The 50,500-nt window shown below is 34.8% G+C and overlaps 9 protein-coding genes and 1 non-coding gene across 22 annotated transcripts in view; 5 read left to right on the top strand and 5 right to left on the bottom strand.

Moving 5' to 3' along the window:
- Positions 3,929-8,112, top strand: LOC105156462 (transcription factor BIM2). Its single transcript, XM_020692167.1, is given in 10 exon segments — positions 3,929-4,083; positions 4,184-4,365; positions 4,547-4,631; positions 5,243-5,312; positions 5,444-5,492; positions 5,495-5,539; positions 6,516-6,570; positions 6,572-6,937; positions 7,536-7,665; positions 7,770-8,112. Coding segments are annotated over 9 exon segments (1,002 nt in total). The 5' UTR covers positions 3,929-4,083; positions 4,184-4,268; the 3' UTR covers positions 7,875-8,112.
- On the bottom strand, positions 9,380-10,501 carry LOC105156464. Its single transcript, XM_011072594.2, has 4 exons — positions 10,341-10,501; positions 10,192-10,268; positions 10,001-10,067; positions 9,380-9,682 (listed from the first exon to the last, which is right to left on the bottom strand). Exons 1-4 carry the CDS (start codon positions 10,453-10,455, stop codon positions 9,501-9,503), a joined length of 441 nt encoding a protein of 146 aa, XP_011070896.1. The 5' UTR covers positions 10,456-10,501; the 3' UTR covers positions 9,380-9,500.
- Positions 11,208-16,824, bottom strand: LOC105156465. 6 transcript variants are annotated; one of them, XM_011072598.2, is made up of 6 exons: positions 16,532-16,824; positions 16,206-16,252; positions 14,093-14,184; positions 12,656-13,709; positions 11,672-12,324; positions 11,208-11,566 (listed from the first exon to the last, which is right to left on the bottom strand). In XM_011072598.2, the coding sequence occupies exons 3-6, from the start codon at positions 14,155-14,157 to the stop codon at positions 11,458-11,460; spliced, it is 1,881 nt and encodes a 626-aa protein (XP_011070900.1). In that variant the 5' UTR covers positions 14,158-14,184; positions 16,206-16,252; positions 16,532-16,824; the 3' UTR covers positions 11,208-11,457. The 6 variants fall into 6 exon arrangements, with proteins under 6 accessions (XP_011070900.1, XP_011070898.1, XP_011070902.1 ...); XM_011072596.2 differs by having other exon boundaries at positions 16,196-16,252; XM_011072600.2 differs by lacking the exon at positions 16,206-16,252 and having other exon boundaries at positions 11,672-12,321.
- On the bottom strand, positions 24,942-25,014 carry TRNAV-UAC. The gene has a single exon. It is a non-coding gene; the product is annotated as a tRNA-Val (tRNA).
- On the top strand, positions 25,721-27,525 carry LOC105156466 (cytosolic sulfotransferase 12-like). Its single transcript, XM_011072601.2, has one exon. The coding sequence runs from the start codon at positions 26,282-26,284 to the stop codon at positions 27,350-27,352; it is 1,071 nt and encodes a 356-aa protein (XP_011070903.1). The 5' UTR covers positions 25,721-26,281; the 3' UTR covers positions 27,353-27,525.
- Positions 29,274-36,171, top strand: LOC105156468. 8 transcript variants are annotated; one of them, XR_002288245.1, is made up of 7 exons: positions 29,274-29,464; positions 30,873-32,364; positions 33,142-33,264; positions 33,397-33,546; positions 34,532-34,755; positions 35,340-35,416; positions 35,494-36,171. XR_002288245.1 is itself a non-coding variant. In XM_020698739.1 (6 exons), the coding sequence occupies exons 2-5, from the start codon at positions 30,880-30,882 to the stop codon at positions 34,670-34,672; spliced, it is 1,899 nt and encodes a 632-aa protein (XP_020554398.1). In that variant the 5' UTR covers positions 29,274-29,464; positions 30,873-30,879; the 3' UTR covers positions 34,673-34,678; positions 35,340-36,171. The 8 variants fall into 8 exon arrangements, 5 of the variants coding, with proteins under 5 accessions (XP_020554398.1, XP_011070906.1, XP_020554393.1 ...); XR_002288249.1 differs by having other exon boundaries at positions 34,532-34,678; XR_002288244.1 differs by having other exon boundaries at positions 35,340-36,171.
- Positions 35,914-38,136, bottom strand: LOC105156467 (cytochrome P450 CYP749A22-like). The gene is made up of 5 exons (XM_011072602.2): positions 37,796-38,136; positions 37,477-37,700; positions 37,156-37,388; positions 36,619-36,997; positions 35,914-36,539 (listed from the first exon to the last, which is right to left on the bottom strand). The coding sequence occupies exons 1-5, from the start codon at positions 38,064-38,066 to the stop codon at positions 36,111-36,113; spliced, it is 1,536 nt and encodes a 511-aa protein (XP_011070904.1). The 5' UTR covers positions 38,067-38,136; the 3' UTR covers positions 35,914-36,110.
- LOC105156470 (cytochrome P450 CYP749A22) lies at positions 40,367-42,679 on the top strand. Its single transcript, XM_011072606.2, has 5 exons — positions 40,367-40,791; positions 40,881-41,104; positions 41,184-41,416; positions 41,491-41,869; positions 42,122-42,679. The coding sequence occupies exons 1-5, from the start codon at positions 40,512-40,514 to the stop codon at positions 42,548-42,550; spliced, it is 1,545 nt and encodes a 514-aa protein (XP_011070908.1). The 5' UTR covers positions 40,367-40,511; the 3' UTR covers positions 42,551-42,679.
- On the top strand, positions 43,749-45,931 carry LOC105156471 (cytochrome P450 CYP749A22-like). The gene is made up of 5 exons (XM_011072607.2): positions 43,749-44,082; positions 44,211-44,434; positions 44,521-44,753; positions 44,832-45,192; positions 45,272-45,931. Exons 1-5 carry the CDS (start codon positions 43,797-43,799, stop codon positions 45,698-45,700), a joined length of 1,533 nt encoding a protein of 510 aa, XP_011070909.1. The 5' UTR covers positions 43,749-43,796; the 3' UTR covers positions 45,701-45,931.
- The window catches only part of LOC105156472 (nucleolar protein 14), an 8,806-nt gene continuing 5,772 nt past the window's right edge, over positions 47,467-50,500 (bottom strand). Inside the window, 6 exon segments of the mRNA XM_011072608.2 lie at positions 47,467-48,292; positions 48,473-48,804; positions 49,024-49,296; positions 49,643-49,782; positions 49,925-50,026; positions 50,351-50,500. The exon segment at positions 50,351-50,500 is cut by the window's right edge and continues 10 nt beyond it. Of these exon segments, the coding sequence (XP_011070910.1) occupies positions 48,540-48,804; positions 49,024-49,296; positions 49,643-49,782; positions 49,925-50,026; positions 50,351-50,500 (930 nt within the window). The 3' untranslated portion in view covers positions 47,467-48,292; positions 48,473-48,539.

Here is a 50,500-nt window from a genome sequence, read left to right on the forward strand (position 1 = left end):
GGATTTCAAATAAAAAGAAAAATAAAATATCAAATAAAAAAAATAGACATCAATAAAAACTCTCTTCGGTAAAAACAAAGTATAAATAATTTACTTGCTATATAATTGTACCGAACTCCAATTAAAGTTTCCATATATTAGATAAATATAAGATGAGCATCGCTGATAATCAAGATTAGAGAAGAGCAGTCGACGTCAATGTTAATTATATCTAATTAAAATAGTAATTAATGTATTGATGAATTAAATAATGGTTGCATAATAAACGGCCTACAATTAGGGTTTTGTCGTTGTCGTTCTGGTTCAGGGACGCACGTATATATAGTTGATGGAGTTTGAGTTCTCTCGAAGTAATGAATTTTGTTTGTTCTTAGTACTTACCAATACCATCATTCCTTCGTGTCTGTCCCCTCCCTTCCATTATCTTGAACAGGATTAATTATATTTTAGACTTCTTTAAAAATATAAAATTATGTAAATATATTTTTTAAAATATTTAAAAATTATATTTGTATTTCTTTTAAAATTTATTATATACATCTAACCCTCTTACGTTAGAATTTGAATGGAAAATTATTTAAATTAATAAAAAATATATATATATAATTTTGTATTTTAAACGGATCATTAATCTTTTATTTATTAATATAGTGATGACGGTCTGTGGTCTAGGGTAGAGGCCAAGTGCTGAATTCTGGTTAGCTACTGCATGGAGATATTTTGAGCTCCCAGTACCTTCATTTCATTTTAAATTTATTTTTATTTGGTGACAGCACAATGCTAATTAATTATGAATTTTGAATAGTAAAGTAAGCGTATAACTCATTACATGTTCTGCCTGAAAAAGTTGTAGCAGTTGAGGATGTAGGCATGGACAGGGTATGGGCGTAATCAAACTACACCTATGTCTGTGTGTGTGTTTATTTATTTCCTTTTCTTTTTTTTTTTAAATTTTAATTGTTATGATTAATTATGTCCCTAGCTAAACCATTTATTTTCTCTAATGGGGACATTTTGATTTGAACCCATTTATAATTGTTATAATTTATTATTATTATAATTTAATATAGAGTATTGATGATTATATATCATTTGTCAATTAATATTTAATAACTAACAGTAATTTGTAATTAATCAATAATAAGTATACATTATTGTATAATCTTGATGCCTCAAATTTTTCACTAGAATAAAGTGTTGCAATAGCTTCTACTTTTATGATGAGAATAAATTGTTATAAAAATTATTAGTTAAGTAGTAGTAAAAGTTGGGAGAGTATACAAAAATAAATATTAAAAGTGAAAAAAAAAATTTAGAGTTTGAATATTCGAATAAAACAACTTACTGTTTATAATTTACGAATAAGATGCAGAAGTTGGTAGATAGCTGTTTATATATATATGTATTTAATTTAAGTTAAACGGTTCAAAAACACAAACTACAAAAATAAAAACACCATTTCAATTTATTTTCAACACTTATAAACACTTTTTGAAACTCATCGACAATAAAATGACATAAAAGCAAAAAAACTCGATTTCATATTGAAGAGATTGCGGCACAATTGATCAATTCCTCTTATTTTGTTGGAATGTTTTTTTAAAAAATTATATGTGATGATATTAAATCAATTATATTATAAATATAATTGATTATTTTCTTAAAATTATACATCCGTCCTAACTCGGACATAAACCACTGACTGCCTAAGCTACAAGGGCTAATACAAAAACTTTGGTCGTAGCAGTAGATGGACCAATAGCAATTATTGTCTGAACTTGCAGTGCGGCCCAATAAGTGAGAAGCTGGCTCACAAGCTGAACTCTTATTAGTGTTTTAGGTTGAAGGGAGCTCAACTAACTCATGCTTACATTAGTTGCTAAATCAATTGCACCCTAAACTCAATTATTTATTTCCTAAATTATGATAACGTGAAATAGATTTATACCTTCAAAATATTCTAAGAAATGGAACTTTAGGTATGATAAATGCTGTTGATATTTTCATTTTTGTACTTTTCGTAGTAAAAACGTTATTGTTGTTTTACTCTTTTTGAAACTAAGTGTTCATAGGCAGACGGATGAGCACTCTAGAACTGATACCATGTTTAGACAATAGAAGGAATAAAACAGTAAAGCATAAAAATATTTATTATTACATGATTATGTAAGTAAAAGAAATTAATTAGTTCGAAGCAATTTTGATTAAACTCAAATGAGTTCTACAGTAATTAGTGCATTATATAATTTAATAACAAGAATAATTAATTACGTGACAGAAATAATAATGATTATAACATAATATTTGGTGCGATCGAACACTTTTTGTGTTAAAGTGTTTCTAAATTGGATTTGCTGTAAAGCTTGTTAGGACAGTGGTGTCATTTCCGGAAGCAAATCATACTTAAGGATCAGTTGTCTGCTAGCTCACTTTGGGGCCAAAGAGAGTCTTTTTCGTTTCCTTGTCATTTCTGAACTGGCCATAGCGCTCTTCAATGGCCATATTTTCACTTGTTACTTGGCCTTTGCTTCATACATTCAGATCAACACAAATTGTATCTTGATTGGTGTTCGGTATATTGATAAATTTCTCCGTTTTAATTTCATATAAACTTCACGGTATTGGTGGAGAGGCATCTGATTAGAGATCTTTAGACTTATAAGTTATCTAAACTCCTCTATTACAATTAATATGGGACGGATACCTATATTAATATATGGTAAAACGTAATTTTATATATACAGAAAAATTTATATATTAGGCATATGCGGAAAATAAATGAAATCGTGTGAACGACCATGTAATAAAACAACCTAAGCAAAAACTTTTAAGGAAATATAATCATTATTAAAAAGCCCATTTTAGACAAGCTCAATGTGGCATGTTACAATGCTCTTCTTCAGGACATAGATTTGGGTATGAGCCCAATAATCCCCAACCCAAAAGGGCTTCTAACATTTACTCTTAAGTGGGCCTCGACAATGTTAGATACGTATATATAGTTAGCGAAATTGATATTTCATAATTATAAAATTATTTATTCAAATTTCACCCTTATATTGGTATCGTTTTATTTTAATAATGATTAAGCTGTTATTGATTTTCTAATAATTATTAATTATTTATAAATATTTAATATCGATTAGACTGTGAACTTACAATTATAGTACCCAACCCTTGGTAGATGGTACATTAGTTGGTTTGGACTCTGTCTCTGTCAGCAACTTTATGAATTTCCATTTTACTTCCCTTATGAATTCCTTTACCGCATCGAATAAAAGTTTGTTTGTTTGTTTTTTATTTGTTTATAATTATAATTATTAAATATTGACCATTTACAATTATAAAAAGTATATACTAATCATTTTATATAAATTATATTTAATTATTAGAATAAAATAATATTTAGTACTAAAATAAAGTAATATCTCACATATACTGTACAAACAAAATATAGACATAATAAAACTAAATCAGACAGAGGTGTAGGAGACTAGGAAAGTACATCCCGTGACACCCTCTTTTCGTTCATTCACTTTTACATGAATTACATCACATGATTCACAACAACATTTTGTACCATAAAATCAATCAAGCTTAATTTAATTAACGAGGTTGATGTTTCATAATTGAGAATTGAATTCTATTAATATTTAAGTATTAATTTATTTTAATGATAATAAATTATTTATCTATTATAATATTAATTATTAACTAATTATATATATATATATTTAATTTTGATAATTAATATATATTGATTATTGATTAAAAATTTATAATGTAATTATAATTAATTTATTTAAAAAAAGTAATTTACCAATTTAATATTTGCAAGTGAAAAAAAAAACAGTAAAATGAAAAAGTAAAAAGAAAATATATTAACTGAGTGTGTACTAATAAATTAAATAATTAATGAAGAGGGAAAAATAATAAACACCAGCTCATCATCATCATCAGGTCAGGGCCATCACCAAACCATAAAGCTGGTGTAGCAGCAGGTACTGCGATTTGCTGTTGGCTGCCACCCCAATAATCTGAAGTTCCCAAAAAGAATTCCAGTCTCATCCAGAAAAGAAAGCTGTAATCTTTTGAAGATATTTTTCCCTTCTTTCTTGCAATCCTTCTTTTTTTTTTTTTTTTAATTATTAAGGTAGATCGCTTCTTGGTGAAACGATTTCAGGCTTGTTCTTGGGGTTAAATTTTGTGGGTCGGTTCAGTTATTTGTTTTGCGGTGAAAAATATTGAATCTTGAAAATAGAAGAAAAATGAAATCTGGAAAGAGCCATCAAGAAGAGGAAGAAGAGGAGGATGAAGAATTTGGTACCAAGAATCATGCCACACCGTCCAATAATAATACCAAAGGTACGCTCCTGCACAGTCCTAATCTTGATTTCATACCCTGCTCCGATTTTTGTTGTTGTTGTTTGGGTGGTGCTGGTGGGAGGGGATGAATGGTTCTTGGTTTTTCTCATTTCAGTGGGGTGCTATGTATTGGAATTATTAAAATCCTTATAACTGTTTGGTGTGAATTTTTGTGGAGAAGATGGGAAGAACAGTGACAAAGCTAATGCTATGAGGTCAAAGCATTCGGTCACGGAGCAGCGCCGAAGGAGCAAGATAAATGAAAGGTGAAGATTTCAATTAAGTAAGAGTTGATATGAGCATTTGGTGGTGCTAATATTATGGAGTATTTGATTATGTAAAAGTGTGAGTATGTGAAATGTAGTCACTTTTTTACTACAGTATTTGTTTACACACGATCATCTACTTATTGATATGTATGGATGTAGTCATCCCTATTTTTAGGGGAAATGTATCTGTTTTTTAGTTAATACTATCTATGAAGTACTACCTAAATTGGTTACGGAAGTATGCCATGATTGGCAGTAAGAAATTCAACAAGTACTTCCTGGTTAAGGAAATTGCTGAGTTATTCAACAGTTAGGATTAGATGAAGCAAAGCCAATTTGAAAGACGAAGTCTCGTTATGTTTTCAGTTTTACTGTGAACTGGGGTTGCATAGAGCAAGCTTGATAATCTTGTGGAGTTTGAGGGCTGTTTTAACTATGCACAGGGAAACCAACAAGCATTTTACGTGAAATGGAATCCTGGATGCTTGTTGCATAATATGGCTGTGAAATATACAAGATTGGTTATGATTACGAGTTCTATTTGTTGGTATTGTTTATCATCCATGGCAGCACCTCTCTGTAACTTATGGAGTTTCTTTTGTATTCAGATTTCAAATATTAAGAGAACTGATCCCCCGCAGTGATCAGAAGCGAGATACTGCATCATTTTTATTAGAGGTATCGTTTTCTGTTTTTATTTTGATGATCTTTATTGGAGGTATTCCATTGTATGAAGAATACAGAATATGTGTTGTTACTTGATGTTTGTGCTTTAAACCTTCTTTGCTAATTATTTTTTCTCAGTGCAGGTTATTCAGTATGTACAATTTCTACAGGAAAAGGTACAAAAGTATGAAGGGTCATATCAACCGTGGAGTTCAGAGCCCACAAAACTGATGCCATGGGTAAAATCTTGATTCATAACTAAAAGGCATATGTAATTTGCGTTCTTGATTCTTGATTGCTTATAGTTGTTTTACCTATAGTGCTATAGAACTGTGGATGAAACGATAGCCAAAGTGATAAATTTTAGCCATTTGCTTTGAGACCCCTTGGCATTTCTGGAGGGTAATTCATCTCAGTTTTGGAGTGCGTTAATTGGTTGGTTTATGTTGATAAAAATTTGGTGGATTTTGCTTTTGGTAATACTCAAGTTAGATTTCATTGTATTAACTTTTTCAGTTTTTTTAGTTAAGGGAAGACCACCCCTCAAATTCATATGGAGGATATTAAAGTTATCACTTGTCCTATATCAAATGCTAAATACTTCATTCTGACTTTAACTTAACAATGTCATTTGACTGTGTTACTCTGGTGCATGTATACATGTAGAACAAGTATTTCTGTGAGAAGATTCAAGTACCGTGCTAAACTTGTCCTGCTTAAAGCTTTTACCCAAAAACCATAAACAGAAACAGCTTCTCATTATCCGAGTTCTTGTATTTTGCTGCTCTTTTCGATTGGTTGAGGTTGCTAAGTTACTTTTTGATTACTCATTTGAACAAAACTCTGTTGGTAATCTGATCTTATTATGTATATTTCTCTGGGGAGCTATTCTCAGTTCGAACTTTCATTTTCTCTAATTTTCTTGTGTAGAGTTGGTTCTCACTGTTGGTAAATGACTCCTGTTTTAATTTCAACCCCTGAAATAACTGAGATTGGTCTTTGCCTCCATGCTGTCCCCTACAATGTGTATATAAACTCTTGAAATATCTGTCAAGTCATGGAAGCAAATTAAAGAAATTATGTTTACTACCTAACAATGGGATTCATCTTACAGGAAAATATGGATAATAGTACTGCACTATAGAGTTCTCTTAGTTTGTGGCTTAAGTTCTTTTAATCTCCTCTCTTTTCGTTTCTTCTTTTTTGGAATAGCAGAGAAACAGTCATTGGCGTGTTCAGAGCTTTGCTGGTCAGCCGCAAACCACGAAGGATGGTTCTGATCCTGGTTCAACATTTCCTGGCAGGTTCAATGAAAATAATGTTGCAACCCCTGCAGCCATGCAACAACTGAGCCAACAGAATCCTATCGAGTCTGATCCTGTTAGGGATACTTCTTGTCAATCAATTGATCCACAAACTGAGCTTCCAAACAAAGCAATGGGCTTGTCCATGCCTCTACCAGCAAGCTTGCCAGTTTCCAATGCCAATGAGGGTGCATTTTCACACTCGTTACCCAGGCCATCCACTTCAGATGCACAGTCGACTGAATATCCTACTACTGCTCATGCCCTGAACTGCCAGGACGAGCTAAGTATCGAGGGAGGAACAATCAGCATCTCTAGTGTTTACTCCGAAGGGTGAGTTATTACTGATAATCACATTATATCTCATTGACCATCTGTTTCTTGTATATATCTTGCTTTCAGGATTTCTTTTTGACGTTTTGGGATGTGCTCGTATAATTTTAACCTACAACTCTCCTTTTCTTCAAGCTGTGGTTTAGTTTCTTCTTTGTTCTTCTTAAATTGATAAACTAGTATGGGATAAGCAACGATTATTTACTCCCTGGATATGACTAGAAGTTCGTTTCATCTTTAGTTGTTCTGGTCCTTCAAGAGCATAAATACCTGCAGAAAACACATATGAACTTTCCGTTGATTGAAGTTTTAAGATTCCTGTAAGTTCGATGTATAAACTGAGTGAAACCATATGATATGAGGTTTAACTTTCTGGTTACGTCAGAGAGTGGTAGAGAAAGTAGAGCAGAAATCTTTGATCATTTTATGTCTTCTTAGTTTCCCTAACAATTCATTCCCTGTTTTAACTTGGATTGCCTGCTGACTTTTATTACACCAGCTCTTTTGGTAGCTGAAGTAATGCTTGCTTCCGTAATATCTTCAAAGAACTCATGATTATTATATATTTCGCTAATGACACATATTCAATTACGATCAGGTTAATGAATTCATTGACACAAGCTCTTCAAAGCACTGGCGTCGATCTGTCTCAAGCCACCATTTCCGTCCAGATCAATCTTGGAAAACGAGCAAATAGAGGAGCAACTCCCGGCATAGCAATTGCCAAGGTATGTAGTATTGTTGCTACAATAATTTGATATTTCCTTATCTTAAGATACAATGAACTACTATATTCCTGTTTCTCTTACAAGCATTTTGTATTAACTCCTAGGACCATGATATTCCCATGCCGTCTAGAAACCAACATGTCGGGCCCTTTCAAGATCCAAGCAACAGTGATGACTTAGATCCAGCTCGGAAGAGGCTGAAGACTTGAAAAATAAGGTTCATTTGCACCTAGTTAATAATTGCTTGTATATTGCTATACTTCTTGAGAAATTCGGTTCTTGGTACGCCAGTGTCAATTCATGTTCTTACATATATAACATCCTCCTTTGACAGTCCGCTCGGTGGACATACGCAGTCCGTCAGATGGCTGCTCGTTAAATCTAGCACCAGAGTTTCTGTTAGCTGATATTTTTATGATATTCTCTCATTTTCTGATTGCTTTTTCAGACATTATTAATTAATTAAATATAAATAAATATAATTTTTTCCAATAAACCAAGTCTTGTGTTTGATTGAATGTCCAGATAGACACTGTTTTGCAATAATAATAGGTAGGACTGGTGGGGTGGTGATTAATACAATATAATATTTATAATTAGCGTGAATTAAGGCAATCTTTTTGGTCGGGCTGCTCTGCCTATGCATGCATCAATATCTCAAAATTTCATCGTTCAAAATGTTCACTCAAACCTCGAAGAGGCAGCAGCAGCAGCAGCTGTACCAATGTGGTACTGGTTCATTCATGCGCCAAATGTAGGGCATGTAAGAATTACTATGTTGCCGAGATCATGAGTTCGAGATTTCATTAAATATATGGATATTTATCTCACTTAATATAAGTTTATTATTACTGTAACGAATATTTGTTATTTGCCTTGTTTGACATGAGATTATTATAATCTCAATTATTGTAAAATGAGTTTACATTTCAATTGATATGTTTATAGATTTAATAATACTAATGCAATTATTGTTTTTATGAAAAAAAAATAATGGAATAATTAATGAAAATTTAATTAATTCCATCGCTTACTAATAATTAATTAACCCACTAAACATAACTACGTGCTTAATTAACATAGGAAAAAACTGATTTTCATTAGCAGTTCGAAATTTAATTTATAGGAGTTTTTAAATTAATAGTAATATATTTATGTTAGAAAATAAAAAAAAATACATTAATACCTCCTGAGGTCAGGCCAAGATATAACCACTTCATGCATTTTACAAAATTACAATTACACCAATTGAGATTATAGTTATAACTCCAACTACACCCTCATATTTAGAGGCAAAAGCTTCCAACAAACCTTCTAAAAAATATTACACCTAACACTCCTAAGAGAATATGGCTATAATTTTGCGAAAAACAAAAAAAAATTGTGTATTTTTTGATCCAATCTAAAAATATATGAATGTGATTTACCATAAAAAATAAAGAGAGTAAATAATGCACATAAATTTGTGATGGTGATATCAACATATCCCATTTGAATTAGTTTGATATTTGGGTTTGACTGCATTGGAAACCAAAGTAAAACAACAAAATTAGTCCATGGGACAAAGTGAAAATTTCCCAAATCAAAAAACATAGTTTGCTACAAAAAGTTAGGGTTCTTCATTTGATGGCCAAGTGTCGGCCACATAAAGCTATCAAACCAGACACATTCCTCATTTTACTACTTCACTACTTAATCATACATCAGTTAATTATACATATATTTAGACCCACCCCTTTTTTTTTTTTTCCTGGTTTTCTTTCCCCAAAATTTGTGTTAGAAAACTAGTATACTTGATGTAATAACAAGGCAGCTAGGTAGCAGAAAGCCATGATTCATGGGACAAATGGGATTTTCTTGTTATGTATGGGGCGTCGCCGTCGAACCCAAGCGTAATCCATAGTGAAGTATTCTGATCTTCTGGGGCTCTCAACCCATTCTCTCCAAGTCCCTCTTCCTGCTGCCTGCTCATCATGCACCATCATGTTTTCTTCCTTTTCGTTGTGTCGTTTCTTACCTGGATACCATGTCACATAAAATATATATTGTATCAGAAGAATTAATGTATATATATATGCACACGGAAGAATCAGTCAGAGCTGTTCAAAAGAACGATTGATAGATTATTATTAAACGCGAGCAAAAGATTTTTAAAAAAAATTAAATGCAAGACACAAAAAGTTTGTGGTTTAGGAAATTCTTCAACGTATATGGTTGCTATTTATTTTTACTAGATGAATTACGATAACAGTCTTCAACTATTTATATTATGGCTCATGTAAATTATTATGAGATTACAAATTTATTCCGTATGACCATCAGTTTCTTGAAGTACCTGATGAGGCTTCCATCAGCTTCTTGCGCAGCAGATGATCATCGTCATCAGCAAAACTCTTCTTCACCTGTGGTCAGAACGAAGATGTATACTATGATGTTAGCACAAAGACAATGTCGGAGAAAGACGAAATCAATAATTCGTCGTTGAGGTAATGGTTGTGTGATAAATAAAAGAAAACAAAAACCTACAGCTGCCTCTTCTTGGAGATTGAGTTTCCTCGGCAGTGACGGGAGGGTGAAATGTTCTTGGTGAACTGCAGAATTACCTGAAAACACGAAGATTATTACATATACTTGTGATCACACATTTGCACAGAGAAAAGCAGTAATATTATTACCATATTGTTGGAGAGGTTTCTGCCGAATTACTTGACCAGAAGCAGTGCGGCTGCAGGGTGCTAACAGAAACGAGACAACTACAGCCAATGCAGCTAACAGATTTAACAACTCCATTAATTCTTAACAAAGACAGACTAGTAATGTTCAATTAATGTCTGATTTTGCTTACTGGAAAGTTGAAATTTATAGCACTCAGAAGTGAGAAGAAAAAGAAGGGTTTTTGAGACATACACAAAGCACAAAATTCAGAGTTCCAAAACAAGTAGACAGATAACCCTTATTTATATACTTACCTTTTTAGGAACCTTCACACCATTTGGGCTGATTTCTTTGTCGGCTACAATAGTAGGGACCACAACCACTCTCCTTCATATTTGATTAATGATATTTTGGCCTGAAATCCCATGCTTTGGTCAATATGATCAATTACCCTTATTATAATACTTCGTTTATTAGTAATTTAATTAAGTGGGTCAGTCGCCTTTTAAAGCCTATGTATGTTGTAGGGTGAGCTATGAGAATATATAGTATTTCTTGAAGCTGACATTGGGGAGATCCTGGAACATATTCTTGTACATGATCTGAATCAGACATGATTGTCAGAGAATCTGAATGTGACATTTTTGCAGGAAAAATGGATATATATGATAGAATGTAATAGGCCGACGTATTTAAACGTACGAAAGTTGAGGATATGTAGAGACTGATTTTTGTGACATAAATTGCAAAGATAATAAGTAAATCTTCATGGATAGTTAGCAAGATGTTTCGAGAGTAGGTACAACCACCGCACTGTTTGAATCCCATTTGGGGGAACTTCAAAAAGTTTGTTTTTTTTTTCCTTGCACATGAACAACATTAGTAAGTTATTAAAGTCCTTAGTGTTCTCCAATAAGGGAAATGTTAATGTATCTAAATCCGCAGTTCGGTTAGCGAATAATTATATGTTGTAACCTAGAGGTGCATGAGTTGAGATCAGAGCTGAGTATCACTCTAAGAAGTGATAGCAGAACAAGCCTGTGAAACATCAACTTGTATAATTACAATACTCAATCTTTAAACTTATACTTCGACCTTGTATATGCGCACTAACAACCTAGTATGAAGTGAAAGCCTTCAGAATCTACAGCAAAGAATGCTTGATCTCCAACCCTTGTGTTTCCGAAAATGTGTCCCATCTGCTTTTCCCATTCTCACCGGACTGCTATTCCATTCAGATTGTAATCTGCGGGAGAAATGCGTTTTAAATTAATAAAGGAAGGTTTTGAAATCTCCTCGTCCTAACAAAGGGAGAAAACAAAAGAATGAGCAATTGAGAGACAGAACTTACATTGGAAAGGCAAAAGATCTGCCGCTAGCTGCACTACCATCAGAGCGGACAGAGAGGCTTCCAGAATACACTATTGGCCCTGAGAAAGTTATAAGACCAGCTGCAGAGAAACTCGACTCTTCTTGTTCATATTTCCCATGGCCGACAACTGAACTATTACCAAAGTCCTTATGCTCGTGTTCCAAAACATGCGACTCAACTGCTTGACCATCACTTTTGCTGGAATTTATGGCAAACGGAAGTTGACTATCAGTAGACAGTCCGTCCAAATCTTTTTCCCTGTGGTCAGGGGAATGATCGTGAACATCTTTGTTGCTGATGTCCTTGCTGCTAGCAGAGTGAGCGTGGCTAGTGGCAGAAATATCATTGGGAAACCCGTGCTTGATGGCAGGGGATAGTTCATGGACCTTCCCCATGCTTGTGTCCAAATTCGCGTCCTTGAGACAGTCTCCAGAATCAAAAGATTGTTCCTTGAAGACGTCAGTTCTCCCATTTGTAACACCAGCTACCACCGGTGCCAGGGAGTTGAAATTGAAAGTAATGCTTCCATTTTCCACTTCACTATTGTAGTACAATATGCTTGCTTGCAAATCTTCCTTTGGCCCTGCTGCTGGTGGTGCAGCCTCGCCAACTGCTTTTGAGGAAGAAATCTTCTGAGAACAGAATTGCAATCAAAATCAATTCCAAGAATAAGACAGGAACCAGTTACTATTGTTTATCTATATTACTGTGGAGATAAGGAAAAATTGGCATGGAAACTAAATTGTGGGGCGGTGTCAAAATACTAGGATCAGTAGCAAAGGTAAGCATTTGCTCTTTTTCCCTAAACGATAAGATTACACAAAGATCATCACAAGTCTCAACAATGACTTTGTGGAACTGTCTTACATAATCACTCAAGCAGTAGACCAAGTAAAGAAAACTCAGAGAATAACACCAACTGCTGCTATGTAAATGAACCAATTGGAAGCAAGCTACACAAACCTCATCTGGCAGTTGTGCAACTTTATTGCTTTCACCATCTAAAGAGTTGAGAAAAGATCTGAGAAAACTCCGTGTGCCAAATTCTTGAATTGGAAGTTTACTATCTATGAAAGAGTCCTCTTCTGAAGCATCAGTCACAGTCTCGCCAGTTGCATCAGTGTTTGTTTCACCTTTCCACTGTGAATCCTCCAGACCACAATGCTCAGCAGTATCCTTGTCAGAAGAGCTTTCGAATCGTGAGTTTGGCCTTTCTTGAGCAAGTAATTGTCCATTGCTCTCTTCTTTGTTGCCATGCTCATTAGTGGTAACATCCTCAGCACTTTCCAATGATGAAGCTGCCAATTCATCTGATACAAAACTTTCCATATCAACATCCCCTTCCATGGTATCGCAATGGGCATCATCATTAAGAGGTTGGCGAAAAGAATGTCCAGGCTTATCATCCATATTACTTTCAATCAAAAGATTTCCTTTCACGGGCATCCGCTCATCTATGCATATTTCCTTCACAACATGATAACTAATCTCTTTGTAGCAAACGGTTACCTCTGTCCGTTCACATTTTGATGCATTCTTATCAGCATTCCAGTTAGTATCTGTCGTGAACAAATCTGAAGCACCAATATATGGAGACCTATAATCTGTAGATTCATATTCACTGGTATGCGCAATCTCTTCAACTGTCATTGAATAGTCATGCTCTGGACTACTATGTACTTTGTCTTTATCATTTCCATCAGAAGATGATGAATCAGCATCCTCGTCCAGAGTCAAATGATCCAATAGTGCATTTTGATCGTCTCTCTCTGGAGAAGCCTTAGTTCCATGTTCATTATCCATGGAAAAGTCATCCAAAAATTTAGGGTCCCAACACTCATCCTTACCTTTTACCTCAAACTCTAAAGGATGGGTGTCTGTGGAACCATTTAAATGGTATGTTTCTTTACTTCCAACAACCAGGGGATCAGCGTCTCTTCCAAACCTTTTAGAATTGTAACATGTTGCATCCAGATTTTCCTTCATGGTCATGTCTTGTTCAGCTGGGTCATAGACACTGTCATTACATTCAGATGGTTCAAAATCATACTTGGAAACAAGTATCAGAAAAGATTAAACAGTTGCAATCTGCTGTCAAATTAACTTCTCAATGCATGGTTGGAAAACTTACAAATTCCAATCGGGGGAAGATAGAGTTCAGAGATAGATGAACGGATTTAAGAGTAAGAAATCAAAGGATTAATGACATGGAAGTGTTTATAGCTGAAGTTATTCCTCAAGATGTTTGTCAGATAATTATTATCAGCATATTGTAGGTTTTTGAAAAAATTCCAGATAGGATGTTTTGCCAGGGTATTCTTAATTTGCAAGATTGAGACAACTGCAGTGGCTGACATGCTAATGGTGTTTTTAAATCAACTTAAAAGAGAGGAATATTACCTGGTCTCATGCTTCACATCACTCGGGATGGTCTGGAGAATTCTTAGTAATTGTGAAGCGAACATTAACTAGGCGGGCACAAACTGAAGAATCTGTCATCAGGATAAAGGAAAGGTTAAATTGGGTCATGTCCCCCCAAATCCATGCAAAATAGCTTCAGATAAAGTAAACAAAGCGAAGCACTCCTAGCACACCAAAGTAACAAAATACCCTAACCAGAGGTCATAAAATAGTTCCAGTTACTTAACACAAATGATTAATCATTAGCCCTAGAACCAATAGAAATCTCAAACTCTGTAGAGAGGGAAAAGAACAATAAATTGTATAATAAATTCAGCAAAGGAAACTTTTTCTCAAATCAAAAGCAGTTAGTGCCCCTCTTTACGTGTCATGATCATCATTATACTAAGGGCTAGATGATTCTTTGAATTATCCATCTCATATAGCTAAGTCCAGTTGCATCAAAGCACACCCTCATATTGCTGAAATGCCAACTACAAATGCTCCCACGCTCCCAGGATATAAAACTGTAAATTAAACTATAAGCATTTTTCAACCATAAATATGAACATTCAATAAAAGCTGCACTGTATAAGAAGATAGTCAAATCAAGAAAAGATTACATGCATGTGTAAGTAAATAATAATCCTCTGTCATCTGCTCTGCCAGCCTAACATGGTCCTGTAGTCAATGGTGCGCAAAGGCGTGGGCCATGGCGCGAGGCGCAAGAGGCGCAGCCCTCGGGCCATTCGCGGCCTATGGCGCTCGCCTTCACAATGGCGAGGCCATGGCGCGCGCCATTCCCTTCACAATGGCGAGGCCATGGCGGGCGCCATTCGGGCTGTTGCCCAGGCGTGTGCGCCTTTGTGAAAAAGAGCCTGGGCGGTTGGGCGGGCCCATCAAATAAAAAAAAACCCCTAATAATTAAGGGAAGTCCAGCAGAATAAATAATCTGCATGCATGATATTACACAAGTAACACATCTACTGTTCATCTTCCTGCCTCTTCTTCTTCTCTTCCTGCCTGCTGCCGCTGCTGTTCAACTTCCACTGTTGAGCAGCTGCTGCGTGATTCTTTGTGGGACTCTGGTGTTTTTTTTCTCTCTGTTATAGAACTTTAGACTGTTACTGTTTTGATTTATTTAAATTTTAATTTCTGAAATTTTGTAATTGTTTGTAGACTTGTAGTCTATGACTCTGTTATTTACTTCTTTAATTAAGTATAAATATAAATTAAAATTATCAGTTTTTCATATGTTTTAATTATATAAGTATGCTATGAAATTTCAATTTCAGACTTTCAGTAATTCAACTATAAGGCCATATGTATTGTTTAGTTTAGTATAAATAAAATATATATAATTACTAATACTGCGCCATCCTTCGAACGTGCACCATGCGGCGTGGCTCCAGGAGCCCTTGGCGCCATTGTGCGCCGTGCCCCACTGGCTACATGTTGGTCCTGACTACAATGGTATCAAACACAGACGAACAAAGAAAAAGGATTATCAAGCTTGCTCGCGAATCTAAAAAGCAATCAGGGGAATGTACTCTGTAAATTGATTACTTTTCCAGGGACGAGAAAATATGTTTAATTACTACTATAAGCATAAAGAGCAGACTTTGGGATTCAGAATCTTCCCTTTGTCTAAAGGCAAAGAAGAAGACAATTATCAAAGAAAAAGAAAAGGCAAAGAAGCAGACAAGAACGGTCACCACTTTTCAAACATCCCAACAAAACTTTAACAGCTAAAATGTACTCACTTTTTCAACCTATATATCTCACTTCAAAGTCAAAAACCCAAAAATCATTTGTCCTCTATCTTTCTATCACACAGACACGCACGCGAAAACTCTCTCTCTCTCACACAGATCTGAAGCAACCCCCTTCATCTTTACTAATATAATACTTGTAATCTCTTCATAATCTCACTTACACAGAGAATTGGGTAAATTATGTGTAAAAAATTCCAGAAATCCTGACTGACAAATTTGATTTTCATCTGATTCCTAAAAAAATCAAACCCCCTGAAAATAAGAACAAGAAAAACACAATATATCATCCCTAATACCAGATATCAGCAACGTAAATCACCCTGATTACCTATTCGTACCTCTTCCGTTTATTAATCCACAAAAGACTGCAAAATTTTCCTCCCCACTGCAACATTCCAGAGGGATGAAACAACTTTAACAAACAAAGCCCAATAAAGAAATCCAAAAGTTGGCAAAACGAAATTGAATCATAACAGCGCAATCCATGGCGAATAGAGAAAGCATATCACGTGATACGCCCATCAAAAAAAGATCAACCAACGATCCAAACAAAAAACGAATACGCACGTAAATGCTTCATTCGTAAACAACCAAATACAGTATACTTAAGCATACACCATGTATGTGTGTGTGTGTGAGAGAGAGAGAGAGAGCGAACAGAGACCTTAGTTCTGCTCCAGTTGTGTTGAGAAACGATACAGTATCGGAAAGATTTCAAATGTTCTTAAAAAAGAGAGAACTTGGGGTCTCAGCCGGCAAAATGACAGAGGAAACACCGCCGTTTGACTTAACATATAGGCAGAGAACTATACATACAGATAGATACAGCCTCCCTCTCTCCCTTCAGAAGAGAGATTTCTAGAGAGAGAAACAGAGTTTAGCGTACGTCTTGTGTGTGTGCGTTGCCAGAATATAAGTATGAGAAGGCAAAGTGCCACCCCTATCACCACTTACATTTATATATATATATATATGTATTAGTCAACTCTCCCTTTCTCTCTCCTAATATATCATACTCTCTCTCTCTCTCTCAGCATATACACAGAATATTTGTATCTCTATATATAAATAACATATGATTTCGAAACAATTTTATTTAATTCAATAATTAAAAGAATTTCGAACATTACTGCCACAAACGGCCGTCATAAATGAAAGAGGTAGAGATAGTTGAGAGGCATTAATAAGTGGTGGTGTGTCAGAGGGAAACTGTTTTCCGTTTGGGAGAGGTAAACGTATTCCGTTCGCCGGAAAGCAATGGCCAACCATTCAGCACGGTGCCGTTTTGGGCCTTAAAATAATGAGTTGTTGCACCTACATCTCCCACAATAATAATAATATAGTAAGATGGTCTATGGGATGTGGGAAAACTCTGACAATGGATTCGGTTAACGGAATATTAAAATATGAAGAGAATGCAATGACTTTCATTTTCTTCCTCTTTTTTTTCTTTTTCATTTGTCGTTTAACGATCATAAAAATATATCTTTTTACATGCATTAATATGTTAAAATGATTCAAATTTTTAAAGTGAAATAATTCAAACTGTTCGACTCAAATTATTTTTATAAGTTGTCAAATGAATTACAATTTTAAATTTAAAATAAAATAGCACGACATTTATTCGTTTGATTTTGATTTAGAAAAAAATTACAAAAAACGGAGTTGTTAACTATATATTATTTAATTTTTTAAATTATGTATATTAAATAATTTAATATTAACTAGTTGTTTAGAAATTTTTAGTGATTAAATATTCTTTTTATTATTTTGATTTTACTAACGTTAAACTTTTTTTTGTTACTTGCATATTGATTTGGTGTATCCTATATTTGTTAGTTGGAAGTTGGATCTAAAATATTTTTAAAGATTTTTAGTCATAGTATGTCTTGAATTATTGTGTATTTGATTTTAATTTTTTTTTAAAATTATTACTCTTTTCACTTAAAGATTTTTACTTATGTATGTTCTTAGCTATTATGTATTTAATTTTATCTATTTTGATAGATTATTATTTTTTGTCAATTAAAGAGTTTTTTAATAATAAATATTCTTATTATTTGTTAGTTTCGATGTCTTATTTTTTGTTATAAGTGTTGAAACTACAAAATCTTCTAAAAAATTGTGTAAAATCGCCCTTTCAATTTCATTTTGGAAGTTGCAATTTGATGAATTATTATGTAAAACATCCTATTGCAATTCGATTTGAAAATAAATCATTTTACTCGAATGAAGTTGGTGGGGTTGGTTTCATTAGAGGAAATATAACATTAGCCATTAAATGTAAATAGTCGTATCAAAGTATCAATAATATTTATCAAAGTTTAATCATAAAATATCAATAATATTTTAATCTAATGATTAAAATTGAAATTTTATGAATAAGTGTAAAATAATATGTTGGAACTTCACTAAATTTATAGATACTTGTCTGAATTAAAATAAACTTATTATAATAATACAATGTGGTAAGATTTAATTGAGAATTGGGGAATTTGGGACCACTAATATATTAATATTAAACATGCTTTGCATGTTCTTGGTTGTTGATGTTGTTATTCTATGAATTCAATTGTTGTCGGTTCAAATGTGTGGTTGTCTTAAATGGTAAGTTAGTACCCACAAACTTCATCAATTGGTCACATTCTTTAATTAGTAAATTGCAAATTTTTATGCAATTATTTGTTACTCAACTTGGCAAACACTTTTGAATGGATCCACCACCCAATAAACCCCATTTAAGAAACCATTCAAATATACGATTTATTAATTTGTCAATGAAAATTACTTCATGCTATTATTTATTCTCTCGCTCTTCATTATGACTTCATTCATTTTGTTGCATGTGCAAATGTCTATATATACATTAAAATAATAATAATAATTATTATTATTCTAAATTTTTTGCCTTATAAAAAAATGAACTATGCAATATATATCAAATACAATATGAGATATAATATCATTTTTCATTTAATAAAAATACGTGTTAATCATAGATTTTCTTTTCGTCCTATTAAATTAGGAGTCTTCATTTAGCTTAATCGAACAGAAACTTCAGTTAAAAACTTTGATATGTCAAAATGACGTATTAAACATCGAAGCGAAATGTTCGATTTGGTTCGTAAAAATCGATCTTATTTCGGTTCGATCCGATTTTGTATGGACTAATCAAAAATTAAAAAAATAAATTATAATGTGATGTTAATTTATTAGTTATAAACTATTTGTTTCACTCCAAAACAATATGATTTAGTGACAAATTAGCAAATAAAAATTTTAAAGTTGTCACTAAATATATATATATATTTTAAAGTTTGATTTGATTAATTGGCAGAAAAAATCAAAATCGAATCTAATGCCGAAATATTTTAAAAAAAATAAAGAATTAAATACCAAACTGAATTTTCAGTTCGGTATTTGATGAAAGAAAGAATTTCAATTCAATTGATTTTTAATTGATTAACCAAAAATAGACATACCCATATGTTTTTCAAATTTATCAAATATTATAAAAATTAAACACCACTTTTTTTCACATAAAAACAACCTACTCAACGTTAAAGTTGTCGTTATGAAGGAGTCTAGTACCTCAAAATCTAATGAGACCAACAAAAATTTCCATAAAAATGTAATATATTAGAGCATGAATCTTTGTCCTAAAAATCATCATACTAAATATATATATATATTCCCGACATCAAATAAATTGCCACACCAACTACAAATTTAATAATAAATCCAGTTAATGTGTCCTCAGTGCACCGGTTCAACACCATAATTGAGGTGAACATAACATTTCCATCTATAGAAAGTAGGTTGATTTGTACACATATTTGCTACCAACCCCCCATCTCAAAATTTATGGGTTTCAAATTGAATATATATTTATATATACAGTTCTTGGATTCTTTCATTTCGAGTTATCTAAAGATGAGCAATCATAAATTTATGTATAATTATAAGTGGTCTATGGTTTCTTTGGTAGGTAATAAAAGGACCACGGATGTGAGAACATCACGACCCATCAACCACCATAGATCCATGTGGTACTACTCCATTTAGTGGACAATGTGTCGAAGTGGAGAATTTTAATTACATTTGTAATAATAATTGCTGTTTTGTAATTGTTTGGATAGTTTTATGTTACCAATAGTTTTAGATGTTTTTATTCTCTTTTTAATGATGTTTTGAAGTTCTAAATTTTGAAATTGATTGCTAATGAGAATATTTTTGTTGTTTGTTGGTATAAGTTTATGTTGAAACGGTTTTTGTATAGTGATATATGATAAAATATAAATTTTATAATTTTACCGATAAATTAATAAAAAATAAATAAATAATAAAATATAATTCAAATTACAAAATATAATTTACCCTAAATTATTTATGGAAGGTTGTGAACTGCTAGGATCCCTAACTGAACTCCCAGGGGTATTATTATCATTTAATCATGATGATCAGAACTCCAAAAACACCCTAATCGAGTGCAGGTCCCCACCATATGGGTTTAAATCATTGTGCAGAGAATCATAGCCAGCCAGAGTCCGAGGACCCCACCCGACCGTGTTTGTACACATGATCCTTGCTTTGACTGGTCCCGCACGTGTTAATTAAACGTGTGCGGTGCTAGGGTGGAGGCGACACTTTGTGCTACGCTGCACCAGCACCACCAACTAGATGCCACCGTTGAGACATATCAAAACCTTCAATAAACGTAATAATATATCAATTCAAATATAGACATCAATATAATTTAAAATAATAAATAAATTATAATAATTTATACAACGTATGATAATTACTCATGCATTTGATGGACTCAACACCATGACGTGAAATTTGTTCATAAAAATTCAACCTTAATCATTTAACTAAAACATCATAGGTTATCGATGAGAGTTTGGATTCTTATAATTTCATTTAAATTTGAGTTTAAAATTGAAATTTTCTCTCAATTTTTTTACTACTCTATGAAATCCAACACACATATATATGTACATAGATACATATTTCCGTTCGAGTTTGTTCTAAACTACTTTTGGATTAATTGGCTTCAAATTTGTAATATAAATGCTTTATATTTATTTGGATAATTCTAAATTTGAAGGGAGTTCAAAATTTTCAACTTTAATTTTGAACTATATTTTGTTAAATATATTAATAATTATATTCTTTTATAATTTAAAATCTATTCCCCAAATTCTTCATTCAAATTCAAATCTATCGATCCAAACTGTCCAAATAAAAATCATCATGCTTGTGTTGGGGTCCGATCTCTTGGTCTAAATGCAACTTATAGTATGTATTATATACTTTATTATTAAAAACATATATATTGAGGATGATAAAACTCCAAAACTACTTAAAAAAAAAGGTTATTGACAATATTTATAGTCATATGATCTCAACTTCAACAGTACAACACAGATGTTGAGCAGAGAATTCAGTAAGTAATCATATTTGAGGTATTAATTGATAGATTGGGCAATGCTGATGAGCTATACTCATCCATCAAGGTATAGATGTGTGGCACATGGTCATTCCTCATACCTATGCCAGAGCTTTCACTAGATTAGAACCACAGAATAGGCTGTGTGGAAACCATTTGTTACAAGGAAAGCAGAATGGACCATATCAACCATTTAGTCACTAAAATTTCTCCTTCTTCTTTAATTAATTTAATTATACATAATTAGGACATGATGTCTTTTACAATATGTTTTGTTGTTTTAAAAATATTGGATGAAATATTTATCATTTTATATATAGGCGTCCTCTATTTTTTTCTCAAACTTCAAATTTACTACTTTCATGTGTTGGTGGGAAACGGGGGTCGGGGGACGGGGATGGTTGATCGGAGAGGGGGGAGGGGGCGATGAGGAAGAAAGGGTGGGGGAGGGAGTTTGTTTGTTTTTTTAAATAAAAATATATATCATTATAAATATTATAAATAATATTAAATATAATAAAATATTTTATTCTTAAAATCAATTAATATCACACTTAACGTGCATGTAGATTACTTTCAAGACTAGAGGATAAATTACTTTATTTTTAAAAATACAAGGGTTAATTTGATTTTTTTTTTTAACATAGGGGATATTTTGCACATTCGTATATCGCAGGAGGGTAAAATGTATTTTTTCTTTTAAAAATATAATATATTGATTTATATAAATATATATATATATATATTTTAAAATATAAAATATTATTTTTGATATGCACGTCCAGACGGCTTGACGTAACAACTAGTATGGAAATATATAAACCTTTGTTTGTAACGGATTGACTGGAGTTTGGGGCCAACTGGTTTTGCGCTACTTAATAGACAACAATGGCGACAGTTTTCCAACACATAATTCTTTTGTCCCTCAGTTTCGTCGTCTCTCTGTGCCACACAATTGAACAAATCTTGGACAAATGGAATTCCTAAATGAATACAACGAAAGTGACATTGTCGGCCAATGGTTCCCATTTTGCCTGAAATTCTTGCGAGCAACCAAATTAACCCTTCATGACATTAACTAATTTTAAGGATCAAGCAAAATTACAAAATTGGTCCTATATATAAGAATGACAAAATTAGTTGTTTAAGTATTACACTCATAATTTTAGTTCTTTATATATTAAACTTATAGTGATTTTGATTCTTTTGGTCAAAACTCAAAAGTGATCGAAATTATAAAATCAAATTGGGACTTAGGTATCTAATTGCCAATTGGACTCAACCTAAATACATGGCACTCAACATGGATGTTTAGTTGGCCTAGTAGGCAAAAATTGAGTCACATATAGTTCACATATAAAGAAGAAATGGGGGAAATCGATCAATGAGGAGGCCATGATGTAGATGGTGTCGCTGAAGGAAAATGGAGTGAAGTGTGCACCATGCGGAGGCGAACACATGAGTGGTGGTCCGACGGAGAGATGATCGCTGGCAGCGGAGATATGCAGAAAAATAGTGGGCGGTGGAGAAAAAGAGAAGAAAATAAAAACAAAGAAAACTGGCCAGATAATGGACGAAAATGGATAGGCTACGATTTGTGTTGGTCTCAAATGGTGGATAGATTGGATGGCAACAAATCGAGAAGAGAAAGAAAACAATTCTAGATTGAGGGTTGGTGGCAGTGGAAGGGGGGGGAGCGTAGGCGAGGGAGGGGGCTGGGCTAGTGGAGGCGAGGATGAGGTTGAGAGCTAGCGGCAATGGGAGGCGAGAGAGAGACGGAACTAGGCGGCAGTGGCGAGGGTGGTTTTTTTTATTTTTTCTTTCTTAGAATTTTTATGGTTTTCTATTTTTAATTAATAATAAAATTTAGTTAATTTAAAATAATAAATTAGAATTTATTACTAAGTTATAATTTCTTAAATATTTATTAGATAAAAATTATTTTAATTTGATTTTGCCACATCAACATTCACGTAGAACGTCGAAATCCTAAGTCCCAATTTGATTTTGTAATTTTCGGCCACTTTCGACCGAAACGACCAAATTACTATAAATTTAATATATAAGGACTAAAAATTGCAAGTTTCATAGTTATGTACTGATTTTGCCACTCCCATATATACTGGACCCAATTTTATAATTTTGCCTGACAATAATTATATATATATATATCCGCCTCCGAGGAAGGTTCTTAATCATTGTTGTGCGATTGTTTTTGGACATTGTTTGTGATGGTTGCATCGCATGCGAATGCGAAGAGGTGGTGCCCAACATGATTTCTTGTATTTATGTGTGAGTTTGCAAGAATTCAATATTATGGAATGTGAATGAGATAATATAAAGTTAGGGTAGACGTGTTAGGTTGGGTTGAATATTATTAGGTTGTTTGAATTTCAGTTTGGCTTCTTGCTCCATTATCCCAAATTTTCTTCATCCACAGAATCATAAATTTTAATGGATTCCTCTAAAATTTGTTATTATTACTAATACTCAAATTAATGACCGTTTAACAAATACTTATTTGTAACTTACCTTTTGTAGTATCAATCTTTGTGCACATCATTTAGCTACAAAAGGAGGTGAATGCAGCAGGATTTGAGATTAAACACTGACAAGGTTTTGATTCAATGGCAGTGGTTGAACTAACTTTAATAAATAGATTAAAAAATGATCAAAATTGATTTTGGTACTTGACTTTGTCATTAATATTATTATGGGATATGGGTAATTATCAATGACTCAATTAGTATTCGAGTTTTGGTTATTAATGTCACTTTCGTATATTAGTAATTATAAAGAATTTAATTAGTACCCGAGTTTAACTATTAATATCACATTAGTAGCCAATTCATATTTTTTTATTTATTTTGAGAAAATAAATTAATGAAATCTATGAAGTAAAAAATAATAGAATGTAAAAGATGTATTCTTTAAACTCTGCATATCAACATATGGGCAACATAGGGTGAGTTGAGGGTAATGTTGACTAAATAAACTTAAAAAATTCATACCAATTCTTAAAATCGGATGAAGTTATAAATTGCAAGGTTTGTTAATTTCTAGTTCAATTACATTATATTTATTTATGGATAAATGAAGGAGAACTCAAATTTTAACATTGAGATACGAAAATGTCCGTTAATTCTCAAGGATTATTTTTTTGTGTGTTTATTTATTTCTCATGGCCTGCATGTCCAATTGATGCATGCATGATATATATATAATCAGAACAATAATTTTCAGTATTCTTTTTAATAATATCACGATTATAATTTTTTTTTTCTCACGTCCACTACTTCGTATTTTTCTCTCACTTTAGTTCTTTACGTTTCTTGTTCAAATAAACTTCTATATACAAACACACAATTATAATTTATTTTTTCTGACACGAGGAATAAAAGAAAAGTAGATGAAAATTTGTCAACTTTTAACGGCCCAGATTGGGAAGGGTGTGCATGGGTTGGGCTCTTATAATAGACTTCAACACAGTATTTTATTCAACTTATAGTCTCCTGAAATAGTACATAGGCTGGGCCCATTACTCTAACATCTTATCTTAATAAATAAAATAAATAGATCAATTATGGGGGAAAATATATATATAAAAACATTACCGAAAATATGTTGCTGCCCAGGATCGAACTGGGGACCTTCAGTGTGTAAGACTGACGTGATAACCACTACACCACAGCAACTACTTAACGCTAAAATCGTTTATAAGTTTATTCAAATAATTCCAGTGACCCAGCATTATGTGCCAATATTGGGGTAATTCTATTACGATGAAACTTATCAGACAAATATTGCCAATTTCGCGATATTCCGAAGGAGAAAAGAAGTTGAATGAATATGACGCCATTTTTGGCATATCAGCGGACAAGAGTGAAGTGTTTGTGAATTACAACAATGGGATTGGATAGGTAGCATTGAACAAGCGCCTCTCTGGGCTATTTATAGAAAGCAGATTCTCCTTGCAAGGTGGTAAAAATGGCATGATGACAACAAATGGTAGGAATGACCAAGAATTCGTCCTAAAGTATGTGTCATAGGCTGACCGCACGAGTAGATCTGACAAGGTATGGTCCCTCGCCTCTATGCCCGTTTCCTTCATGGGATCGCCCGGAGTTCCCCACCCAAAAGACTAAAGTCCCGGTTTCTGGTTTATGCCAGTTGACCCGTCACATTTGTCAAGATCCTCCGGCGATTTCCGGATTGCGACCCAACCCCATAGCATATGACTGCTTCTAAGAGTTTCGCGTGAAATACGTGCAGTCAATGACCTGACCGATATATATGCCTGTTGGTGGTCAATATTGCACTGTGAATTTGGTGGCTGAATGATACACAAATACTATATAATTAGGCTTTTGGATTGTACCATCTACCATGAGATGAGCAGATCTAGAGATACAAATTTATGTAGATTATGACAGTGCCAACTCATGAATATTATATGCAAATCACATCATTGCTGCACTCATTAGTTATCTCATGGTACTCTGTATAATTCATGCATGGTCAGTTTTCAAATCATATATCTATGGTCGTAGAACTTGAACCCAACAATATTTTAATTGCGAGGACCTAACTTTGTTGCTTGAGAAAGGTCTCGTTGGTCATGAAAATCATGTGGGACTAAGGTTTTCAGCAATGGAAAATTGATGAGATTTTACACTGCCCTTTTCGGCCCCGTTCACCTGTCAGTATGCGGTTCTTGGCAATTAGATGAATAATTGTAACCTGAAAGATACAAAAGGGATTGATTCTAGTGCTAGCAAGCACATGCCAATTAACAGCTTTTGTCAGGACATGTGCACGTCCGAAATTTCAAAATCCTTTACAGTTTTATGTCTTTTAAAGGTTAGAGGTGTTTTTGTAAGTTTTAAGACTCTTCGGTAGTAGTAGTTTAAACTACCCCTAACCCCATCTCTGTTTTCTATAAATACACACACACATACACACATGAATGGATACTCCATGCAAGAGTGCATGCAAGTACAAATACAAACTCAGGACTGCCATTCTCGCCAAAACATGCCATCTGATCGCACCACTGTGTTTCCTCCAAAATATTTGCAACAGGAAGAAACACTAGCCGAAGAATGCAAGAACCTGATCTCCACTCTACCCAAAGAAAAGGGATGGCTAGCATCTCACCTGTACCAGTATCAAGGTTTCTGGTATGCAGCCAGACATCTCCAAGGTGTAATTTCATGTCAAAAACACTTCCAGGCTCAAGATTCTGACATATTCCTCGTTACCATTCCCAAATCAGGCACCACTTGGTTGAAAGCAATCATATTCACCTTAGTGAACCGGAAACGATATCCTGTTGTCAAGAATCACCCTCTGATCAGCCACAATCCTCATGATCTTGTCCCGTTCTTGGAGATCAAGCTCTATGCTGATAACCAAATCCCCGATATAGTTTCCTCTCCGTCTCCGAGGCTTTTCTCCACTCATCTGCCTTACGTTTCTCTACCAGAATCTGCTAAAAATAGCTCTAAGAGCAAGCTTGTTTACCTCTGCAGAAACCCAAAGGACACTTTTGTGTCCCTTTGGCACTTCACAAACAAGTTAAGGCTCCAAGAAATGGGATCAAACTCCATGGGAGAGGTCTTTGAGCTCTACTCTAAGGGAGTCAGCCTGTTCGGGCCCTTTTGGGATCATGTCCAGGAGTACTGGAAACAAAGCCTGGAAAATCCTGACAGGATTCTGTTCCTGAAGTTTGAGGATATGAAAGAGCGACCTGCCGTTCATTTGCGGCGCCTCGCGGAGTTTTTGGGCTGCCCTTTTGAGGGATACGAAGAGGAATCTGGGCTGGTGGAGGAAATCTTGAAGTTGTGCAGCTTTGATAATCTGAGCGGCCTGGAAGTTAACAAGACAGGGAAATTGTCGTCCGGAGAGGAGAATAATGCGTTCTTTCGTCGGGGTGAAATCGGGGACTGGAAGAATTACCTGGACGCTGTTATGATTGAAAAACTTGATCGAATTACTGAAGAGAAGTTCAGGGGATCAGGATTAGTGATGTAATATTCATCCACGTGGATAATAACGAATTCAAAGCCATGATTATCTGTGGTTCTTTGCTTTTTAGTTATGATTTTTAATTTTTATGGCTTGTTGTGTGTACAAGGGGAAGGACATGTCTTGTTTATTACATGCATTCTCATCTTTTTAATGTTTGAATTCAAGATTTAACTTTTACTCCATTTTCCTTACCAAATTAATTTCTCGAAATTTCAAGAAAAATTGTTAGCAGACAGGTTTCATTTGACAAAAACATTTACAATCAACTTTATCTCATTAGGGTGTGGGTACAAGATTCGAGGCCTAATTATCCATATTAATCCATGGTTTACTGTAAAAAATAGACACGGTAATAATTCATTAAATTTTGAATAAGACTTGATAATTTGACCGAAATTGAGAGTGTGAGAGTATAATTCAATTTTATTCCGTATTTTATCCAACTAGGTAAGCACCAACAAAAATTATTAATTTATTTTATCACATATTTTATTTCATTGAACTTTATCAACCATTTATCTTACCTACAAAAGTAAACACCCGTAAAAATTATAATGTATCATTTGTTCTAGAAATTCTAGATTACTTATTACTACATTAACAAAGTAAGATTGTCGGTCTCTAATATTAGATAAAAATAAAATATATATCAATGCGACTTACTGAATAAAGGTAAATAAATAGAACGTCAAGTTTCAAAATATCAAATCATATTATTTATTTTTATAATGTAAATTGGGTAAAGAGATTTTTTTTTATTCTAATACGTTCTTAGAAAATAGAGAAATTTTTCACATAATATAAATTAAAATTAATAAATATGATTTATTAAAATAATGATAACAATTGATACCAAAATAAGTTCACATAATTTTAATGGGTTCAAAGTTTTATAGAAACATCAAAAGACAACAATATACCTCATTTGCAATTCAAGTTGACATTTATAATATCTTTTACTCTTTTAAAGCTTGAAATAAAGAAGTCCCATGTTGTTCACGTCACCAACAATGGAGGATCGTTTTTCATATTTATAGCATCTTCCTCGTCATCATATGTATTTTTTACTTTACCTGTCTTTTCTCGTACAAGAATCTGATCAAACACCCAACACCACAAGTTTCTATATATGATATCATCAAAAATTTAAAGTTGTATATTTTCTTTTTTGCTTTTTCTCTCTTTCTTTCTTACATTTCTTCTACACTCAACACGACCTCAAAGTCATGGATAATTACCCAATTCCTTTACATAATTAGAGAATACATTCAAAACAAATAATGTACTTGTGTTTGGCATTTAGATTTATGGATGAGAAATATATTTAATTGAATTGAATTAATTTAATTTGTATAATCAAATGATTAATTTGAAATTATTATTACTGGTAGTAGTGATCACATTCGATGTTTGAGCGAAATACAAAACAAGATTAATATTTTTGTAATTGATTAAAATAAAATATATAAACCAAAACATCACGTTTTTTTCTTAAAAATTTAAAATATTATTGATGAAATAAAAAAAATAGTGTAATAATGTCATGAGTAGTGAGTACAAAAATAAAATGTATATACCAGTACATCACGCTTTTTTATCAAAAAATTAAAATAAAATCAACTTAAAGTATTATTGATGTAATAAAAAAAACAGTATAATAGTGTCATGAATAGCTATTTATGAGTAGTGAGTACAAATAATTTTTTTATATTAATATAAATAAATATTAAAACTAATATTTTAGTAAAAGTTATTATAACACACCAAAAGACTTTTGGTGCTTTATTAAGAGATAGATTTATCCAAAGAAAGAAAGAAAAGAAAAAGGGCCGTGAGTTGCGCGGAAGGAAAATAGCTATCGCCAGACGCTGTCTTTTACTATCTCCACTCCCGGACCCAGGCAAAATGTCCACGCACCCACTATACCGTCACATTCTCACGCACACAACTCTTGCAATTCTCTCCCAAATTCAAAATCCCTATATACGAGTTCCCATTTTTAGTACTGCGAACAATTTCCGTTGAGCAGCTCTTTTCTCTTCTCTCTCATACATCTGTGTGTAGTTTTGCCATGTCCCTTTTCCTTTAGCCTCCAAGGGCCGCCTTCTTTCTCAGGTAAAAGTTTCAAATTGAATTCTTGAATGAAATAGTGTTTTTTTATTCTCTTTTCTTGTTGATGTCCTATTTTTTGATTAGGGTTCATGATCCTTTTGATATTTGCATGAATATAGTCGGGCTATGCGGGTTTCTTTGTGGGTCTGACTAGGGTTTGAAATTTTGTTTGTTTTATCTTGGTCGAAAGCTTTATAGTGTGATATTTAGTGATCTGGTTGTATGGTTTTGTTTATTTTACGATAAATTTAGTGCGAAGCTAGAGTAGAAACCCAATTCTTCTTAGTTTATATCTCACTCTTGTGTATTCTGTGAACATGCTTAATGTTTGATGTTTCTTTGCCCTTAAACTGTGTCTGATTAGGGTTAATCCCATTTGGACTATTAGTTGCTGAATGGGGTTTTGTTCTTTTAATAATTTAGTATCAGTTTATAGCTAATCAACTTAATTTAAACCAATTTAATGCAAATATAAATCTGGCGGTGCTTAAAGAGAAAGTCAAGTCCTCATGAATGCCATGATGCATTTACACGTGAGAATCTTACTGAGTCTTGGCCCTTTTGTAGTCATTCCGGGAGCTAATTGCTTCGTGAACCCACCTACCAACCAATTTGTGTTACTAATGTAGCAATTGCCGTTCATTTACTTCTTCTGATGGACTGTTCTTCTTGAATTTTCCTTCCATTTCCTGTCTTCTCTGTGTTTCTGTAGATTCCTGATGTCCCAGAGTCTTTAGTCTCCAGATGGATTGCTACTTTTGGCAGGTTAATGTTTAAAATATTTATGAAGTTATGAATTTCTTATATAGTTTTTTTTATGTGCTAATTGGGCTTTATTAATTGATTTGTCTATGAGCTATGAAATGGATTTGCGAATTGCTTAAGTAAAATTCATTCCCCTTTATAATTTTATTTATGTTTCAGAGCTTTATCTATTTATTCTTCTCAGAGCTTTATGTTGTTGTATTCTGATTTATTTGCGTCATTCCCTTTTCTTTTAATAATTTTAATTGAAGATAGATTGGTAAATTGTCGATTGCACTTATGCATGTCATTTTCTCCATCTTGAGAATATGTTTAGCCTTCCTATGTAATTGTGTGGAAATGGAAGTTTTGATTTGGCTTTTCATTTGATGTTAAGCAAAATCTGACTAGGTTTCATCCCATGTAATTGTGGTATTGAGTTTCCGTGATAAGTTTATCTTATGTGCTCTTGCCGTATTTTGATCTATTCTTGACAGTAATATTTTGTAGAGGGAGTAAATATGCTAGTAGTTTCATCTATTACAAATTATTTACTAATTTTGGCATCAGTGCTGCCTGGAATTTATTTCGACTGATGTCCTAACTCTTTAATGTTGTGTTTCTTGGCGATCTTATCAAGAGCGAGCTGACTTTGTTCTTCATGCAGTAGCAAAATGAGTGGAATATCCGTAGGTCACTCCCATCCCAGACCGTGTTCTGGGGAAAAAACATTGAGAAGGTGCAGGAATAATGAGGAAGCTGATAATGTTATTCTGATAGATGCTGATTCAGAAAAATTCGACAATGTAATTATCATTGATATTCCTGAATCTTTACCAAAGAAAAGGCAAGGTTTGCACATGCTCAGGAAAGACAAGAAGTGGTCATTCAGGAATGTAATATACATTGATGATGATGAAACCCCTGATAGTAACCATTCTATTGGTGTCAACAATGTCAGTTCCTCTGCTGGTACCTCTTCTAATAGAGCATCCTGCCGTGGTTCTAAGAACTTTGCGGATTCTTCAGATGCTACTGCTGAAGAATGTCAATTTGTTCAAGATAATGCAACTCCAGTGAGATTGTCGAAATGCAAGCGTACCTATTCTGGGAAAGCTTTGGCAAGAAACCGCTATGGTTTGAGTTCCGACTCCGAAAGTGATTCATCTGATAGTGATTGTCCTGATTGTGAGGTATTGGAAGATTCTTCTGGAGAGGTTCAAGAGCTGTGGGAGAGAGCTTTCTCCAGGAGAAGGAAAGATATTCGTAGTGGTCCTAAAGGTACGAGGGTTTATGATAGGGCCTCGCAAGTTGTTAATGGGGATCGCCAACACCACCAATATGCTGAAACAAAAGATGCAACTTGGCAGCATAAGGATGCCTCATTTTGTTTTACTACAGTAAATTCCAATAATAAAAATGATGCCTCATCTCCTTGTACACCGAAAGAGGATACTAATTTTGGTTGCACCTCTGTTTTTGATTGTCCTACTGTTCATGATATCTCGCAGTCAGCGCCGAGAACACATCATTATCATCAGTCTGGTACATGTGGCAGAACCAATTCTGAAGCCAAAGGTTCTCCTGCTGAGCAGGTTGATCACCCGGATTGTGAGCCATCAGGTTTGAACGATCACATTGGGGGAAGAGGGGAGCATCCAGCTTCATCTAATTCTGGATTCAGGAAACAGTCAACCAAGGAATCCAATGATCCAACACCTGCTTTCGAGGGTGAGGAAGCTCCTAAAGTAGAACCTTGTCCATCAAAGTTTAGATCATGTGTTGATAAGGATTACTGTCATGGAAGAAATTCTAAAAGTCCATTGGAAAATGGGGTCATCCCAGGCAGATCTTCTCCAAAGGACTCAGGAGATGACACCGAACAAGTTTACCGTCAGGACAACATGCATCCGGTCACTGAGATACCATCATTTAGGAATCTCTCTCCTAATGAAGCCAGACTTCAAGAGGACAATTCTTTGTCAAATTGTCGATTGGAGGAGGATAAAGATGGTCAACTGCTTATCGAAGTTGGAGACATTTTGCCTTCAGCAGTGACCAGTATAATTGGTGAACGAGAAAAGCTTAAGGAAACAGATGAGTATAAAAGAGCAATAGAGGAAGAATGGGCTTCACGGCAAGAAGCGCTGCGAATCCAGGTTTACAATATTCACTATTTCTTACTCCATTTAGTGTGCATTCATTGGTTAGGTTGGATAAGGTTTTTCCTGAAAAAGAGGAAAATAGTGCTGTAAGTTTAGGGGATTTAGATTTGTGATGTTTCAACTTAAACAACTCTTTGGACGAGTTTGTTGTTCTTTTCAGCGATTACATCTTTGCTAGGTATGAGCAGGCACCTCTTGATGAGACTTATTCTCATCTTACTTGGCTCTTTCAGCTAATAGTGTGTAGAAGGTTCCTGTTGTTGACTGAAAATCTCATTTCTGGTTCACATGAGAACTAAGTTAGAAGCTATAATGTATGTTCTTGGTGTTCCTAGCACTAGTAAGAGGTGGAAGTGCAGGAGACTCTGGTACTGGAATTTGAGTCAGTGGTTTAGTTTGAAATTACTCGGCCTTTATTTCGAATATCAAATAAAAGCACAGTTCTGTCTTTGCTGGTTGCGTCATGCACTTTACTTCACCCTTGAACTCTTTATACTTCCCTTCTTTGTAACTTTTATCACTCATCAGAAAATTACTTGCTTCCCTGGGTAAACCAAAAGAGGGAGTTTCCTTTGCTAGGCACATTATCATGTTTGGTATCTTTTCTAGTAACTCCCATTTAATGCGTTGCTATTCTCTAAAATCCCATCTCCTACTATTTAATTTGGTTTTGTTTATGTTATCTTTTCAACTAATTGATCGGAGTTGTTGAAGAGAATGGTTTCTTTTCTAATGATCGTTTGCTTATAAGTTGCTGGCTTTCTCTTGTAGGCTGAAGAAGCACAACGACTCCGGCGGTTGCGGAAGAGAAGAAAAGCTGAGAGCATGCGTTTGTTGGATATGGAAAGAAGACAGAAACAGCGTGTAGAGGAAATAAGGATTACTCAAAAGAAGGTCTGTTGGATTTGATTCTTTTCGACATTACTATTATTCTCTTTTTAACTGCTGAAGATAGTTCAGGAGTTCAATTCACATTACGTACAGATTTACTTTTGGTAAAGAGGATGATCGATTAATTTATTTCAGGATGAGGAAAATATGAACTTGAAGGAGGTAATTCGTGCTGAAGTTAGGAAGGAGCTCAAGCAACTGGAAATTGCGTGCCACAGTATGGCTTCTCTCTTGCATTTATTGGGAATTCGTGTGGGCGGTTGGCCTCATCCCTTGCCACAAGAGGTTGGTTGCGCTGACCACTCCAAGCTCTTGAATTTCTTGATTTACTGCTTCTTTGTTTGCATTATAGAGCAATATGTCATGTTTTCAAATCCTAAGTTGTGCTTTTAGCTTCCAAACTAAATTGAAGCACTTTGTGGGATGTTCTGAATCTTCTGATAGGCTGCTAGCTGCTCATGATCTGGCATACCAAACATCTCATTGGTGCTTTCTGTCATCTACTCACTAAATCTAGCTCATCAAGCAGGAACTCGGGGTGTTCTGCATAGGATAACTGAATGCATTTACTACAGTTGGTGATAGGGGCAAGTAAAATTGGACTTGGAAGTTGCAGTTTGACAAATCATGTAGGTAACAATCTTAGTGAAGTTATTAGGGTTTCCCTTGAGGGGCTTGAAAAGTTTAATCACTTGCTCACTGCAGAGCTTTTAGGCTTATAGCTAGAACAAAGCACTAAGCATTGACCTGAAAAAGAGCTGCAGGGTATGTCACAGAATTGGGAAGGTAGAGGCATGTGTTGTAAAGATAAGTGCACTAACTCAGGAGACAAGGGAATATCTTTCAGAAAAGTCCCTTGGAGATTTTTTTTCTTTTCTGTTTTATTTCTTTCCCTTTTTAATTTCTCTTTTGGACAAAGTGGTGGCAGAAGTCCACTGATGGCTTTTCCCAGAGGTTAAGGTATCCATTTCTACCTGTATGCATTCTTTGGAGTCGAGCGAACTCTTCAAGATATTCGTGTATGCTGGTTTCATTGTGCTTCTTAGGAAAAGGGTGCCACCTTTTTGCACTTGATAGTATTAATTGTATTTCCCAAATCCATGGTTGAGGCAGTTTGTTTTCATGGAAGTTTACTTTGTCTTAAGATAGCATTCTGCTGGTTATTGTTGTTTTTCTCTCATGTCCATAGAATAATAGAGATGGTTTTCTATGTCAAGGAGGCTCATGGTTTTCATTTAGATTAATTACTTGAAATTGGTGATGTTTGTAGGTACAGGCAGCTTACAAACGAGCCTTGCTGACTTTTCACCCAGATCGAGCCTCACGATCTGATATCCGTCAGCAAGTTGAAGCTGAGGAGAAATTTAAGCTTATTAATCGCCTGAAGGAGAAATTTTCACCTTCTTTATGACAGTTGGTGAGTTTTGCGATGTACTCTTCACCATAACTCTTATGCTCCAAGCTGTAAACATCTACCTGCCTTCAATGGATAAGGTATATTTCAACGGGTAGGGGTTTTCCAATTTTAGAAGCCTATTCTTCTCTATTCTGGTTGCACTCGTTATTGTTTGTAAAATAAGTTGATCTACTTCTGACTGGCTGAAGTGATTTTCTGCTCATATTTTGCCTTATGTTTTAAGTGCCCCCAAATTTATTATTTTGTTTATATCACATAATACATTTATTTGGGGCACACAGATGGTTGCTCCTTTCTTGGACACTTTTAGAACAATTTGGGGAAATAGAAAGAAATATTGCTTGAAGGGAAAGATTCTGGATGTGCAAATTTCGCTTGCCATTTGATAGTTTCTTGGCTAATTGGGAATGTAATTAATATAACTTCTCCGTAGCCACTTCATAACTGAATTGATGGTTGTGTTGTTCTAACAGCCAAAGTTGTGGGATTCATCATCTTGGTTATTCATCAATAATAATCTGAGTTTACCAGGATCGGGTTATCTTTCTCTATGCCTGGATATATCCATGTTCTACCTTGATATAGTCTCAGGGCGATGGTCATATTGCATCCGAATGTATATACTGGGAAAACTGACTGTTGAAATCAATTGTTGAAACAGCTGCATTAAATGGAACTCATTTTTGCTTTGGTGATTCTCTGTTCTACTCTCTTGGTATATCAACTGGCTCCTTGAAGGTGTGAAATCTTCATCTATTTTCTTTTGTGTTCGCTTTCGGGGTTAACTTTCTTAAGAGGAGGTTGGCTGTAAACAGTGTCTGTAAAAAGATAGAAGAAAGGAGATTCTCAGTCCCGCTGCGGTATTCTATGTTTAGACTGCGTCGGAGGGGTCGGCTGCTACTCAGAAAATGCAGCTTATGTTGTATAAATCATGTTTTATGTATAAGCCGGTAGTGTTATCAATTTTGGATGAGAAAGGACAATGCGCTGCATGTGGCTTTTGGCCATTAGCTCAATTTTGATGGAGAAAATAATAAGTGCATCAGAAAGCTGCGTTTTCCATATCATATTTAGGATAATTTAATTTTAATTTTCTATATCAAATTCGAGTTTGCAAGTTTGGACTTCAATTAGTTAGTGTATGAGAAGGTCCAGGATTATGGCACGTGATTTAACTTTGTCAATATTGGGGAGCATGACCTGCAAATTTATCCTTTTTGGTCTGTCTGCCTACATGTAATAAGGATTATTCAATCTCTCAAACGAATTACACAAAAGCAGTTTATAAAAATAATTATAACTATATTGGATTGTTTACATCATCTATCATAGCGGCTGCTGATCATGAGATGTTAAGATGGCTGAAATGAGATCTCAAAGCTGCTAATTATTACTCAACTCAACCGTGTCTTTCCTCCAAGATAGTCCTTGTCTACAATGGCTGGAGCAAGATTTGAACTCCATGCTGAGGCTGAACCGTGAGGGCTATAAAAGGTGAGTGAACATAGTTTGGCGAGAGCGTGAACTTATATCGTTGGAGGATCATTGAAAGCGCTATCTTTGCTTCATGACTTGCAAAGTTCAAGCCTGGACATATACGAGGTCCAAATCCAAATGCAAGAAAAGCCATAGGATTGCCTTTCGTTGCCTTTGCCAATCCTTCAGCAAACCTCTCTGGTTTGAAGAGATGAGCATCTTGTCCCCATATATCAGGATCCCTGTGCAGGGCTAGAGGTGGAATAGCCAGCTCAACGTTTGCTGGAAACTTGAATTTTCCCAACTTCACTTGGCCTTGTGTTCTTCTTGTAATTAGAGTCACAGGGCTGTACAGCCTGAGGGTTTCATGTATAATCAGGTTCACCTACACACGACGAGACAATTACATTTATTTAAACATCTGACAGAGAAAAGATTTGCAAGGTTTCTTGATTTTTGCATACGGTTTTCAGTCTTGCAATGCCTTCTGAGTTTGGATTCTCTCGACCAAAGAGTTGAAAAACCTCGTTTCGTGCTTTCTCTTGCCAGTCCGGGTGAATTGCAAGGAGAAGCACACTCCATGACAACAAGCTGTGAGTTGTCAACTGTCCAGCAAAATAGAAGGTCTTGCACTCATCAATGATTTCAGCTGCTGATATTTGTTTTTTCTCACTTCCCTCATGGCGTGCTTTCAGGAGCGATCCTAGAAAGTCACTCCCAAAACTGTCTGCTCGGACCGTAATCACCTCATCTTGTCTCTTCCTTACTATTTCCATGATAGATTCATGGAGTAATTGCTCAATCTTGTCTGCTTCACTGTCAGCCTTTGTTCTTACAAATTTTCTGCAATGTTGTTGGGAGCTATTAATTAACTACTTCAGATTTTACGTTAACAGTTAATAATAACTTTTTCAGACAAGCTCTGAAATGACAATTCTAGAGAAACTGAGAAATATTCAGATAGGCAAACCATAAATGTAGAAAATATAGAAACAACATACACTAGGCCAAGAAAGTTCATCTTATTTGCGTTTTCGGAAATCAAAGCGGACAGCTTCCCCAGCATATTGAATATCTTTATCCCTTCTACATAGCTGCTTCCGAAAGCTGTCCTGGAAATCACTTCTGAGCTAAGAATCCTAAAATCACCACAGACCTCGATTTCTTTGCCTTCATAGTGTCTCCATTTCTCCAGCATTGTTTGGACACTAGCAACCATTGCTGGAACCATATCCTGACAAAAGGAATATCAAATTAAGAATCATATACATGATTCTTGAATATATATATAAATGATGAAACAAATTGCCAACAGTGTCTACCTTCAGGCACTCGCCATGGAAAGCATGGTTAGCCAATTTTCTAAGCTTCAACCATTTCTCACCTTCTGCTACCGTAATCCCATCTCCCAACAATTTCTTCAAGTAACCTTCCCTCTTAGTTTTTGGATATGCACCATTTCTGTTGACAAGTATTTCTTTAATCAACTCGGGTTCAGTAACTACAACTTGAGGCTGAGTACCATTCCAGACAAGGAAATTATTGCCTGAATCAATGAATTATTAAACTGGGATTATATGTCAAAGCAAAAGATATGTAGATTCATGCAGTGATAATCAATCAGAAGTAAGTTGAAGTTACCGTATAACTTCATACAGGAATACCAGTAAGGCTGAAACCTTGGAAATATATCATGATCAGGTAAATCTATGGGAGAATTATAGCTGGTTTGGTTCTTGATTTTGATGATTTCCTTTGTGTTGTTATGGAAGAAGTTGTAACAGGGGCCTTTGATTCCTTGAGACTCCATTATGCTTTGAAAATGGAGCGGAGCCCACCATAACTTGTAGAGAACGATGGTTAAAGGCAGCAATAGTAGAAGGGAAACGCACACTGCACAGATAGCAATCATGGCTTCAAGCAGAATTAGAACTTGAGGAGACTCTCACATTATAGTTGGTTTTATATAGAAGATTGGAATTGATCCAAACCACAGAAAATGGCAGCTCTGGATGAGGAAATAGTTATCATCTACTGTCTTTTGTGTTCCCACGTCTTTTATAACTACTGACGTTGTCGGTGAAAGGTACCTCACACTCGCATCCAGAATATGATCTAGAACGTACTGGTCGTGTTGCATACGTATATAATTACAAATAAACGTAGGATTTACGTCTATGTAATTTATATCGATACTTCAATTTAATTATTAAAGATTTCACATCTTTTATGAAATTGCAAGACACTCTTTAATTTCTTTGAATTTTTTTTAAGTATTGGCTGTTTACATAAATTTTTACATTAATAATTTTCAAATAATAAAAAAATATTCGTAATTATACCAAATATCTTATAGAAGGTGTTGTAATTTATCTGTCATAAATCTGTAATGCAATTAGGTTTTGGCAATAATGAAAATTCTGTGGGTTTTTTTTTTCTTTTCTTTTTTGTAGGAAAAATAGAAAAAAAATTATCATTGCGGCAAATTTTTTTGGTGTTGATAAATCATTTTTGATTGATGAAAAATTGTTAAAAATACATATAAATAATAATAATATAAATATTTGATTATGTATTTATAAATTATATTATTTTATTTATATGTATATAATAAATTTTAATTATACGTCTAAAAGAAAGAGGAAGATGAATTTGATGTGATATTTGATATAATTTTTTGTCTTATCTGTACAAAAGGAATTTCAAATTTTAATTCCATTTGTATGAATTGATAGTACAACCCAAATTGCATACTTGGTCCCACAAAAATTGGTTGGTGTCCTTTTCGATTCCATAATTTACCGAAATTTATTTTTACTCCCAAAAAAAATTAAAAATAGTTGTAAAGTTGGTCCCATTTTCAAATTTTTTGTCAATATTTAACGGAACGGGTCAAATGCCCTTAGTTGACTCAATGTAAAAAAAAATAAAATTTAAGTTATATGTATATATAAGGAAATCTAAAAAAATGTAAAACAAAAAAATGAAGATAACTCGCTGATGGAAGGGAGATTGGTGGTGAGTGATGAGTCAAAATGCTTGCTATTGGATGGGTTTTTCAATGATGGTAGACTCGCATAAAGAGGTGGTCAGACGGTGGAGAAAAAAGGGATAGAAGATTGGGGGGAATAAGATTTTTTGAGGAAAAAATGAGATAACTAATAAGATTTTTTGAGCAAAAAAATGAGATAACTTACCAATAAATTGGATATCTAAGGCAAGTGGGGCATCAAAATGCTTGTTGTTGAACGGGATTTCCAACGATGGTAAGCTCGCGTTGAGAGATGGTTGGGCTGTGGAGATATGGGAGGAGAAGAAAACTAGAATTAGGATATATGGATAAAATATATATACATATCTATATATATATATATATTAAAAAGTATATAATTATCTATATATTAAAATAATATATTTTATTTTTTTGTAAGTATGATTAAATTTGAGCCACAAATTTAGATCAGATTAAATATAGTCCGTTGATTTAAAAAGAGTATTTTTGTCATTGCAACATCAAATTCATGTTTAAATATACCATGGGACAGTGTCTTTCTAAAATATAGGGGGTTATGTGGTACTTTTTTCATTGTAAGGATCTATTTGAACATTTTGAGTATCACAAAAGGGTAATATGGAAAAACCCTAACGTAGAAAAATCCACAATTTCACTCTAAATCTCCAAAAATTTACATACAAACAATGAAATGTAAATTTCATGGCTGAAATTTGGTGCTGAGACTAAAAATCAAATACACCAAAACATCTTCATTTAGTGCTCTCGATCTATCTTGTCCTACAAATAAGATTGGAGTAAAGAGATGGAGAAAAACTTTGGTGGACAAATCAGGTGTGGCCCCTATATCCACATCACGATTCAATCCCACACCGATTATTATGAATAACACAAAATTGAGTTTTACATTTGCAATTAGCCAATGAACTTGCCAATCAACATACGTACCTGGTGTGTGAGTTTCTATACAATCGACATCATTCTCCTCACTCTTTTGGATTTACTTAATTTAATATAAAACAGAACATTTATCATCAACTAATCTTCCTCTATTTTCAACTCCAACCATTTTAAAAAACACATCCAATCAAGTTATTTATTGCCAAGTTGAGCGAACTGAGTGTTACCAAATGGTGTATGGCATGTTTACTAATATCGGTAAATAAATTATACTAATTTATATCGAAGCAATACTTTTATTCAATCAATAACTTATCATGCGTTTCAACAAAGCGGCACCGTACCTAAAGACAAAGCTGGTATCGGACATTCTTGTCTTGGGTTCCGAATAAAAAGGCTGTCTGTTCCGGCCATTGACATACACAAAACTCACAAAGGAAGTTCATGGCTGTGGACAGACTGATCTTGCTTTTCTTTTCTACTATGCTTCTCTACTTGCTCCAAACACTCATCAAATTCTTGCATAAGGTATGGTGGGGACCTGTTCAACTACAAGCTAAAATGAGTTCACAGGGAATCAGAGGTCCACCATACAGGTTCCCCCATGGGAACACCAAAGAAATCTCTTACATGAGAACCCAATCCATGGAAAAACCTATGGCTATTTCACATGACATATTTCCAAGAATACAGCCCCATGTCTATGCATGGACCAAGGCTTACGGTAAGTACAAGTTTAAGGTTATTTCAATCTACGTTTTTATAAGTCATGATCAGATATAGAGTGTGTTTCTTGTGTTTTACCGATTTCAGGGAAGAATTTTCTTAATTGGCACGGTTCAGAGTGCCAGTTATTTGTCACGGAACCGGAGCTCATCAAAGAGATACTGATGAACAGAGATGGCGCGTTTCCGAAAATGGACATGGATGGCTATGCAAAGAAGCTGCTTGGTGAAGCTCTCATCACAAACGAGGGCGAAAAATGGGCGAAAATACGGAAACTGGCTAATCACACTTTCCATGCAGAGAGTCTCAAAGTGAGTGTTACAGATTAGGCTGTTTAATTGTCGTCCACGGTGGAGCATCCTTAAAGAAAATTTCATTTTCATGTTGCAGAGGATGGTTCCAAAAATGAGTTCAAGCATCGAGGAAATGCTGGGAAGGTGGAAAAACTATGAAGGGAAGGAGATTGATGTGTTTAAGGAATTCGGGCTGCTGACAACTGAAGTGATTTCCAGGACAGCCTTTGGAAATAGATACGTGGATGGGAAACATACCTTTGAGATGGTCGCCAAACTGACAGCATTAACTGTTAGAAATATCTATAAAGTCAGATTTCCTGGCATCAGGTTTATTTTAAGTACCCCTACTGCGGTTCATTTTTCAATAGTTTATCTTCTGATTCTCTCTGTGTGTTTGTCAGCATGGTACTAAAATCAGACGACGAGGTTGAAGCAAAGAAACTCCAACAAAGAATCAAAAGTTCCATTCTCGAGATTGTAAAGAAGAGGGAGATTAATGTGAAGGATGGAGAATTTCAGAGTTTTGGAAGTGATTATCTTGGACAACTTGTGGAAATGACTCATGAATCTGATGTGAAAAAACGGATTACAACAGACCAAATGATTGACGAGATCAAGGCAATGTATGGCGCGGGACACCTCACAACGACAAACTTGCTCGGGTGGTGTGTACTACTTCTAGCTACAAACACAGAGTGGCAAGACAGGGCAAGGGAGGAGGTGAACAGAACTTTCGGCAGGAAAAGCCCTGATTCTGATGGAATTGCAAGATTAAAAATAGTAAGCTGACTATCTTTCCTGAAATCGTGTTAAGATAATTACAGCGACACCCTCTAAATTTTAAGTACATTTAACGAAACATCTGAATTTTGAAATAAGTACACTGCATCTGCTGCAATCACGTTTTCCGTTGCATATTCCCCATCCGAACACAAACTCATTTGCAAGAATTTGTAATGTAAAACATGACTGTAGTGTGCGCTTAAAAAGGGTTGTTGTTATAACATGTATATCTTTGTAATTTTCATGTAGATCAACATGGTAATCAATGAGTGTCTGAGGCTATATCCTCCTGTCCTTACGGTGACAAGGAAAGTTGCCAAGGAAGCAAAAATAGGGGAGCTTCGTATACCTCCCAAGATCAACATTTACATCTCTATTTTAGCACTGCACCATAACCCTGAAATCTGGGGCAAAGATGTTCATCTTTTCAGACCGGAAAGATTTGCGGAAGGAGTTGCTAAAGCTACCAACAACAACACTGCAGCATTTCTGCCCTTTGGTTTGGGACCTCGAACTTGTGTAGGCTTAAATTTCACCACCAATGAAGCCAAGGTTGCACTTTCAATGATTCTGCAGAAGTACAAGTTTGTTCTGTCACCTAATTATGCGCACCATCCAGCTGATGTTTTTATCCTCACTCCCAAACATGGAGTTCAAGTGATCCTTGAAACAATCTAAGACCAAAACGTTGATGTTCACTTCATGAATATGTTTTCCTAGATGGCTGCAAAATAAGTTGTTTCTGTTGTTTTTCTTAAATGTAAGCTGAATCGTGTGCAAAGATTTATGAATGTTTGATGAACAGTTCATGGAATTATGCATGATAAACGTTTTTGATGAATTGTACATCCGGGATATGATAGGGGTCATAAACTAACGACCGGAACTCCTCAGGGTTGACAGTGTTTCCCAATGCAAAACCCTCCAACTCTGAAGTCAGTAAAAGAAAACTAAAGCTCAAGATAGGTGACTAGAAAGTTAGTCTGTATGAATTGCTTACCTTATTTGACTTCTAAGCATGATATTTCCAAGATGGTCCAATGATACAGACTACATGTACATCAGCTGCATGTGGCTTGGTCAATGGTGTAGAATTCAGGTGGCAATTCATGAAGGTCTGCATAAATATATAAATCGATCTAATCCTATTTAGTCATTTTCCATGTCCATACATCGGCACTTTTAACCAGAATATCATATCCTGTTTTCCCCTATTTCATGCCAGAGGAGTAATAAAATTTGCTAAGGACAATAGTGATGATAGTTTGATTTCAGGTTTCTTGTTTTATCCCGTTTATGAAGGACAAGCAGATTGGTTGCAGGTGACCCTTCAACGTTATTATGATCAGCAACAATTTTTTTATTGAATTCTGATAGTAACTGAAGGACAAGAAACAAAGGATATTCCCTCTAAGTCCATTCTCAGACAAATAATCTTCTTTTTTTTTGTTAAATAAAAACAAAGTTCCAGTTTTCTTTATCTTATCATACTGTACCACCACACATTGAAAATAATTAGAGTTACATCGTATGTTTCTTAATAGAATACATCATCCTTCTCAATGATATATCATTTGAACTGGTTATATGTCATATCAGCTCAAGAATCCTATAATATGATCTACATGCATGGTTTGCCCGTTATCACTTTCAACGTGATGTCAGACTTTCGAAGAGCTCATGGACCACAAAAATTTGATTGTCTGAGACTGTGAGAGCTTTGGATCAATTGATGAGGCCAAAAGACTCGGTAGTTCCTTAAGTACAATTATTGCTGATTTCTTTCTGTTAACCCTTAAATTTAATAGATAATGGAGATTTGATGACAAGAAGGTATCTTTCGGACAATAACAAAGTGATAAAATACATCCTTAGATGACTGAATATAAGATTTGTTCTATACTAGGTAATCAGTTGAAGTAAGATGACTATTCTTGTAAGCATAGTGATCCTTCTTGCTAGCTCTTTGTTCATTTACATCCTGCTAACTCTGATTGGATTGATTAAGAAAGTATGGTTGAATCCAATCCGAGTACAACACCTGATGAGGTCACAAGGAATCAATGGCCCTTCATACAGGTTTCTCCATGGAAACACAAAGGAGATCATCAGCATGAAGAGAGAGACTATGGGAAAAGCCATGGATGAGATATCACATGATATATTCCCAAGAGTTCTGCCTCATGTACATTCATGGGCAAAGTTATATGGTAATTCTGAAAATTTTTCACACATTAGACCAGACATTTTCGCATCATATCAATGTTTCTGTTGTGATTGACATGCCTAAAATTAAATGAATAATGGGACTCCTGTTTTCTTTTTTCTTTCTTTGTAGGTGCAAATTTCCTCAACTGGTATGGTCCTCAAGCTCAACTGGTTGTCACTGAAGCAGAACTTGTTAAAGAAATTCTAAATAATAAAGATGAAAATTACCCAAAAATCGACCTTGAAGGGTACGCAAAGAAGCTACTGGGAGACGGGCTCTCGTCATCAAAAGGCCAGAAATGGGCAAGGATGAGAAAACTCGCCAACAGTGTTTTCCATGCAGAGAGCCTGAAAGTAGGATAAAGGCATCTGCTAACTCAAACTTAAGACAACTTGGAACCACATTTTTCACTAATTTCTTGAGATTTTATTAAATGCAGAATATGATTCCTGCAATGATCACAAGTGTGGAGACAATGCTAGAGAAGTGGAAGGAATATGAAGACAAAGAAATTGAGGTATTTGAAGAGTTCAGAATACTGACATCAGAAATCATTTCCAGGACAGCTTTAGGCAGCAGTTACATGGAAGGGAAGAACATATTTGATATGTTGATGAAGTTAACGTTGATAGTATCCAGAAATGCTCACAAAATTAAGTTTCCTGGGATTAGGTACAGTTGTATACTGGGAGGGGCTTGTAATATTTTCTTGTTTTTCAACTTGACATAGTAGTTCTGATTCCTTTGCAGTCTATTCTTGAGGAGCAAAGACGAAATCGAGTCAGAGAAACTCGGGCAAGGCATACGGGATTGTGTCGTGCAGATAATAACGAAAAGGGAAACGGGAGAAACATTTAGAACTGATTTTCTTGGAAAGCTCTTGGAAGCTAATCAGGACACAGATGAAAGAAAGAGGATTTCAGTGGAAGACATAACCGATGAATGCAAAACATTCTACTTCGCGGGACATGAAACATCAACATCATCGCTCGCATGGACTATTCTTCTTCTATCTGTGCATCAAGAATGGCAAGATAAAGCAAGGAACGAGGTGATTGAATTGTTTGGCCAATCCAAACCTAATCCTGATGGCATAGCAAGGCTAAAAATTGTAAGAAAAAAACATGAAATTCTCTCGTCTTTCTTAGTTAATACAACTTGATTGATGGATTGTTCTGTTGTTCATGAAGTTGACCATGATCATCGAAGAATCTCTGAGACTTTACTGTCCAGTGCCAGCCATCAAAAGAAAGGTCGAGAAGGAAGTTAAACTCGGAAAGTTAACTCTACCACCTCAAACAGAGCTGTACATTTCGCAATTGGCGCTGCATCATGATCCCAATATATGGGGAGAAGATGTTCATCTTTTCAGACCGGAAAGGTTCGAACAAGGCATTGTCAAGGCGACTAACAATAATCCTGTCGCATTTTTGCCATTCGGGTTCGGACCAAGAACTTGTGTCGGATTAAACTTTGCAATGACGGAAGCAAAAATAGCACTTTCGATGATTCTGCAGCGCTACAGGTTGATCCTTTCACCAACTTATATTCACTCTCCGGTTCAGGTTTTCATGGTTCGTCCACAACATGGAGTTCAGGTCATTCTCCAGAAGATTTGACGGGGCTTAATTCGTCTTGGAATTGTATTGTGGGAGTGTGAATAATGTTGTACATCCAATAAGAATAATTTTTTATCATAATCTTTCTTACTTTTCATGTAAGAAATCGGGCTGGGAACTAACAATTGTGAGGCCTAAATCTTACTATTTGAGAGCAAGTTTCGATTAAGTATAATCATCAGTTATGTAATAACTTATGCTCGTAATTTGCATGTTGTATCCTAAATCCAAGATTAAATCAATATTGTTTTCCACCTAGAAGATTAAGATTATTCAGAAAATTACGAATGATCAACATACTCTCACCCAACCAAGTTTGAACTCAAGACCTCTTATAAAAGATCGTGAGCCCAAATTGTTAAATTGCCGTTCAAAAAACAATGAATATTTAATTTCTTGAGTGACAACAGATCATTTATCAAATAAGACCCTAAGTTTCATACAAATTACATAAAACTTTAAGTAAGCAGAAATTAACAAACTTAAATAACATCAAGACTTAAATTTGTGTAATGTGTCAATGAAGTCTTTATCTAACGTTTAAAACCAAAATCTTGGGATTCCTCAAACATGAGTTTATAGAGTTTAATTCTATCAAACGCGTGGGTATTTATTTTATTTATACAATTTTATTTTCCATTGTTCTATACAAGGATTAATTGTGATTTAACCCATGATATGGAAAATATTTTGAGAAAACGCCCGTGAAAAAACAAAATTGATAAAAGTCCAAACTCCTGTGGCAACTGGTTTATCTTTTTTCTTTAATTTTTAATTAGAAATTGATATTTTTGCCCTTGGTTAAGAATCTTTGGATTTTAATTTGTATAAATTGATAGTTCATATATCATCAATAACAATTTAAGATTCATATTTGATCTTTCAAGTAAATTTCATCCTTTAATCTTTTCATATAAAATATGATAATATATTGAATTTGTGTCCTAAATTTCATCTCCTCAACTAATGGTTCAAATCCTGGGAAAAAGCAACGAGTCTTTCTTGTGGAAAATTGTAGTCAACAAAAGTCACCACCCACCACAATTATTGTCCAAGCTCCAATAATCCACACCCTTAAACAAATCAACCGCATCCAACTTCTTTAATACCTTTTCCCAGTCCAGACCCATTTCACCAATAACGTTCCAACTTAATGGTTAAGGTAATAAAACTGAATCTCTACCAATGTACTATGTTTATTTCAATTTATGTAAGTTTAATTTTAATAAATCTATCAAGAAATAATAAAATATGTTTAGAACAAATTAAGTTTAATTTGTATTTGATTTAATTAAAATTTGATATTTAGCTACTGTTGACAAATGAACTAATTTCAAATATATACTTAAAGTTGAACAAATTCGAATAGTAGCATAATTACTCAACTTGATTCATAACTAAAAACTTAAAAATGCAATTCATCACCCCTATAAATATCCTTCTCATTCCCCATGTCTTCTCATATCACAAAACAAGATAACCACCTTCATCGCACTGAGCTACTGAAAATGGGATCCCGCCCAGGTGGAGGAAATCATTCGTCCACACCAGACATGGAGGAGAAAGACAAGGATACCGGAGCAACTGCAACCGCTGTGGCGGTTGGTGCAGCGGCAGGAGTGGCGGCCCTGGCGGCATGGGGCATATCCAAGTGGTTTGGAAGCTCCGAACCCGAATCAGAACCACCACGCCAGGAGAAGATGATGAAAGCTCCAGGGCGAGATTACTACATGCCCAGGAAGGATTTTGTGGAGAATCCTTCAGGCTACTTCCGCGATCTCCGTGGCAAAAAGTAAAAAGCACGAAAACTAGCAGGACGAATAAAAGTGTGATCTTTGCCGGGCTTTCTACTATAGGATGTTGCATTTACTATGCTTTTGTGTGTTAATTATTAATTTCTATGAGATTGTTAGAGTTCTATATAACTACATATGATCGTCTGCAGCAACAGTATGTGCCTATCGGTGTGGTCTTCGCCGTCAACTCTCCTTGATGAAGTTGATTTCTGTCATGCTGCTTCGGCAGCTGAGCTCATATAATGAGCCCTAATGAATGTTTTAAAGTTGGTTTATCATATCACTACTGCTTCCCTGCTCGTCAGATTTTCCTTCCTTCGACATGCAAATAGAGAATCAAGCTCGAACAAATTTTAATGTTAGATCTACTGAGTAAATTGAGCAATAAGAGGAAAACAGTTGATGATGATCATGGCTTGCTTGGTGAAAACTTACGTCATTTATCAAGAAATGTACATTTGCAGGCAAGGTAAAAGTTGGTTGATATGATTTTTCATTCACACTGGGACAAGATATATCTATAGTACAACAAAAATGATGTATTGGATCCGTACAGCTGAAAGGGACAAAGTAGGACGAATCTTGTTTGCTTTAAGGCACCTTCATTTGCTTGACTCTGTTGGTCTTCCTCTTTAACGATAGCCCCACCACCACCTTTGTTTTCCACTACTTTCACATAGTAATTTTTACTTAGCTCAAAAGAAAGACTTTGGTCTTGGGTGTGGGCTTGAGCTCTATAATCATTCATTCTGCCTCGTGCTACACACATAATTGGGTTTCCACATCCATAGGAGCACTGCACAAACAGCCATCATCAATCTAAGAGAATTAAACTGATCCATGATTTCTTTTTATTAAATTTTCAAAGAATATGCAAGTAAATAATAAGGTATTTAGTCATCAAACAGTTTGTACATTGTTTTACTTAGCAACATAAGACTTGAATGGCAATCAAACAAAAAAATATATTACTTACCAGAAACAAGGGGCAAGCATTTCTTCAGGAGAAACGTGTCCAAGAAAGTGAAAATAGAGAGAGAACCTCATCTCCTTCTCTTCCTGCCTTTACCCAGTTGCCCAGACTTGAATGCATGCTCCTGTTCTTGGAGGAAAGCTCTATATTTCCCGTACTTCTCAGCCTTTTCTTCGTCCATTCGTGCCTTATCCCTTTCCTTTACCTCCAACAAGAAGTGATTATCTTTCCGCAGTTCGCGAACAGCACCTTTAGCTTCCTGTTTCAGACGTTTCTTTAATTTTTTCATCTCAGCTCGCTCACGATCTGGATCATAATCTCTTCCCTTGACGAAGCTGCAACATTAATAAAAAGATCAATAAGTAATAATGTCTAGAGATCTTCGAACTAGAACATGTGTGCCATTAAGTCCATGAAAGATAAGCAGTAGGACGAGAATATCAGTTGACAAATAGGCAATCTCATAGATAGATTATGGCTTCCTCACTATCAGCAGGCTTATATTCTGAGTAGGCCTTAGATGCTACAAAAAATGAAGTTGAATAAAGACATACTTCTCTTCAAACTTTGGAACTGCTGTCTTGATAATCTTTTGCTTACGGAGTCGTAGTGGTTGACGCAGCAAGTTGTGTTCCTGAGATTTACTCTCAATACGTCCGGCTACATCTCTGATTTCGACCTTCAATGCATCTGGTATCTGATCTTCTTCTACCAGTCCATGTAATATTTCAGAAATTGGCAAAAATATCTCAGGGAAAGATTTTAATCCCTCATAAATGCTGACAAATCCTTTAAGATTTCCAATGATTGAAAAGAGTATGCTGGACCTGCAGGTAAAAAAGCGTTAGCTTATCATCCAGATGGAGAGTTTTGATGCGATTCTTTCTTAAAGTATTACACCTAAATTATAATACAACTATTATCGATTTAAAAATCCCACGAGCAGAGTTCAAAATGCTAGTTACAATCATATAGTTAAAAGAATCATTAAACATATTGCAACACTGCACTGACAATTATAACCAGCTTCTCATATACACCATGAGGACAATGAGAAGAAACATCAAGTTTAGTAAATCAAGTACGTAATACCTAAGATCAACCTATATCCATGCGAACATATATTGGACTAACAACAGAAGTTTATGAATTCTAAAAAGAAATCCTACTAACCTGAACATGTTGGAGGCAAAATAAGGAGAGTCATCCGGCAAGTCCATTAACATTAGAAAGTTTAAAGAATTGATCTTCTCAACGTGTCCTTGAATAGAGAGTAATGGTCTTAATGTTTTCAATTCCATGAGATGATATAACTGTCATAATAACAATCAATGAGTCATTTCTTTATCCAAAAGCATGAGAGCCGCCTTCAATGTAAGCAAGCCACTCATTAAGTTGATTTTATACGAAGGTACTGCTTCTGCAATAAATGAGTTGACAATTAGTAAAGAAAACCTGAGAAGCTTCGCATCTTTTCTTATTATTTAGAGCTGCCATTAGCATGGTTTGTATGAATGTAATTGCTTCAGGGCAGAACTTTTGGGATTGTCTACTGACCTGCAACAGTTCCCCTAGTCAGTAGCAGATCAAGAAGAGTTGTTCAAGTATATATAATTGCAGTCAACACAGGCGTGGCAGGCATGAGGAAAGGAATGTGTGCACTTAAAAAATAATTATGCAGAGACTGCCAGAATTTTTCAATTGGTAGCCATTATCCCAAAATTTATGCTAGATAGGCACCTAAAATGCTAATAACAATGATTTTTGGAAATATTTTGCAGTGTACTGTGATTATTGACCATTATGCAACATAAAGTTAGTCTCCTGCTAAGTATATTTTGTAATCCAAAGGATGAAAGAGTCAAGCAAATTAATACTCACAGAGAGCACCATAGAACACAAGAAGGAACCAATTGCAATATCTCGACCAGAAGTTATAGGACAGCGCATGAGGTATTCGGACATCAACAAGATAGCAGGAGTCATGACAGCATGCCGGAAATCAGAACAGGGGAAGATCATGGACCACAG

This window comes from Sesamum indicum, linkage group LG2 (genome assembly GCF_000512975.1).
Source record: "Sesamum indicum cultivar Zhongzhi No. 13 linkage group LG2, S_indicum_v1.0, whole genome shotgun sequence".
Lineage (NCBI taxonomy): Eukaryota > Viridiplantae > Streptophyta > Magnoliopsida > Lamiales > Pedaliaceae > Sesamum > Sesamum indicum.

What these genes read in the sequence shown, in the direction of transcription:
- LOC105156465 (XM_011072595.2), bottom strand. Translation starts at nt 14,157, where the DNA reads ATGTTCGCTTCACAATTACTAAGAATTCTCCAGACCATCCCGAGTGAT. An exon ending in GATGTGAAGCATGAGACCAG is followed by an intron (nt 13,710 to 14,092) that starts GTAATATTCCTC and finishes ATGTAATGACAG; the next exon opens with TGTCTATGACCCAGCTGAAC. An exon ending in TTGCACAACTGCCAGATGAG is followed by an intron (nt 12,325 to 12,655) that starts GTTTGTGTAGCT and finishes TTCTGTTCTCAG; the next exon opens with AAGATTTCTTCCTCAAAAGC.
- LOC105156466 (XM_011072601.2), top strand. Translation starts at nt 26,282, where the DNA reads ATGAATGGATACTCCATGCAAGAGTGCATGCAAGTACAAATACAAACT.
- LOC105156464 (XM_011072594.2), bottom strand. Translation starts at nt 10,455, where the DNA reads ATGGAGTTGTTAAATCTGTTAGCTGCATTGGCTGTAGTTGTCTCGTTT. An exon ending in GAAACCTCTCCAACAATATG is followed by an intron (nt 10,269 to 10,340) that starts GTAATAATATTA and finishes TCGTGTTTTCAG; the next exon opens with GTAATTCTGCAGTTCACCAA. An exon ending in ATCTCCAAGAAGAGGCAGCT is followed by an intron (nt 10,068 to 10,191) that starts GTAGGTTTTTGT and finishes TTCTGACCACAG; the next exon opens with GTGAAGAAGAGTTTTGCTGA.
- LOC105156468 (XM_020698739.1), top strand. Translation starts at nt 30,880, where the DNA reads ATGAGTGGAATATCCGTAGGTCACTCCCATCCCAGACCGTGTTCTGGG. An exon ending in TAAGGATTACTCAAAAGAAG is followed by an intron (nt 33,265 to 33,396) that starts GTCTGTTGGATT and finishes AATTTATTTCAG; the next exon opens with GATGAGGAAAATATGAACTT. An exon ending in CTCATCCCTTGCCACAAGAG is followed by an intron (nt 33,547 to 34,531) that starts GTTGGTTGCGCT and finishes TGATGTTTGTAG; the next exon opens with GTACAGGCAGCTTACAAACG.
- LOC105156467 (XM_011072602.2), bottom strand. Translation starts at nt 38,066, where the DNA reads ATGATTGCTATCTGTGCAGTGTGCGTTTCCCTTCTACTATTGCTGCCT. An exon ending in TTCCTGTATGAAGTTATACG is followed by an intron (nt 37,701 to 37,795) that starts GTAACTTCAACT and finishes TCATTGATTCAG; the next exon opens with GCAATAATTTCCTTGTCTGG. An exon ending in GCATTGCAAGACTGAAAACC is followed by an intron (nt 36,540 to 36,618) that starts GTATGCAAAAAT and finishes CGTCGTGTGTAG; the next exon opens with GTGAACCTGATTATACATGA.
- LOC105156471 (XM_011072607.2), top strand. Translation starts at nt 43,797, where the DNA reads ATGACTATTCTTGTAAGCATAGTGATCCTTCTTGCTAGCTCTTTGTTC. An exon ending in TCCATGCAGAGAGCCTGAAA is followed by an intron (nt 44,435 to 44,520) that starts GTAGGATAAAGG and finishes TATTAAATGCAG; the next exon opens with AATATGATTCCTGCAATGAT. An exon ending in ATTAAGTTTCCTGGGATTAG is followed by an intron (nt 44,754 to 44,831) that starts GTACAGTTGTAT and finishes ATTCCTTTGCAG; the next exon opens with TCTATTCTTGAGGAGCAAAG.
- LOC105156470 (XM_011072606.2), top strand. Translation starts at nt 40,512, where the DNA reads ATGGCTGTGGACAGACTGATCTTGCTTTTCTTTTCTACTATGCTTCTC. An exon ending in TGCATGGACCAAGGCTTACG is followed by an intron (nt 40,792 to 40,880) that starts GTAAGTACAAGT and finishes TACCGATTTCAG; the next exon opens with GGAAGAATTTTCTTAATTGG. An exon ending in GAATTGCAAGATTAAAAATA is followed by an intron (nt 41,870 to 42,121) that starts GTAAGCTGACTA and finishes ATTTTCATGTAG; the next exon opens with ATCAACATGGTAATCAATGA.